The following is a 72,089-nucleotide window of genomic DNA, read 5'->3' as shown; positions in this document are numbered from 1 at the left end:
TTGATTCGGAAGCTATTTCAATCCTCAATACCCCAATTACAGACGACGAAATTGTATGTGTTGTCTTTAAGTCACCAAAGCACAAAAGCCCAGGTCCAGATGGATTTCCAGCTGAATTTTACCAAACTGCTTGGTCTATTATTGGAAATGATGTGATCAAGGCTTGCCAACATTTTTTCTCTTCAGGTCAAATTCTTAGAGAGATGAATTGTACTTTTATTTCTTTAATCCCGAAGAATGCAGGGGCAGATTCACTAGAGAACTATCGACCCATATCATTATGCAACTTTATTTACAAGATCATCTCCAAAGTATTGGCAAATAGAATGCAAAAGGTAATACACAAGATCATTAGCCCAAATCAAGCTGCTTTCATCAAAGGGAGAAGTATACATCATAACATTTTGCTTGCTAATGACTTGGTCAAAGATTTGCATTCAAAAGCAAGAGGGACAAAAATATGTTTTAAAGCTGATTTACGGAAAGCCTTTGATTCAGTTAATAGGAAATTTATCTATAAGATGCTCCTCGATATGAACTTCCCACAGCAATGGGTTAATTGGATTCAATCTTGCCTGGAAACTCCAAAGTTTTCGATACTCTTTAATGGCTCACCTATTGGTTTTTTTGGGAGCACGAATGGCATCCGACAAGGTGATCCACTCTCTCCGTATCTCTTTACTATTGCGATGGAAGGACTTAGCTGTATGTTGGAACATGCAGTCTTAAATGGCAGCATTAAGGTACCCAATGCTGGCTCTATTCATATATCACATATAACATTTGCAGATGATTTACTTATCTTCCTCCTAAATGATCCAACTTCAGTAAAGAACCTGGCTACTATTATGAATGACTTTGGTATGGTTTCTGGACTTCAGTTAAATCATGCGAAAAGTAAAGTATATATGAGCCCTTACGTTGAGGATAAGGTCTTTATTGCACAAACTTTGGGGGTTAGTGAAGGAAGCCTGCCAGTTCCTTATTTGGGTCTCCCGCTCATATCCACAGGCATTCACAAAACCCACTATCAGCCTATCATGCAAAAAATAAAGAATAGAATTTCTTCTTGGAAAAATAGGCTTCTATCAAAAGCAGGACGACTCGAACTCATCCGTTCTGTATTGCACTCCTACTCTATATATTGGTGTAATGCATTTCTTTTGCCTGCTGGACTTCTCCAAGATATTGAACGGTTATTAATGAACTTCTTCTGGAATGGCACAAATGATAAGGCAATGCATATGGTAAATTGGGATAGCATTTGCAAACCGAAAGATGAAGGGGGGCTAAACTTGAGAAATACTAGAGATTGGAATCAAGCAAGCCTGGTACAACAATTGTGGGATCTTTTGCAAAACAAATGTTCCTTATGGTCACAATGGGTTTCTGCTAGGTATCTTTCAAAGGAATCAATCTGGGAAATTTCAACAAGAACATACCACTCTGCAGCTTGGAAAGGAATTTTAAAGGCAAGGAATTGGCTAATCAAACACCTTTCGTATGTAATCTCTTCCGGAACTAGTACTAATATGTGGTACGATCCTTGGGTGAATGGGAAGAGTATATTTCAATTATATGGCGACAGAATACGAAAAGATCTTGGGCCTCCCAAAGATTGGAAGGTTTCCGAGTTCATTGCTAACGGTACTTGGTGTCTCCCTAATCCTATTTCTCCCGAAATGTTATCACTTTGGCCGACTATCATAGCTATTCCAATCAGGAACAACTCTTCAGATACACTTATTTGGCCTCATGACAATGGCAAATTTAGTGCCACATCCGCATGGAATCAAATTAGGCAAAGAAATAACAAGTGGGTCCCAAGCAGTTGGACATGGGATCGACCGGGATCACAAAGACACTCCTTATGTACATGGCATGCCCTTCTCAATAAACTACCTACAATAGACAATATGAAAAGAAGAGGTATCTATCATGTTAACCGATGCTCCCTTTGTTTGCAACAAGAAGAAACTGTTGACCACCTCTATTTTGCTTGTGATTATACAAAATGGATATGGAAGGAGATTCTCCAGCGATTTGAACTCAATAGACTGCCGCAACCAAACTTGCACCAAGAACTAGGCGACCTTATGCAATGTTTCTCAAGAAAAGGGCCTCTTACACAACTGGCAAAGGTTACTTTCAGATGCGCTATTTGGTGGATGTGGAAGGAGAGATGTAATAGAATCTTTGAATGTCAACACACAAACAATGCTCAGCTCTTGAAAGAGATTATTAGAGACTCAAGATCCTGTATGGAGCATGATCTCAAAACCGAGCACTTCACCCGAAGAGAAAAAGATATTTTTATCAAATTTAATTTTGCTATTAGCTAAAGATCTTGGGAATGATGCCAAATAATGTACCCACAGGTAGTTATAGTCTACAGCATGTGTAGTCATAACTATCGCATTCGCACTCTATGAGTTACTTGGCTTTGTCTATGACTTATATAGATAAAGCTAGTTGTAGAAACTTTACACATAATCAATTTACTTTTACTTACCAAAAAAAAAAAAGATAATGTATGTGATGCTTGTCAATTAGGTAAACAAATTAAGAGTAGCTTCAAATCTATAAATCAAATAAGCACCTCTAGGCCCTTACAATTGATCCATATGGACTTGTTCGGACCAATCTCCACATCAAGCCTAGGAGGTAGCAAATACGCCTTCGTCATCGTGGATGACTATAGCAGATACACATGGACTTACTTCTTAAAATAGAAAAGTGAGTGCCTTAGATCTTTTACCAAGTTTTGCAAACTTGTTCAAAATGAGAAAGGGTCTATGATTTCATCAATTAGAAGTGATCATGGTGGTGAATTTCAAAACCATGATTTCCAGGAATTTTGTGAACTCAATGGATACAACCATAATTTCTCTACTCCTATAAATCCTCAACAAAATGAAGTTGTAGAAAGAAAAAATCGAAATTTACAAGAAATGGCAAGAACCATGTTGAATGAACACAACCTACCCAAATATTTTTGGGCCGAAGCCGTAAATACTGCATGCTACATTATAAATAGAGTTCTAGTAAGACCTCTACTAACCAAAACTCCCTATGAGTTATGGAACAATAAAAAACCCAATGTTTCATATTTTAAAGTCTTTGGGTGTAAGTGTTTTATCTTAAATGAAAAGGACAATTTAGGAAAATTTGATGCTAAATCCGATGAAGGAATCTTTCTTGGTTATTCTACTATTTCTAAAGCCTTTCGTATCTTCAATAAAAGAACTTTAATTATCGAAGAATCCATTCATGTTGTTTTCAATGAGATTTCCGAAATCACGAAAAATGATCTTGACGAAGATGTTAATTTTGATTCCTTGAATTTAAATGAAACCCCTTCTCCAACTAGCAACTTGGATGCATCCACTCCCGAAATATCCTTACCCAAGGATTGGAAGTATGTAGATGCTCATCCCAAGGAGCTAATCTTAGGAGACACGTCAAAGGGGGTTCAAACACGATCTTCTCTTAAAACATTTTGTGCAAACGCCGCCTTTCTCTCCCAAATTGAACCCAAATGCGTTGACGAAGCCATGAAAGATGATTCATGGATTATCGCAATGCAAGATGAATTGAATCCATTTGAGAGAAATGAGGTGTCGAAGCTTGTTCCTAGGCCAAATAACCATTTAGTTATTGGTACTAAATGGGTTTTCAGAAACAAGCAAGATGAAAATGGTATCGTGGTTAGAAACAAGGCTAGATTAGTGGCCAAAGGTTTCAACCAAGAAGAAGGTATCGATTACGAAGAAACCTTCGCACCTGTGGCTCGATTGGAAGCCATAAGGATGCTCCTTGCCTATGCTAGTAGTAATAATTTTATGTTATTTCAAATGGATATTAAAAGCGCTTTTCTAAATGGCTTTATTTCCGAAGAAGTTTATGTTTAACAACCTCCTGGATTTGAAAATAATAGCCTCCCTAATCATGTGTTTAGATTAACTAAAGCTCTCTATGGTTTAAAACAAGCCCCAAGGGCTTGGTATGAGAGACTTAGTTCTTTTCTTATCAAAAATAACTTTACAAAAGGCAATGTTGATACTACATTATTTATCAAGAATTTTGAAAATAATTTTCTCATTGTTCAGATTTATGTTGATGATATCATCTTTGGCTCTACAAATGAATCTCTTTGTGAATCTTTTGCTAAAACTATGAGTCTTGAATTCGAAATGAGCTTAATGGGAGAATTAACATTCTTCTTAGGTTTACAAATCAAACAACTAAGCAATGGCATCTTTATTAGTCAAACTAAATATGCCATAAATTTATTAAAAAGGTTTAATATTAACAACTCAAAGGCTAGTAACACTCCTATGAGCACCTCCACTAAGTTAGAAATTGATGAAAGTGGAGAAAGCTTTGATCAAAAAACTTATAGGGGTAAGATAGGAAGTTTACTTTACCTCACTGCCACCAGACCAGACATCATGTTCAGTGTAGGACTTTGTGCTAGATTTCAATCAAACCCTAAGATATCTCATCTCAAAGCAGTTAAAAGAATACTTAGATATCTTAATGGAACCACAAATCTAGGATTATGGTACCCAAAATCAGAAAATTTTGAGTTAACAGCTTATGCTGATGCGGACTTCGCTGGCTGTAGACTAGATAGAAAAAGCACATCAGGATCATGTCAATTTTTAGGACATGCCCTTGTTTCCTGGTCATCTAAGAAACAAAGCTCGGTTGCTCTATCAACAACCGAAGCTGAATATATTGCAGCAAGTGCATGCCGTGCACAAGTTGTATGGATGAAAAATACTTTAGAAGATTACAAAGTTAATCTTAAAGATATTCCCATTAAATGTGATAACACGAGTGCAATATGCTTAACTAAGAATCCTATACAATACTCAAGAACAAAACATATTGATATTAGACATCACATTATACGAGATCATGTCACTAATCATGACGTAACCATAGAGTTCATTGATACTAACCATCAACTAGCTGACATTTTTACAAAACCTCTAAGTGAAGAACAATTTGATTTCATTCGAAGAGAATTAGGAATGTTGATGTGTTCGAATAGATAAATTTGTTAAAATTATTTTTCGGACTATATTGAATGATCAAATCACTTGATTGCCATGTTTCTATGATTATATGTGAAAATCTGCAACAAAATCTTGTCCAAATGCATCTTATTTATTCGAATGCTATAAAACAGATTTTCTCGTACACTTTCATGAAAAATAAGTTTCTGAAATAGATTTGATGAAGTGATTCATGTGTATGTATTCCATCCTGCAAAATCTTTACATAGACAATGGATTATAACAAAAAGGGGAAGAAGTATTTAAGGCAATCTATGTAAAATTCCTCTATAAGCTTGCTATTATTATTTTCCTGGTATCATAATTATTATGCTTTTTGTTGATGACAAAGGGGGAGATATATGAATTGATAAACACTGCCATGATTAGAAATACTATGAGTGATGCTATAAACACTGCTATGATTATGCCATCCTTGCATCACCAAGAGATATATGAACATGTGCTAAAGTTTGCATTATGCCCTGAGTTGATATCTTATCATGTGAAGAAAATACAAAACTTGCTAGAATATTTCAAATGTGTGCATCATGTAATAGTGCTTCACAGCTTTATATGATAATGTTCAGACTACATGATGAATAGTTACAAACACAATCATACAAACTTGATGATGTATGTCAAGCCTTGACATCATCTTTGAAGAGATACATCATGATGAGTATCATGATGGGAGTATTGATAAGTTTAACTGATCTAACTTATCAATACGTCACTTGAATTCTTAGGTCTTGAATTCAAGGTTGACTTATCTCAACTATGGCATATAGACAGGGGGAGTTAAGGATAACTCCATTATCAATTGATTGTCTGTTGAATCTCGTATTTTGATAATGAAACCACTTGATATGTGTTTATGATTTAAACTGCATTTTGAGCGATGCAGGTCTACTCGATCAAGTTTAGACAGTTGACGCAGGAGGAATTGACGTTGCACCGGAAGAGATCACGTCAAGATATTGGATGGCTGAATGCTTCGAACGTCGGGTATCGGGCCAAGGAGAGCGAAATTGCGCCAAGGATATCTGGGTTACGGAGGTCAACCGCCGATTGGGCAACAAGCCGCAAGAGAGGACGATGCACCGAAGAATCAGACGAAGTGCCAACCAATGACGTGCCGGGCAATAGAATGTCAATTCGCATTGTAATAATTGTCTAGATCGGAGTTGAGTTTTGGTTTGTGTGTGCAGGATTAACTATGATAACGATGAAGACATAAAGCGAAACAAAGTGCTGGAGTCAAGCGCGAAGGATTTGTTGCGAGTTCGAGAGTTCGACGGAAGTCCGAAGGTTCGTCGGGAATGCTATCGGAACTAGCCGAGAATGAGTAGGGAGCTTGCCGAAGGGTTTTTCGAAGCTCGCCGAAAGGTTCGTTGGAAGTTCGCGGAGCTCACCGAGAAAGATCGGAGCTTGCCGAAGAAGCTCGTTGGAACTCGCCAAGATCAAATCGTGAAGTCTAGGAGCTTGCCGGGAGTCCGCAGAATGGTTTTTGAGAGTTTATCGGAAGACCGTCGGAAGTTCGCCAGAAGAAGTCTTGACTTACGGACTTTATAATAGCTTAGAAAATGTCTTTAAATTCGTAGTTAGCACGTTAATTAGGGTTAGGATTAGGTGTTAATCCTATAACCCAAGTAGGGGCCAATTGGGCCCGAGTTCGGACTGGTTTGGGCCAAGTTTGGAGCCCAACCAGTGAGCTGATTTGGCCTAGGCGGTGGCACCGCCTAGCACCCGAGAGCTGGGCGGTGACACCTCTGGGGCTGGGGGATTGCACCGTCCAGCACCCGAGCGCTGGGCGGTGGCACCGCTTGGCTGGGCGGTGGCACCGCCAACATCGGGAACATAAGAGAATTCAAATTTTTGGAGCCCAAATTTGAATCCTCTTGAGGCCTATAAATACCCCTCAAGTCTTAGCTGAGAATACAACTTTTGTGCAGCAAGTGATTGAGAGAAAAGTCTTAGAAGAGTCTTTGCCTTTCTTGTTTTCAATTTGCTAGAGTTCTCCTCATTCTTTCTTGCTGAAAATTTGTAAGAGGTTGAACTGCTTGTAAAAGGTTGTAAGAGGGGTATTTGCCCTTCCATTTCAAGAGATTTGCTAGTGGAAGGTGGGAGCCTCATCGAAGAGGGGCCTCGCAAGTGGATGTAGGTCATTTGACCGAACCACTCTAAAATCGACATAATCTCTGGTTTGCATTTCATTATTGCTATTTTCATTACTGCAAACCTTTTTATATGCTTTAGTTCCTTATTACCTTTGCTGCACAACTTTAAGAATACGCTTTCAAGTTTAGCTTTTCAAGTTCCATTCTTATCGTACGAAAGATTTGTCGAAACCGAAGTTTTAATCCGCTGCACTAATTCACCCCCCCCCCCCCCGTCTTAGTACCGCTCCGATCCTAACAATTGGTATCAGAGCCACATTTTTCTACCTTGGTTTAACACCCAAATAGAAATGGCTCTTTACGGCTTTCAAGAGGGTCACTCTCTCATTTGTCCTCCCTTTTTCAATGGGATAGACTACACTTATTGGAAAACTCGAATGAATAAAAAACTTATTGGAAAACTCGAATGAATTTATGGCACATAGTTGAAAATAGATTTGAAATGTCTTCTCTTCCAATGAACCATTGGAATGATTTGGAGAAGAAGATGTTTTCTTTAAACGCAAAGGCTATGAATGCATTATTTTGTGCTTTGGACAAAAATGAGTTCAATCGGATTTCAACGTGCGAAACGGCTTTTGATATTTGGCGAACACTTGAAATCACGCTCTAGGGAACTAGTAGAGTCAAAGACTCGAAAGTTAACATTTTAATACATGATTTCGAGCTTTTTCGAATGAAGCCGAGCGAAACCATTGTTGACATGTACACCCGTTTTACGGATGTCGTCAATGGTTTACAAGCTCTTGGCAAATGTTTCGCAAATTTTGAACTTGTTAGTAAAGTTTTACGATCACTTTCTAAAGCTTGGGAATCAAAAGTAACGGCAATACAAGAAACAAAAGATTTAAATATTTTTCCACTTGAAGAACTTATCGGCTCATTGATGACATATGAAATTGTGCGCAATGCACATGATGAACACAATGAACACTTGAACCACCTTCCAAAGAATAGGAAGGATTTGGAACTCCGGACAAATGAATACCACTTGAGCGATGACTCAAGTGATGAGGACAATGATGAACATGAACTTCGAACACTAAATATTAATAAGTTTATTAAACAAAAATCTAAAATAAACAATGAACTTGAACGGAGGAAGAGGTCAAAGAAGAGGAAGGCAACCAAGGATGAATAAAAAACTTCCAAAGATGAAACGACGAATTGGGCTTTGACGAGCTTCGACTACAAGGTAAGTAACTCAACTCTCTTGAATTATTTTGAAATTACTTGAAGTCTTTCATGAGTGCTTACTTTAGAATAGGAAATAAAAAAATTATTTTTCAAAAATTATATCATGTTTTTCTTTTTAGCATCTTTGAAAAATTAAAAAATTTGATCATGAAAAGTATATTGCTAAGGTTTCATGCATGTTATGTTTTTGAAATGTTGAATGATGTATGCAACATTATGGATGATAGTTATATGATATGTGTTAATGCTTAGGATTAATCCATGCATGTGTATTTTGATGATTTTATGTCATGCATGAGTTTTTGAAGTAAATGTTGATTTGATACTCTCATTTTGGATTAACATGTTTTTGGTCTAATCATTTTTATGATAAATTAAGATGACATTCTGATGATATATTAAGATGACATAGTGCATGTACATCTATATATGAATTTCTTGATAGTCTTTTGATGATAGATGTGATATTATGATGTGTTCGGTCTTGACGGCTTCATGACGAAACTTTTATTTTGATTTTAAAATGATATATGTTTTCACGAAAGACTTGAATACCCTCACATGAAATCAATTGTATGAAATGAAAATGAATTTTCTATCCTATTGAAATTAATGAATTTATTTTACCAATCTTGTGAATTTCGTGAAAATAAACATGATGAATATTTTAAAAATAAATGAGTGTATCATGTATTTGGTCTTAATGATTTCTCTTAAACATATTTTTTTGAAATCATACTTGATGATGAATATCAAGATATTAAAAGGATGTTATCATGGAATCATACTTGATGATTTGTTTTACGAAATTTACCTTTCCGTCTTAAATGTCGACACTTGTTTTATTAAAGGTAAAGGAATGCTTATAAGAAGCAAATCACATAAATAGAAATTTATAAAAATGAAATACGATCCTCTATCTTATCGACTTTTCAATAAATCTATGCTTGTCATGTATGAATTTATTGAATGTGATTTTGAGGATGATTTCGGATTTCACAAATGCTTGATTCATACTTATGACATGAGACACATTTTAAATATGAATCATGTTCAATGCTTCAATCATATTATATCTCCCTTAATTCATTTTGTTCTCCTAGATTTATTTACCAAAGAGGAGAATCTTCCAAAAATAAAATGATACAAATGAATCACTTATCGATATGTCTTTTTGAAATATCTTTTTAATGTGATGTTGATAATTTGAGATGCCTATTGGAATTCATGACATGAGATAATTGAATCCTTGACTTATTCTAGCTTGAAAATAGATGTTTAAAATCTTGCTTGATTAGTTGTTTTATAAGATTTTGCCTTTATGTCTTGAACTTTCATGCTTATCTTGATTTGGCATATAATGACTAAGGCATGCTTAGATGAAAAAGAATCACTTAAAAAATACTTTTCCCATTGGATTGAGATTAATGATTTCATGATATTTTGTGAATCTCGAAATTGATTTTGATGACTTGATTATGAGTTTCAAGTTACCGATATGATTTGAATAAGTTTTATTTAAATCATAATCTTGATCTTGTAAAATTGGAATCATAAATAATATTTTTTGGTATTTATGAATTGATACTCACAATATGAAAGTATTGGTATTCATGACTTGAATTTGATTGAAACATTGCATGCTTAAATTAATCATTCTCCTATGTTTCAAAAATTCTTTAAAAACCTTATGAGATGATTGAAAATTAATTTGATTTATGATGAATCACGAATCATGAGTTGATCTATGATATTGATATATTTTAATCATAATCCTTAGTTATATAATTCTTTTACTCTATTAAAAGGATTTATTGAATGAATCATGTCCTTCTTGAATTTTCTTCATATCATGACATGATTTTGTAAGTTGGCTTGTATAATGATTAAAATCTTTTGGCTATCGATTTCTCCCTTCTTTTCGGTAATGACAAAGGGGGAGAAATATATGAATTGATACAATGAGTGCCATATTTGAATGATAAATATATGAATTAATAAGTGCCATATTTAAATTTGAATTATGTTCAGATATCAAAAGAAGCTTGCATCGAAATATATGGTAAATTGATAATCGAAATGCTATGATTGACATATGCCATGTTTGCATCATATTAAGACATCAAGAACTAGCATTGTAATTTTACTTGCTGATATCTTGTCATATGATGAAATGCTATGAATTGTTGCTAAAATGATGCATGCAACACTTATGCTTTTTAGGTGATGTATTGCATATGATGTGTATCATGAATGCTTTAAATGATGAATGTTTGGTATCATGATCAACATGTTGATAAATGCTTGAAAATTTTAATGTTTGAGTATCATGTATGATATGCTTATTAATGATGATTGATTTATTTTTTGGTATCGTGCATGAAAAATAAGGTTGTTGAAATTGTGTATGTTTTAATTTGAATATATAATGATGCACAAATAAGAATGATACTTACCTTTGTCATAATATGAAAATTGATATAAGGGTCTTCCCTTCTTTTTGACAATGACAAAGGGGAGCAAGAATTTCTAGCGCGAACATCATGAAAAGAGGCAAACTAACTAGCTTGCACAATTCAAGATTAAAGCAAAAATTACACTTCCCAAAAGAGAAGATGCAAATGTAACATTTGCCAAATTGTTTGCTTGCCTCATGTAAAACATTATCTCTTGCTAGTTTGACATTTTTGCTAGCTTGTATGTTGCAAAACTTGATCACTTTTTCAAACATTTTGCTAGCTTGCATGATGTAGAACTTGCTATCTTGAACATTACCAAAAGTGCTATCTTACTTTTACTTACCAAAAAAAAAGGTGCTATCTTGTATGCTATAAAACTTGCATATCTAAAACTTGATAGCTTGAATGTCCTAAGCATGATGCAATACTTGCTAAATTTTCTAGCTTCAAAACTGCATGATGATAAAACTTGATATTATGTTTTTCATACAATGAGTTGAACTTATATTAAAAACACAAAGAATAGTTGTACTTCTCCTATTTGTTGATGACAAAGGGGGAGAAGTATGTTGATGACATGATATGCATAAGTTTATGCATATGTTCATGATGATGTGTTGCAAGTATTCATGATGAAAGGTGAAAGAATAGTTCGCTTTGTGCCCACCACGCATCTATTCATATATCACATATAACATTTGCAGATGATTTACTTATCTTCCTCCTAAATGATCGAACTTCAGTAAAGAACCTGGCTACTATTATGAATGACTTTGGTATGGTTTCTGGACTTCAGTTAAATCATGCGAAAAGTAAAGTATATATGAGCCCTTACGTTGAGGATAAGGTCTTTATTGCACAAACTTTGGGGGTTAGTGAAGGAAGCCTGCCAGTTCCTTATTTGGGTCTCCCGCTCATATCCACAGGCATTCACAAAACCCACTGTCAGCCTATCATGCAAAAAATAAAGAATAGAATTTCTTCTTGGAAAAATAGGCTTCTATCAAAAGCAGGACGACTCGAACTCATCCGTTCTGTATTGCACTCCTACTCTATATATTGGTGTAATGCATTTCTTTTGCCTGCTGGACTTCTCCAAGATATTGAACGGTTATTAATGAACTTCTTCTGGAATGGCACAAATGATAAGGCAATGCATATGGTAAATTGGGATAGCATTTGCAAACCGAAAGATGAAGGGGGGCTAAACTTGAGAAATACTAGAGATTGGAATCAAGCAAGCCTGGTACAACAATTGTGGGATCTTTTGCAAAACAAATGTTCCTTATGGTCACAATGGGTTTCTGCTAGGTATCTTTCAAAGGAATCAATCTGGGAAATTTCAACAAGAACATACCACTCTGCAGCTTGGAAAGGAATTTTAAAGGCAAGGAATTGGCTAATCAAACACATTTCGTATGCAATCTCTTCCGGAACTAGTACTAATATGTGGTACGATCCTTGGGTGAATGGGAAGAGTATATTTCAATTATATGGCGACAGAATACGAAAAGATCTTGGGGCTCCCAAAGATTGGAAGGTTTCGAGTTCATTGCTAACGGTACTTGGTGTCTCCCTAATCCTATTTCTCCCGAAATGTTATCACTTTGGCCGACTATCATAGCTATTCCAATCAGGAACAACTCTTCAGATACACTTATTTGGCCTCATGACAATGGCAAATTTAGTGCCACATCCGCATGGAATCAAATTAGGCAAAGAAATAACAAGTGGGTCCCAAGCAGTTGGACATGGGATCGACCGGGATCACAAAGACACTCCTTATGTACATGGCAGGCCCTTCTCAATAAACTACCTACAATAGACAATATGAAAAGAAGAGGTATCTATCATGTTAACCGATGCTCCCTTTGTTTGCAACAAGAAGAAACTGTTGACCACCTCTATTTTGCTTGTGATTATACAAAATGGATATGGAAGGAGATTCTCCAGCGATTTGAACTCAATAGACTGCCGCAACCAAACTTGCACCAAGAACTAGGCGACCTTATGCAATGTTCCTCAAGAAAATGGCCTCTTACACAACTGGCAAAGGTTACTTTCAGATGCGCTATTTGGTGGATGTGGAAGGAGAGATGTAATAGAATCTTTGAATGTCAACACACAAACAATGCTCAGCTCTTGAAAGAGATTATTAGAGACTCAAGATCCTGTATGGAGCATGATCTCAAAACCGAGCACTTCACCCGAAGAGAAAAAGATATTTTTATCAAATTTAATTTTGCTATTAGCTAAAGATCTTGGGAATGATGCCAAATAATGTACCCACAGGTAGTTATAGTCTACAGCATGTGTAGTCATAACTATCGCATTCGCACTCTATGAGTTACTTGGCTTTGTCTATGACTTATATAGATAAAGCTAGTTGTAGAAACTTTACACATAATCAATTTACTTTTACTTACCAAAAAAAAAAAAAAGTATTCATGATGAATATTGCAATGACTTGAATTCAGTTTGAATTCAAGGTTCTATCAATATGGCATATTGATAGGGGGAGTTTGTTTAAACTCCCGGAGTTAAGGTTAACTCCATCATCAAGTGGTTGTCATCATCAAAAAGGGGGAGATTGTTGAATCTCGTATTTTGATGATGAAACCACTTGATATGTGTTTATGATTTAAACTACATTTCGAGCGATGCAGGTCTACTCGATCAGGTTTAGACAGTTGACGCAGGAGGAATTGACGTTGCACCGGAAGAGATCACGTCAGGATATTGGATGGCTGAATGCTTCGAACGTCGGGCATCGGGCCAAGGAAAGCGAAATTGCGCCAAGGATATCGGGGTTGCGGAGGTCAACCGCCGATTGGGCAACAAACCGCAAGAGAGGACAATGCACCGAAGAATCGGACGAAGTGCCAACCAATGACGTGCCGGGCAACAGAATATCAATTCGCATTGTAATAATTGTCTAGATAGGAGTTGAGTTTTGGTTTGTGTGTACAAGATTAACTACGATAACGATGAAGACATAAAGCGAATCAAAGTGCTGGAGTCAAGCGCGAAGGATTTGTTGCAAGTTCGAGAGTTCGACGGAAGTCCGAAGGTTCGTCGGGAATGCTGTCGGAACTAGCCGAGAATGAGTAGGGAGCTTGCCGAAGGGTTTTTCGGAAGCTCGCCGGAAGGTTCGTTGGAAGTTCGCAGAGCTCACCGAGAAAGATCAGAGCTTGCCGAAGAAGCTCGTTGGAACTCGCCAAGATCAAATCGTGAAGTCTAGGAGCTTGCCGGGAGTCCGCAGAATGGTTTTCGAGATTTTATCGGAAGACTGTCGAAGTTCGCCGGAAGCTCGCCGGAAGAAGTCTTGACTTACGGACTTTGTAATAGCTTAGAAAATATCTTTAAATTCGTAGTTAGCATGTTAATTAGGATTAGGATTAGGTGTTAATCCTATAAACCAAGTAGGGGCCAATTGGGCCCGAGTTCGGACTGGTTTGGGCCAAGTTTGGAGCCCAACCAGTGAGCTGATTTGGCCTAGGCGGTGGCACCGTCCAGCACCCGAGAGCTGGGCGGTGACATCTCCTGGGCTGGGCGGTTGCACCGTCCAGCACCCGAGCGCTGGGCGGTGGCACCGCCAGCATCGGGAACATAAGAGAATTCAAATTTTTTGAGCCCAAATTTGAATCCTCTTTGCCTTTCTTGTTTTCAATTTGCTAGAGTTCTCCTCATTCTTTCTTGCTGAAAATTTGTAAGAGGTTGAACTGCTTGTAAAAGGTTGTAAGAGGGGTATTTGCCCTTCCATTTCAAGAGATTTGCTAGTGGAAGGTGGGAGCCTCATCGAAGAGGGGCCTCGTAAGTGGATGTAGGTCATTTGACCGAACCGCTCTAAAATCGACGTAATCTCTGGTTTGCATTTCATTATTGCTATTTACATTATTGCAAACCTTTTTTTTTGGTAAGTAAAAGTAAATTGATTATGTGTAAAGTTTCTACAAATAGCTTTATCTATACAAGTCATAGACAAAGCCAAGTAACTCATAGAGTGCAAATGCGATAGTTATGACTACACATGCTGTAGACTATAACTACTTGTGGGTACATTATTTGGCGTCATTCCCAAGATCTTTAGCTAAGAGCAAAATTAAATTTGATAAAAATATCTTTTTCTCTTCGGGTGAAGTGCTCCGTTTTGAGATCATGCTCCATACAGGATCTTTTTGGTAAGTAAAAGTAAATTGATTATATGTAAAGTTTCTACAAATAGCTTTATCTATACAAGTCATAGACAAAGCCAAGTAACTCATAGAGTGCGAATGCGATAGTTATGACTACACATGCTGTAGACTATAACTACCTGTGGGTACATTATTTGGCATCATTCCCAAGATCTTTAGCTAATAGCAAAATTAAATTTGATAAAAATATCTTTTTCTCTTCGGGTGAAGTGCTCGGTTTTGAGATCATGCTCCATACAGGATCTTGAGTCTCTAATAATCTCTTTCAAGAGCTGAGCATTGTTTGTGTGTTGACATTCAAAGATTCTATTACATCTCTCCTTCCACATCCACCAAATAGCGCATCTGAAAGTAACCTTTGCTAGTTGTGTAAGAGGCCCTTTTCTTGAGAAACATTGCATAAGGTCGCCTAGTTCTTGGTGCAAGTTTGGTTGCGGCAGTCTATTGAGTTCAAATCGCTAGAGAATCTCCTTCCATATCCATTTTGTATAATCACAAGCAAAATAGAGGTGGTCAACAGTTTCTTCTTTTTGCAAACAAAGGGAGCATCGGTTAACATGATAGATACCTCTTCTTTTCATATTGTCTATTGTAGGTAGTTTATTAAAAAGGGCCTGCCATGTACATAAGGAGTGTCTTTGTTGTTGAATCTCGTATTTTGATGATGAAACCAATTGATAATTATGTTTATATTTAACTGTATTTTGAGTGATGCAGGTCTACTCGATCAGGATTAGACAATCAAGGCAGGAGGAATTGACGTTGTGCCGGAGGAGATCACGTTCGGATATTGGATGGCAGAAGGCTTCGGACGTCGGGCATCGGGCCAAGAGCGGAATTGCGCCAAGAATATCGATGTTGCGGAGGTCAACCGCTGATTGGGTAACAATCCGTAAGAGAGGACGATGCGCCGAAGAATCGGACGAAGCGCCAACCAATGACGTGCCGGGCAACAGAATGTCAATTCGCTTTATAATAATTGTCTAGATCGGAGTAGAGTTTTTTCTTGTGTGTGCAGGATTAACTACGATAACGACGAAGACATAAAGCAAAACAAAGTGTCGGAGTCAAGCACGAAGGATTCATTGCAAGTTCAAGAGTTCGACGTAAGTCCGAAGGTTCGTTGGGAATGCTGCCGGAACTAGCCGAGAATGAGTAGGGAGCTTGCCGAAGGGTTTTTCGGAAGCTCGCCGGAAGGTTCGTTGGAAGTTCGCGGAGCTCGCCGAGAAAGATCGGAGCTTGCCGAAGAAGCTCGTTGGAACTCGTCAAGATCAAATCGTGAAGTCTAGGAGCTTGCCGGGTGTCCGCAGAATGGTTTTCGAGAGTTTATCGGAAGACCGTCGGAAGTTCGCCGGAAGCTCGCAGGAAGAAGTCTTGACTTACGGACTTTGTAATAGCTTAGAAAATGTCTTTAAATTTATAATTAGCACATTAATTAGGGTTAGGATTAGGTGTTAATCCTATAACCCAAGTAGGGGCCAATTGGGCCCGAGTTCGGACTGGTTTAGGCCAAATTTGGAGCCCAACCAGTGAGCTGATTTGGCCTAGGCGGTGGCACCGCCTAGGCTAGGCGGTGGCACCGCCCAGCACCCGAGAGCTAGGCGGTGACACCTCCTTGGCTGGGCGGTTGCACCGTCCAACACCCGAGCGCTGGGCGGTGGCACCGCTTTGCTGGGCGGTGGCACCTCCAGCATTCGGGAACCCAAAGAGAATTCAAATTTTTGGAGCCCAAAATTTGAATCCTCTTGAGGCTTATAAATACCCCTCAAGTCTCAGCTGAGAATACAACTTTTGTGCAGCAAGTGATTGAGAGAAAAGTCTTAGAAGAGTCTTTGCCTTTCTTGTTTTCAATTTGCTAGAGTTCTCCTCATTCCTTCTTGCTGAAAATTTGTAAGAGGTTGAACTACTTGTAAAAGGTTGCAAGAGGGGTATTTGCCCTTCCATTTCAAGAGATTTGCTAGTGGAAGGTGAGAGCCTCATCGAAGAGGGGCCTCGCAAGTGGATGTAGGTCATTTGACCGAACCACTCTAAAATCGACCTAATCTCTGGTTTGCATTTCATTATTGCTATTTACATTACTGCAAACCTTCTTACATGCTTTAGTTCCTTATTACCTTTGCTGCACAACTTTAAGAATACGCTTTCAAGTTTAGCTTTTCAAGCTTCATTCTTATAGTACGAAAGATTTGTCGAAACCGAAGTTTTAATCCGCTGCACTAATTCACCCCCCCCCTCTTAGTGCCGCTTCGATCCTAACAATTGGTATCATAGCCACGTTTTTCTACCTTTTTTTTTTTTGGTAAGTAAAAGTAAATTGATTATGTGTAAAGTTTCTATAACTAGCTTTATCTATACAAGTCATAGACAAAGCCAAGTAACTCATAGAGTGCGAATGCGATAGTTATGACTACACATGCTGTAGACTATAACTACCTGTGGGTACATTATTTGGCATCATTCCCAAGATCTTTAGCTAATAGCAAAATTAAATTTGATAAAAATATCTTTTTCTCTTCGGGTGAAGTGCTCGGTTTTGAGATCATGCTCCATACAGGATCTTGAGTCTCTAATAATCTCTTTCAAGAGCTGAGCATTGTTTAACACCCAAATAGAAATGGCTCTTTACGGCTTTCAAGAGGGTCACTCTCTCATTTGTCCTCCCTTTTTCAATGGGACGGACTACACTTATTGGAAAACTCGAATGAGAGTTTTCTTACTTTCTTTGGATTTGAATTTATGGCACATAGTCGAAAATGGATTTGAAATTTCTTCTCTTCCAATGATGTCACGCCCCTCAAAATATCCATGATTTTTAAAATTTTCGTCACAGACCAATCCAGGATCCAAACTAACGTTTGAGGATACTGAAAACATTCTATTCATATTCACATCCATAAAACCTGTGCAGTTTATAATCATATATCACATCACTCGATAATTCACATTTATGGCAACCCAAGCCAACTTGACAAACATGAACAACATTTATAAATCCACAAGCTAAATAAATTATACAATCAGAACTCCAACTATTCACCACAAGTTCATATCGTCATAAATTAGACTTAACATTCTGAAATTCCAAATAAGAGAGATCTTCTAACACTTTTACACAGTATATCCATTTCGATCATCAGAACAATTCATTACATACAAAATATGCTTATACAACAATAGCATAACAACCAACAGGACTTGCCCATAATTCTGAATAGCTATCCACTGCCTCAGCCCAAATCAAACATCTCGAAGAGTGACAAGCTGACCTGAAAGGTTTATATAACAACGGAGTGAGCCAAAAACGGCTCAGCAAGTGACAAAGCATATTCAGAACAAAAGGAACGGTTTGAAACGAGTAAGGTATCATAATGCAAGGCAGAATACCAGAATTCTCAAGGATACCATCTCAATAGATACCAAATCATACGTATCATGTCATTCATAACATATTTGATCCATAACGAATGGAGCATAGAGTAATTGGAACATATCAATGGCAGATAGGACATTTCAGAACAAATCAGCTCATAGCAAATGGAGCACAGAGTAATTTGGAGCATATCAATGGTAGATAGGACATTTCAGAACATATCAGTTCATAGCAAATGGAGCACAGAGTAATTGGAGCATATCAATGGCAAATAGGACATATAAGAACATATCAGTTCATAGCAAATGGAGCACAGCATAATTGGAGCATATCAGAAGCAAAGGAAACATATCAAGCTTATCAATGACATATAAAATGTTCCGAAGCATATCAACGACATATGGAACATTTCGAAACAAAATCATCAGGGAATGAAGCCTTTCAGAGCATATCGGTACACATATCGTACAAGAGCTCAAACGTCGTCCTTGACGTTGCAATCATATCAATCTTATCCAGAGTATGAACAGAAACAAACTCACCAAAACTCTGGATGTCATATCAAACACATAGAGGGTGTAGTGGGATCTCAGTCAGAATGTGATTCATCCATTTTTGAATGACCACCTGACAAAAGTCTCCCACGTCTGGGAGCTCCATCCACCCACGTCTAGGAGAAGTCAAAGGGGGCCGGCAGAGCATCGCAGGCTCTAATCACATACCCACGTAGCGGGCAACAAGCGCAAACAGAATATCCCTCATAGCGGGACCCCACATAGCGGGCAAATAGCGCATACCCTTTACCATTTCTGGCAAAGGTCCAGACAATCCCACACACCAGAGTACAAAAGGGCAGTTTCAACAACAAGTAGCATATGTCGGAAGCACACGCGGAACAACGAAACGTACATGTGCCTTTACGAGTCAATCCGAAGTAAGCAATAATATTTCACAAGCATATTCAGATTTGAAAGGAATTGAAAGCAAGGGCACATATGGAATCCAAGCAATCACATATAACTCAATTCAATAAGAAGATTTGATGAATTCAATGTCCAAAGGAATGAAACTGGAATAGGCACATATCGAAAGCAAATGCGGAACAATAGGATATACATGTGCCTATATGAGTCAATACGATATAGCATAAACGTTACACAACAGTTTTCAAGAATGCAATAACTTTAAGGACAAGAACATACAAGAATTCAAAGCAGTAATATAAAGCTCAATTGAATAAGAAAGCTAAAGGATATCAATTTCCAAAGGAATGAAACCAGAATATGAGAAATCGACCAAAGCTCGATTTCTGACAGAATACAGAAGGCACATTGAACAAATGATTTAAACTATCAAACGTGCTCCAATTTACTCAGAAATAATCATTGGATAATACTTTCAGATAAGACATGTTTCATATGAATTGAACTGTCCAACAGAGAGAGTTACAAATAATTTGGTAAGCAAGTGTCGTAGAACAAAATCTCTGTTGGCAGAATTCCTAATGTCAGATTCAACAGATAGCTGGACAGGTGTTTGGATTCCAAATCTTTCAATCCATATATCAAAGAAAGGTCTACGAGTCTAGTTTCCAATGAAATCAATTTTGAACAAATCAGAGTTTCCAATAAAGATTCGAATATCAGAATAGGCAGCTCGGTATCAAAAGGTCAGAATATCAGAAGTTGCACAGATTCGAATCGTTACGTCTAAACAGGAGATATATCAAATGCAAGGCTAGAACAATTCAGAGTTCCTCATATTCAAAGCAAATGTAGAGATAAAATGGCAGTGAGGAACGATCAAGATACTTGCAATAGGAAAGATTAGAGCAATTATAGGAGAAACGATCAGGGAACTTGCAATAAGACATATCAGAGCAATTATAGGAGAAACGATCAGGGAACTTGCCTTTCAAATATTTTGATCTGAATATCCAAGGAAGGTGCCAGTCCAATCTTTCTACTTTTCCTCCGTGTCCTCTCTCTGTTTCGTTTTATGCTCCCGTTTTCTTCCTTTCTTCGTAACTACATCACGTGTAGAACATCGAGGCACGACTACCTGCTCTCTCTTACTCTCATTCCTTCTTTTTCTTTCCCAAACGCAGCTGCCACAGCTGCCGCCGCTGCCGCTGCCACAATCGCAACTGCGGTCACAACCGCAGCCCCCATCCACTGCACTATTTCCTTCTTCCCTTCTCTCGTTCCTACTCTTTCTCTTTCCCAAAAGCAGCTACTGCAGCTACTGCAGCCACCACCGCTGCCGCAGCTACCGCAGCCAACGTCGCAGCCGCAGCCGGAGTCGCAGCCACGGCCGCAGCCACCACACTCGCAGCCTCTTCTTCCTCCCCTGCTCTATTTCCTCCTCCTCTTCCAGCTGCAGCTGCCAATGCCGCAGCTGCCACCCCTTCTCCTCTTCCTCTCTTCTTCCTCTCCTTCCCTTTCTCTTCTTCTTCCTTTCCTTCTCTTCTTTCCCAGCCACAGCTGCAGCTGCCATCGCCGCAGCCGCAGCCCCTTCTCCTCTTCCTCTCTTCTTCCTCTCCTTCCCTTTCTCTTCTTCTTCCTTTCCTTTTTCTCTTCCTCTTTCCCTGCCACAGCTGCAGCTGCCACAACCGCAGCCGCAGCTATTTCTTTTCCTTCTCCTCTTCCTTCTCCTTCCTTCTTCTTCTCTCCCCGCTGCAACTGCTGCAGTCGCGGCCGCAGCCACGGCCGCAACCTCTCCCTCCTCCCCTGCTCATCTTCCTCTTCTTCTTCTCTTCCAGCTGCAGCTGCCATCGCCGCAGCTGCAGCCCCCTTCTTCTCCCCGACGAACAGCACCTCCTTTCCTCTATTTCCTCCTGCAGGAAACAGAGGTGCCGCCTCTTCACCCGCTTCTACTTCTTCTCTTCTTCCTCACCATCTCTTCCTCTCCTTCTCTTCCAGCTGAAGTTGCCACCGCCGCAGCCGCAGCTCCTCCTTTCCCTTCTCTTCTTCCTCTCCTTCCTTTCTTCTTCTTCTCTTCTTCTCCTTCCTCCCCTTCTTCTCCCCGACGTCACACACACCCTCTCCTCTGTTTCCTCTGCAGGAAACAGAGGTATCACAACCTCTTCTCCTGCTTCCTCTTCCTCTTCTCTTCCTTCTTCTTCTTCTTCTCCTCTTCGAACGCCCCACCTCTCCTCTGTTTCCACCTGCAGGAAACAGAGGTGCTGCAGCCCTAGCTGCTGCCACCTCTCGCTCCTCTCCCTCTTCCCTCTCTTTTCCCTCTTCTTCTCCTTCTTTTCTTCTCCTCTTCCCCTTTCCTCCCCAACCCCACACACCTCCTCGCTGCAGCCTTGCCGCAGCTATCATCCTCTCTTCTTCTTCTTCTTCTTCTTCTTCTGCTTCTTCTTCTTCTTCTTCTCTTCTCCCTCTTCTTCCTCTCTTCTTCTCCCCACGCCCCACAGCTTCTCGCTGCAGCCCTCGCTGCAGCCACCTCCTCCTCTTCTTCTTCTTCATCTTCTTCTCTTCTCCCTCTTCTTCCTCTCTTCTTCCTCTCTTCTTCTTTTCCCTCTTCTTCTTCTTTTCTTCAACCACTCTCCTTCTTCTCCTCACGCCCCACCGCTCTCTCTGTTTCTGGAAAGAAACAGAGTGCGTGGGAGGCGGTGGGATAATACCGAATTTTTGGTTTTTCCTTTTCTTTTTTTTTTTCTTTTTGCAACTTAGCAGTTTAGTCCTTGTAATTTCTATATTTACATATAGGTCCCCCAATTTATATATAAATCCTTATTAATACATTTTTAAAAGTGGGGGATATTACAAATGAACCATTGGAATGATTTGGAGAAGAAGATGTTTTCTCTAAATGCAAAGGCTATGAATGCCTTATATTGTGCACTTGACAAAAATGAATTTAATCGCATTTCGATGTGTGACTCGGCTTTTGATATTTGGAGAACTCTAGAGGTCACTCATGAAGGCACTAACCGAGTGAAAGAGTCCAAAATCAATATTCTTATGCATTCTTACGAACTTTTCCGGATGAAACCAAGTGAGTCCATCGGAGATATGTACACCCATTTCTTGGATGTCATCAATGGACTCAAAGCTCTTGGTAAAAGTTTTTCTAATTTTGAACTAGTCACTAAAATCTTAAGATCCCTTCCAAAAAGTTGGGATCCAAAAGTTACGGCCATTCAAGAGGCCAAGGACCTTAAAACATTCCCGCTCGAAGAACTTATTGGGTCTTTAATGACCTACGAAATGAACAATGTGACAAAAAGGAAACTCGAGAATAACATTCCAAAGGATAGGAAGGATTTCGGACATAGAACACATGAAGACCACTTGAGCATAAGCTCAAGTGATGATGAACTTAAACTACAAATGAAACAAAAATTAAAAAGAAAAAAGAATGGAACTACTTGCTTTGAACGCAAGAAGAATAAAAATTGGGGGGTACAGCCCATCCAAAGCGGCCAGATCTAGGGCGACCACTGTAGCGGCGACAACACTGTAGCGGCAGCCAGATCTCCCTAGGGCGATCTGACTCCTGCAGCATCGGCTTTCTCCCACAGGCGACGGGCGACGACACTGTAGCGGAGATCTGATTTCCTGCAGCGTCGGCTGTTTCCCAAGGGCGACGGTACTGTAGCGGCGGCGACGACACTGTAGCAGCGACGGTACTGTAGCGACGACGACACTGTAGCGGCGACGAGATCTCCCTAGGGCGATCTGACTCCTGCAGCGTTTGCTTTCTCCCACGGGCGACTATCCTATAGCAACGATTCCCTTACTGTAGTGGTGATCGGATCTCCTGCAGCGTCGGCTTCTAGTGGCGACCAGATCTCTCTAGGGCGACAGTACTGTATTGGCGATCTGATATACTGCGACGGTGGCTTTTCCCTATGGAGACGATTCTATAGCCGCGACCAGAAGAGGGATCAAACATGGCAGCGACGGCCCCTAGGGCTGGCAACGGTGGCGGGAGGGTTGATACGATGGTAAGACTCCCTACCGTTACCCCTCAATTGGCTCCTCCTCCATATCCTCTCCAGAGAGAAACTCCTTCGACGAAACAGCATCGAAGTAGGTCGCGCTCTAGATCGCGGCAGCCTGCCCTCATTTCTAATGACCCTAGGCCTTGGACTAGCCTCTTCAAGGCTCCGGTTGGAAGTCCGGATCTAAGCTTGGAATTCTTTACTCCAGAAGTTCAGGCTGATAAGAAGATTGCTGTATACGAGACTGCTGATTCAGCAGAGCTTATTGAGACATGGTCTATGGCGATTGTTGGCTATGTGGTAGGTCTCAAAACATCTTATTTCCCACTATCATCATTTATCAAAATTCGATGGGGAATATCGTCATTTGATCTTCATATGCTGGAGAACGGATTCTTTGTTTGCAAGCTATACTCTGAAGAAGATTTACAACGGGTCCTCGAAGGATTCTGGACTATTCGCGGCCATCCAATGATTCTACGACGCTGGTCTCCTGATGTCCGTTTGGAGTTAGATAGCCTACAGTCTATTCCATTATGGGTATCCTTTCAAGGTCTTCCTCTACATCTTTGGAGTCGACGTTTTATTGCAAAGTTATGCAGCACTCTGGGACAGCCACTCTACATCGACAAAGCAACAGCTGCTCAGACGAGATTAGCATTTGCACGAGCATGTGTACTGGTTTCTTCCGACGAAGATCTTCGAAATGAGGTTTTCTATCGTGATCTTGACGGGAACACTCGGAAGGTACATGTCTCATATTCTTGGAAGCCACAACGATGTCAGCATTGCTTATCTTTTGGTCATGCAAATGGAGCTTGTCAGCAAACTCCAAAACAAATCACAAAAGTCTATCGACCACGTCAAGCACCTCAGCAACAAAGCGAGTCTTCTCTAATGGCAGTAGCACCGATGGTGGCGAAGACTATTGAGCATTCCGACTCGCAAGGACAGCACCGCGGACAGAAAGACAAATCCAAAACTATATCTCTTCCTATAATGTCGGAGCCTTCCACAACAGAGGTTTCCGTTGGTACTACTGGACAGGAGAAACATAAGTCAGGAACTTCATCTCTTCCAATATCATTGGATCCGTCCACAATAACTCAACAAACTCAGGCCCAAACAAATCTTGCCAGCAAGGATATTCTTCCTCAACAAACTCAGGCCACAACAAACATCGTCAACAAGGATATTCTATCTCAACAAACTCATGCCCCAACAAACCTCTCTAGCCAGGCTACTCCAACAAGTACTATCCAGGATATTGTGCTGCAACAATCTTATCGTGCATCAACAAACCCTGCCAATCAAGACCACATGATTCAAGGTATTTTAAAGTTTAAAAATCTGCAAGCTGTAGATGAAGTGGATAAATATAGGAATAAAGCCATAAAAGGTAAGGATATTGTGCGGGAGGAAAATACAAAACCGAAGGATAAGAAAAAGGATGGTACAGCCCATCCAAAGTCGTAAGATGAATACCTTACCACCTTTTCATTTCTTTATTACTGATGAAGATAACATGTTGGAATGTTCGCGGACTTAATAAGCCGGAGAAATGTCGGGAGCTCAACAGAATAATCAAGTCTGCCGCATGTGATATTGTTATTCTAGTAGAAACGAAAATTAAACAATCGCGCATTCAAGCTCAAAAGAATTTAATATGGCCGGACGCAGAACTGTTTACCAATGACTCAAATGAAACTTTTGGTAGAATATGGGTCTTATGGCATCCTAACTCTATTAATGCTTGGTTTATTTCTGCTACTGATCAATTCATTCATCTTAAGGTAGAGGACAAAAAGAATGGCTGTCAATTCAATTTCACTGGTACATATGCTTCAAATAGTATGCAAGAAAGAAATACTCTTTGGTTTGACCTGACTAATATTGCAAATGGCTGTCTCAATGTACCTTGGATTGTTCTTGGAGACTTTAATACTGTTCGGTACACAAATGAAAAAGAGGGGGGTAGACAACTTTCAGAAAGCCAGCTTCAAAGTTTTAATGATTACATTGACACTGCAGCTTTGTTTGATATGAAATCTGTGGGTAATTGGCTCTCCTGGAGTAATCAAGGTGCAGCTAACAGAAAAATAATGGCTCGACTTGATAGGTGTTTGATTAATCATGAATGGTTAACAGTTTACCCAGATTCACTTCTTGAGTATGGTACTCCTTTGTTTTCTGACCATTCTTTAATGTATATACACGCAGACAAAGCGACACCAAGAGGCAAGAAACCGTTTAGATTCTTTAACATGTGGAGTACTCATCCTCAATTTCTTGATGTTATCAGATCTGCTTGGAATGTTAACGTGCATGGATCCCCCCCTTACATCTTATGTCAAAAGCTCAAAGCCTGTAAAGCATCACTAAAGGAGTGGAATAAAAATACCTTTGGCAATATTACCACCACAGTTCAATTTTGCAGGAAGGAACTAATGTCATTGCAACATGAGCTGCAACTTCAGCCAAATGATGAGAATATTATCTACAAAGAGATAGAAGCTAGAAATAACTTCATGCAAGCCTTAAAACAGGAGGAAAGCTTTGCAAAGCAGAAGTCTCGACAGCATTGGCTTACACTAGGAGATTCCAATACTAAATTTTTCTATGCTTCAATTGCTACTCGAAGGGCTGTTAACCGTATCAGCAAATGCAGAGACAAAGATGATAATCTTATTGAGAATTTAGATGAGGTTAAAGCACACACAGAGCAATTTTTTTATTCCTTACTCAATCAAGCTGGGAAAACTAATAACATTCATGTGGAGCCGACTAGAAAACTTGATTCGGAAGCTATTTCAATCCTCAATGCCCCAATTACAGACGACGAAATTGTATGTGTTGTCTTTAAGTCACCAAAGCACAAAAGCCCAGGTCCAGATGGATTTCCAGCTGAATTTTACCAAACTGCTTGGTCTATTATTGGAAATGATGTGATCAAGGCTTGCCAACATTTTTTCTCTTCAGGTCAAATTCTTAGAGAGATGAATTGTACTTTTATTTCTTTAATCCCGAAGAATGCAGGGGCAGATTCACTAGAGAACTATCGACCCATATCATTATGCAACTTTATTTACAATATCATCTCCAAAGTATTGGCAAATAGAATGCAAAAGGTAATACACAAGATCATTAGCCCAAATCAAGCTGCTTTCATCAAAGGGAGAAGTATACATCATAACATTTTGCTTGCTAATGACTTGGTCAAAGATTTGCATTCAAAAGCAAGAGGGACAAAAATATGTTTTAAAGCTGATTTACGGAAAGCCTTTGATTCAGTTAATAGGAAATTTATCTATAAGATGCTCCTCGATATGAACTTCCCACAGCAATGGGTTAATTGGATTCAATCTTGCCTGGAAACTCCAAAGTTTTCGATACTCTTTAATGGCTCACCTATTGGTTTTTTTGGGAGCACGAATGGCATCCGACAAGGTGATCCACTCTCTCCGTATCTCTTTACTATTGCGATGGAAGGACTTAGCTGTATGTTGGAACATGCAGTCTTAAATGGCAGCATTAAGCTACCCAATGCTGGCTCTATTCATATATCACATATAACATTTGCAGATGATTTACTTATCTTCCTCCTAAATGATCCAACTTCAGTAAAGAACCTTGCTACTATTATGAATGACTTTGGTATGGTTTCTGGACTTCAGTTAAATCATGCGAAAAGTAAAATATATATGAGCCCTTACGTTGAGGATAAGGTCTTTATTGCACAAACTTTGGGGGTTAGTGAAGGAAGCCTGCCAGTTCCTTATTTGGGTCTCCCGCTCATATCCACAGGCATTCACAAAACCCACTGTCAGCCTATCATGCAAAAAATAAAGAATAGAATTTCTTCTTGGAAAAATAGGCTTCTATCAAAAGCAGGACGACTCGAACTCATCCGTTCTGTATTGCACTCCTACTCTATATATTGGTGTAATGCATTTCTTTTGCCTGCTGGACTTCTCCAAGATATTGAACGGTTATTAATGAACTTCTTTTGGAATGGCACAAATTATAAGGCAATGCATATGGTAAATTGGGATAGCATTTGCAAACCGAAAGATGAAGGGGGGCTAAACTTGAGAAATACTAGAGATTGGAATCAAGCAAGCCTGGTACAACAATTGTGGGATCTTTTGCAAAACAAATGTTCCTTATGGTCACAATGGGTTTCTGCTAGGTATCTTTCAAAGGAATCAATCTGGAAAATTTCAACAAGAACATACCACTCTGCAGCTTGGAAAGGAATTTTAAAGGCAAGGAATTGGCTAATCAAACACATTTCGTATGCAATCTCTTCTGGAACTAGTACTAATATGTGGTACGATCCTTGGGTGAATGGGAAGAGTATATTTCAATTATATGGCGACAGAATACGAAAAGATCTTGGGGCTCCCAAAGATTGGAAGGTTTTCGAGTTCATTGCTAACGGTACTTGGTGTCTCCCTAATCCTATTTCTCCCGAAATGTTATCACTTTGGCCGACTATCATAGCTATTCCATTCAGGAACAACTCTTCAGATACACTTATTTGGCCTCATGACAATGGCAAATTTAGTGCCACATCCGCATGGAATCAAATTAGGCAAAGAAATAACAAGTGGGTCCCAAGCAGTTGGACATGGGATCGACCGGGATCACAAAGACACTCCTTATGTACATGGCAGGCCCTTCTCAATAAACTACGTACAATAGACAATATGAAAAGAAGAGGTATCTATCATGTTAACCGATGCTCCCTTTGTTTGCAACAAGAAGAAACTGTTGACCACCTCTATTTTGCTTGTGATTATACAAAATGGATATGGAAGGAGATTCTCCAGCGATTTGAACTCAATAGACTGCCGCAACCAAACTTGCACCAAGAACTAGGCGACCTTATGCAATGTTTCTAAAGAAAAGGGCCTCTTACACAACTGGCAAAGGTTACTTTCAGATGCGCTATTTGGTGGATGTGGAAGGAGAGATGTAATAGAATCTTTGAATGTCAACACACAAACAATGCTCAGCTCTTGAAAGAGATTATTAGAGACTCAAGATCCTGTATGGAGCATGATCTCAAAACCGAGCACTTCACCCGAAGAGAAAAAGATATTTTTATCAAATTTAATTTTGCTATTGGCTAAAGATCTTGGGAATGATGCCAAATAATGTACCCACAGGTAGTTATAGTCTACAGCATGTGTAGTCATAACTATCGCATTCGCACTCTATGAGTTACTTGGCTTTGTCTATGACTTGTATAGATAAAGCTAGTTGTAGAAACTTTACACATAATCAATTTACTTTTACTTACCAAAAAAAAAAGAATAAAAATTGGGATGAATTGAGCTCTTCCGAAGACGAGGAGAAAATCAATAAAGGCGAGGTGGCAAACTACGCCTCAACCACTTTCAAAAATGAGGTAATCGAAATCCCCCTAATTTATTTCGAAATTACATAATACTTTCATGAGTTATTTTTAATTTAGTTTAGGATTAATTTTCTTGAAAATTACATGTGTTATGTTAATGCAATAAAATGTTAGATATAAATCTAATGCTTATACACCTAGTAAGATTAATCTTATGTATGTGCTTGAGAAGCAAGAATGTGTCTTTTGACGATTTCTATATTGATTTTCAATGACGATGCATGACTTTTGAAAGGAAGGCTTGATGATTTTTTTTTGAACCTTGTCTTTGGTTTTCAAACATGATGTATGGTTTTGACATATGAACAAAATTTGAGCATGCTAAGATAAAGTTAATCATATAAATTAAAACTAAAGAAGTTTTAGTTATCTATAAGAATCATTCAAAATTATGTTCAATAAAAATGCAAAATGATGGAATGAAAATATTAAATGTTTTAATACCATTTTATGCATGAGATTTTAAAAGTTATACATAATGATCTTGATGGCTGTTATGAAGAAATTTGTTTTTTGATCCTAAATGATTGATGATATATATATATTTTTTTTTGGCACAAAAAGGACAAAGGCATACTTATATGAAACAACTAAATAGATAAAAGTATTTTTCTTGAAAATTCTTGGTTTGATGAATCTATTTTATCATCTTTTTATGAATATCTTGAAAATGATTTTGATTTGATGATTTTAATTTGAATGAGCTTTATCTTGATTTTTCGAGATTTATAACTTGAGATTTACTCTATAAAAATCAAGATCTTGTATCCTCAATGTTCCTTTTTAGCATCTATTATCCAAATGAATTATGATTGGTATCATTGCTATATTTCTTCTTATCGTGCACTAAAGAGAAAATTTTCCTAAATGAATCGTGATATTTCGGAACCACAATTCTTTTTATGATTCATAATGAATTGAGAAATTTTATATACTTGAATTAAGATTGAATGAATTTTATCTATATCATGATCTCCTAAGATTTTTCCTTGATTATTTAAGAGGAGATTTTTCAAAACAAAACGTGTCTTCTATTATTATCTTTTCATGATATGATTTTTATGCAATTCCTTGTACTCATAAAATATTTATCTCATCACCCAATAACTCTTCTTGATATTCCTTATGTGATGAAACGAAGTAATGCATGAAATTCAAATAAGAAGTTAATGATCATGAATGATAGGATGTAATGAATTTTGACATTTAGATACTATCATTTGAATAGCTATGATCATGTTGCCAAAATGATTTATCATGAATGCTTGAATATCATGTATGATATGCCGATATTGATGATTGAGTTATTTGTATCATGCATGAAAAATAAAAGATATAGTTTTGAAATTGTGCATGTTCGAATTTGAAAATATGATGATGCATAATGATGAAATTATGCAATGAAACTTACCAAAAAAAAAAAATTATGCAATGAAAATATTAAACATTTTGAAACCATGTTTTAGTGTCATGCATAATGATCATGCTTAATAAATTTTAAAATTATGCATGATGAATCTTGCGAATTACGGATTATTGATTTTTACTATAATGGAAGTGCCTTATTGATCTTTGTTGTAATAAATCTTACACTTTCGGTTTTAAACATGATATATGTTTTTATTTGGCATAAATGTAATAAAACATATGAATTGAAACAACTAAAAAGAGAAAAATATTTTTTCCTTGAAATTTTATTTTTCTCTATCTTATTGATCTTGATGATTATTATGATAAATCTATGTATATCATTTTGAATCTCTTGAAAGTAATGTTGAGATTTTGATGAATTTGACGATTTGAATTTGAATGAGTTTGTATTTAAATTATGATCTTGATTTCTTGGATTTACTACTTGAGATTCTTTTTTAATCACAATCTCTTCTTTGTACACCTACAATTTTTGTTATTTATAAAAGGAAGAGATTTGATAAAATGAATCATGTCTTTTAGTATTCAAATGGTTTTATCTTTGATGATATGATTTCTTTATATCTATGATATAAATGCCTTGAAATGATTGAAATATTTTACACTTTTATGCTCTTCCCTACTTCTTTCTTGTTTTCAATGATAAAACGGGGAGAAGTTTTGATCATGCATGGTAGGATATAATTTGACAAAATTTATACCATCATGAAACATTTATGATTTGCAATGATGCATGCAATACTTGTGCTTTCTAATTATGATGTGATGTATTGCATATGATGTAAATCATGATTTAAATGCTATGAGTTGTTGCTAAAATGATAAATGTTGATTTAATGTTTTGTATCATGAATGCTCTAAATGATGATTGTTTGGTACCATGATCAAAATATTGATAAATAGTTAAAAATTTTAGTATCATATATGATATCCTCATAATGTCGATCGATTTATTCAATATCGTGCATGAATGAAATATAAGGCTTTTGAAAATATATATATTTTAATTTAAAAATATAATGATGCACAAATAAGATTGACACTTGACTCTTGTCATGATTTGAAGATTATAGTAAAGGGAAATGAATTACACTATTGTATTGTTATTCCCTTCTATTTGATAATGACATAGGGGGAGCAAATTTTGCTAGCTAGCTCGCAAATATCAAGAGAAGCAATGAGTGCTAAGTTACACATTCTGAGAAGAAATTGCTATATTGAAACATTAATGTAATTATGAATGATGATATGATATTATGCATGTAATACTTCAACTTATGATAATGATGCATGCAATGATAAAATATTCATGATGAAAAATTGTCTTGACATTTATAACTTGATTATTCATCCTTTGTCATGATTTTGAAATCGTTGTAAAAGGAAAAAGAACTACAAAACTGTATTCTTCTTTTCTTTTTGACAATGACAAAGGGGGAGAAATATTGCTCGCTCAAGATGCAAAATTTGAAAACTTGCACATTGCAATAGGAAGCAAGAATCATGAGCTTACACAAGAAAGCTATCTTGTATTTGCTTTCGTAATTTTTTTGCTAGCTTGTATGTAGTAAAACTTGCATATCATAAAAATTGCTAGCTTATAGTCTAAAGAGAAGCAATCAATAGCTATCTCAAGAAGACCAAACATGCTAAACTTACACATCTTTAATTGTTAGATTGCATGATGATAAAACTTGATATTATGTTTTTCATGCAATAAGTTGAACCCATATAACAAACACTTGATTGTGGTACTTCTCTTTTTTGTTGATGACAAAGGGGGAGAAGTATGTTGATAACATGACATGTGATGCATAAGTTTTATGCATATGTTCATGATGATGTGTTGCAAGTATTCATGATGAATATTGCAATAACATGAATTCAGTTTGAATTCAAGGTTCTATAGATATGGCATATTGATAGGGGGAGTTTGTTTAAACTCCGGGAGTCAAGTTTAACTCCGTCATCAATTGGTTGTCATCATAAAAAAGGGGGAGATTGTTGAATCTCGTATTTTGATAATGAAACCAATTGATAATTATGTTTATATTTAACTATATTTTGAGTGATGCAGGTCTACTCGATCAGGATTAGACAATTAAGGCAGGAGGAATTGACGTTGCGTCGGAGGAGATCACGTTAGGATATTGGATGGCAGAAGGCTTCGGACGTCGGGCATCGGGCCAAGAGCGAAATTGCGCCAAGAATATCGACGTTGCGGAGGTCAACCGCTGATTGGGCAACAAGCCGCAAGAGAGGACGATGCGCCGAAGAATCGGACGAAGCGCCAACCAATGACGTGCCGGGCAACAGAATGTCAATTCGCTTTATAATAATTATCTAGATCGGAGTAGAGTTTTTGCTTGTGTGTGCAGGATTAACTACGATAACGACGAAGACATAAAGCAAAACAAAGTGTCGGAGTCAAGCACGAAGGATTCATTGCAAGTTCAAGAGTTCGACGGAAGTCCGAAGGTTCGTTGGGAATGCTGCCGGAACTAGCCGAGAATGAGTAGGGAGCTTGCCGAAGGGTTTTTCGGAAGCTCGCCGGAAGGTTCGTTGGAAGTTCGCGGAGCTCGCCGAGAAAGATCGGAGCTTGCCGAAGAAGCTCGTTGGAACTCGTCAAGATCAAATCGTGAAGTCTAGGAGCTTGCCGGGAGTCCGCAGAATGGTTTTCGAGAGTTTATCGGAAGACCGTCGGAAGTTCGCCGGAAGCTCGCAGGAAGAAGTCTTGACTTACGGACTTTGTAATAGCTTAGAAAATGACTTTAAATTCGTAATTAGCACGTTAATTAGGGTTAGGATTAGGTGTTAATCCTATAACCCAAGTAGGGGCCAATTGGGCCCGAGTTCGGACTGGTTTGGGCCAAATTTGGAGCCCAACTAGTGAGCTGATTTGGCCTAGGCGGTGGCAACGCCTAGGCTAGGCGGTGGCACCGCCCAGCACCCGAGAGCTAGGCGGTGACAACTCCTTGGCTGGGCGGTTGCACCGTCCAGCACCCGAGCGCTGGGCGGTGGCACCGCTTGGCTGGGCGGTGGCACCTCTAGCATTCGGGAACCCAAAGAGAATTCAAATTTTGGAGCCCAAAATTTGAATCCTCTTGAGGCTTATAAATACCCCTCAAGTCTCAGCTGAGAATACAACTTTTGTGCAGCAAGTGATTGAGAGAAAAGTCTTAGAAGAGTCTTTGCCTTTCTTGTTTTCAATTTGCTAGAGTTCTCCTCATTCCTTCTTGCTGAAAATTTGTAAGAGGTTGAACTGCTTGTAAAAGGTTGTAAGAGGGGTATTTGCCCTTCCATTTCAAGAGATTTGCTAGTGGAAGGTGGGAGCCTCATCGAAGAGGGGCCTCGTAAGTGGATGTAGGTCATTTGACCGAACCACTCTAAAATCGACGTAATCTCTGGTTTGCATTTCATTATTGCTATTTACATTACTGCAAACCTTCTTACATGCTTTAGTTCCTTATTACCTTTGCTACAAAACTTTAAGAATACGCTTTCAAGTTTAGCTTTTCAAGTTTCATTCTTATCGTACGAAAGATTTGTCGAAACCGAAGTTTTAATCCGCTGCACTAATTCACCCCCCCCCTCTTAGTGTCGCTCCGATCCTAACATTGTCATCATCAAAAAGGGGGAGATTGTTGAATCTCGGATTTTGATGATGAAGTCAATTGTCAGTTGTTGTCTAATCTATGTGTTGAGATAAGTGTGCAGGATTAACTACGATGAAAGTTAGACAAGCAGCAGGAGTTGCGCCGGAGTCAAGTTCATGATCACGTTGGGAGTTCGAGACTTCGACGGAAGTTCAGACGGTCGTCGGAGGTTTTGCGAGAACAGATTCGAGAAGTCCAGAAGCTTGCCAAGCGAAGCTCGTCGGAACTCGCCAAGTGGATCGTCGCAAAGTCTAGGAGTTTGCCGGAAGTCCGCAGGAGCATCACCGAGGGTTCATCGGATGATCGACGGAAGTTCGCCGGAAGAAGCGATTGACGCACCGAAGCAAAGCTGCAGAAATTATCTTAGATCTAATCGTAGTTAGCACATTGATTAAGTTGGAAAATGGGAGGTGATCCCATTAGCTTAATCTTGGGGCAATTGGGCCCCTGAAAGACTGAAATTGGGCCGAATGGAGCTAACCATTCGGACCTTGATTGCACCAGGAGGTGCAACCGCCTAGGCCAGGAGGTGGCACCGCCTGGGCTAAGCCTCCCAGCGACACTAAGCGGTGCAACCGCCACAGCCAGGAGGTGGCACCGCCTGAGCTCAGTCTTCGAGCTAGACTGGGCGGTGCAACCTCCCTGACAGAGAGGTGGCACCGCTTGAGCTCAGTCTTCGAGCTCTAGCAGAGAGGTGCAACCGCCTCAGTCAAGAGGTGGCACCGCCTGGGCTCATTCTCCGAGCCAGACTCAAGCGGTGCAACCGCCCCTGACACAGAGGTGCAACCGCCTGGGCTCAGTCTTCGAGCTCTGCCAGGCAGTGCAACCTCTCTAGTTAGGAGGTGCAACCGCTTGATCCCGGAATTCCGGGATTTGATCGTTTTGAGCTCCAAATTTGAATTGGGTTGGGGCCTATAAATACCCCACCCATTCAGCACTAAATAGATACAGACCTACACCGAATTCTTGATCTTTTCTGTGATTCTAAGAGCTCAGATTTGTGTAAAGTCCTAAAGTTCTCCTCTTTCTGTTCTTCTAGTCTTGAGTTGTAAAGAGAGGAGAGAAAGGTCCTGTAAGGGTTGTCTCCTGAGCCCATCAAAAGGAGTGAATCTGTAAAAGGGCAGTTGGCCTTCGCCTATTGAAGGAAGGCCTCTAGTTGACGTCGGTGACCTCGTCGGTGGAGGAAGCCAAAAGTGGAGTAGGTCAAGACTGACCGAACCACTCTAAATCTCTGGTTTGCGTTTATTTTGAGCACTTTATCATTACTGCAAACCTCCTACATAGCTACTGCTCTCTGCGCCTTTACGAACAAGTTTCTAAGTGCTGATCTTTCCGAATCTGCATTCAGACGTAAATCGGTGTTTTCATACATTACAGTTTACGTTTACGTTTAGATTCTGCAAAACAGTCTTCTGCGCTTTTACGAATGAAGTTTCTAAGTTCAGATCCCTTTAAAACTGCGTTTAGACGTAAAACTGTGTTTTTGACATAAACTGCGCAAACTGAGTTTAGACGTAAAACTGTGTTTTAGACGTAAACTACTTTTAAACGTAAAACTACGTTTAGACATAAAACTACGTTTAGACGCAAACTGCGTTTATACGTAAAACTACGTTTAGACGTAAAACTGTGTTTAGACGTAAAACTGCGTTTAGACGCAAACTGCACTGCGCTTAGACGCAATCTGATCTTAGATGCAAACTGCGCTTAGACGCAAACTGCGCTTAGACGCAATCTGCATTTAGACGCAAACTACATTTAGACACAAACTGCATAAACTGCGCTTAGACGCAAACTGTGTTTAGACATAAACTACACTTAATCATAAGTATTCTTAGAATCGGCTTTTGCATCAAAATAGTTTTTATCAAACGAACGCAGCTTTCATTTTTAATCGCTGAAAGATTTCCGCTGCACTAATTCACCCCCCCCCTCTTAGTGCTCTCGATCCTAACACCCTCCAGGTCTTTGGTGTTCTACTTTGATTTGCTGACATGTCAAACATTTTGAAACATATATTACAATTTCCTTCTTCATGCCTTCCCACCAATAATGACTTTGAAGATCTCTATACATCTTAGTGCTCCCAGGATGTATGGTGTACTTCGAAGTATGACTTTACTTTAGGATTTGATTCTTGATATCCGGTTCATTTGGTACACATACTCTCTCCCCAAATCTCAATAGGCCATCCTTTGAAACTTGAAATTGTGGCTTCAATTCCTTTTCTACTTCATTCCTCAAGTAGATTAAATGTGGATCTCGTAATTGTCCTTCCTTAATTTGTTGAATAAGATCAGATTGCACTTGAATGGAGGCCATCAATATCATCGAGTCTTGCTCTTTCCTCAAAGCTTTCAAATCAAAATTTTCTTCTAATAACTTCCATTGCTTCACGACCAGACTAGCCATAAAACTTGTAGATTTCCTACTAAGTGCATCAGCTACAACATTGGCCTTGCCCGGGTGATAACGGATGGCACAATCATAATCCTTCAGAAGTTCTATCCATCTTCACTGCCTCATGTTTAACTCTTTTTGAGTGAAAATATATTTTAAACTCTTGTGATCAGTAAGGATTTCAAACTGTCGACAATACAAATAATGTCTCCAAATCTTTAGAGCAAAAATAATTGCTGCCAATTCCAAATCATGAGTTGGATAATTCAATTCATAACCTTTAAGTTGCCTATAAGCATACACAATTACTCTCCCTTCCTGCATCAAAACACATTCTAGGCCCTTTCTTGAAGCATCAGTATAAACTACAAACTCATCACTACCACTTGGAATAGTGAGAATAGGGGCACTAGTCAATCTTCTTTTTAACTCTTGAAAACTTTGCTCACAATCATCACCCCACACACATTTCATATTCTTCTTAGTGAGTTTGGTGAGAGGTTGAGCAATTCGAGAAAATCCCTCCACAAATCTCCTGTAATAACCTATCATGCCCAAGAAGCTTCTAACTTCCGTTACATTTGTTAGTGCTTCCCATTCAACTATAGCTTCTATTTTTCTTGGATCAACAGATATACCCTTCCCTGAAATCACATGGCCTAAGAAAGCAACTTCATTCAACCAAAATTCACATTTGCTGAACTTTGTATACAACTTCTTTTCTCTTAGTATGGACAATACATTTCTCAAGTGTTTATCATGCTCTTGATTACTCCTTGAATACACCAATATGTCATCAATAAATATAATTACACAGATATCCAAGAGCGGTTGAAATATCATATTCATTAGTTCCATAAAAGCTGCAGGGGCATTTGTCAAACCAAAAGGCATCACCAAGAATTCATAATGACCATATCGAGTTCTGAAAGCTGTTTTTGAAATATCCTCCTCCTTGATCTTCAATTTATAGTAACCTGACCTCAAGTCAATCTTAGAGAATACTTGTGCACCCTACAGTTGATCAAACAAATCATCAATTCTAGGAATGGGATACTTGTTTTTGATGGTCACCTGATTCAACTGTCTATAATCAATACAAAGCCTCAATGTTCCATCCTTCTTCTTCATTAATAGTACCGGAGCACCCCATGGGGATACACTGGGTCGTATGAAACCCTTATCTAATAATTCTTGTATTTGCTTCTTTAATTCCTCTAGCTCGAGTGGTACCATTCTGTAGGGAGGCTTAGATATTGGGGTTGTACTGGAGACCAGATCAATAGCAAATTCACCCTCTCTATCTAGAGGTAAACCAGGCAAGTCATCTGGGAATACATCAGGGAATTCTTTGACCACTGAAATTTCATCTAGGTGGGTTTCCTGATTTGAATGCTCCGTTACACACCATATAACAAAACAACTTTTCTGCATAAGACGATAAGCTTGAAGTGCTGATATCAAGCAAGGAGGCAAATCATGCTTAATGCCCTCAAAGAAAAATATAGGCTGATTTGATATGCAGAAAGTAATTATTTTTTTGTAACAATCAATACTAGCGTGATGAGAAGATAACCAATCCATGCCAAGTATAATATCAAAACCCTGGATCTCTAGGAGAATCAAATCAGCAAAGAGTTTGTGGTCTCCAATAGAGATCAAACAAGATGGGTAAACCAAGTTTGTTGCCAATGAATCTCCAACAGTAGTTGTTACATATAACATATAATCTAGGGGTTTAGGTAGAATATGCAAGTGACAAGCAAAGTATTGTGAAACAAACGATAAGTTGGAGCCGGGATCAAACAAATCTTTTACATTTCTTTTAGAAACATGAAGAATGCCTTCCACCACTGATTTAGAAGCTTTAGAATCTTGTTCAGTGATAACGTACACTCTAGCATGGGCTGAGGGTCTAGGAGACAGTGGCTCCTTCTTCCTCAAAGGGCAATCTTTTATTTGATGATCCAACTTTCCACAACCAAAACATGCTCCAGTCACCCGAAAACACTGACTTGTTTCATGATTTAATCCACATTTTGCACATGACTGAGTCCTCCGCAATGGTTTCCATTTCTCAAATCCAGATGTCTTAAACCTCTTGTTACTAGCTTCATATTTATTTTCTCTCCTGCTTTTGCTAGTAAATTTGTCCTTTTTGTTCTTGCCAATGATTTCTTTAATTTCCTCCACGTCTCGTTCAATTTTCAAAGCTCTTTCTACCGTATCTGCATAAGTTTGTAGTTTTAAAGCTGACATTCGGCTTTTTATTGCTGGCCGTAATCCCCTTTCAAACCTTCTTGCTTTTCTAGATTCATCATCAGTCATATGTGTGGCAAACCTGGAGAGCTCAGTGAATTTAGATTCATACTTTGTAACCGTCATACTTCCCTGGATAAGATTCAAGAACTCCAATTCTTTTTGCTCTCTCATAAAATCTGGAAAATATTTATCATTAAACTTTTCTTGGAATAACTTCCATGTCATTGGCTCATGTTTGATTTCAGACATCCTCTTAATCATTCTCCACCACTGTTCAGCTTCTCCTTCCAGCATAAAGGTGGCAAGAAAAACCTTTCGATCATCAGGGTAATTTAAGGCATCAAATATTTTCTCTATCTGCATCATCCATCGTTCTGCCACCATTGGATCAGACTCACCACTAAAACTGGGAGGACTAAGCTTCTTAAACTGTTCAATTCCCAACCCCGTCTGGTTTGATGTTCCTGTTCCATCATTTCTTCCTTGTAGGACAGGTTGTTGTTGTTGTTGCATCACTTGTGCCATAGTCTCCAAAGTCCGCATGATACCACTCAATTGATCAGCAGTAGATGCAACTGGAGAACCAGATGATCTCGTCATCCTTGCTTCCTAAAACATCAAAAGAACATTTTCTTTGATCAATCTCTAAATAATAGTCAATAAATCTCAAAAAAATAATATTATTAGTGATTCTCAAATCATGCTCTGATACCACCTTTGTCACGCCCCTCAAAATATCGACAATATTTAAAATTTTCATCACAACTAATCCAGGATCCAAACACACATTTGAGGTCACTAAGAAAACATTCAGATCAAAAATTTCACCTTTATAGTCTACAATTTCATAACCCTATGCAGTTCATAAACATCCCACACATCACTTGATAATTCAAACAAACTGAACTTAACTCATCAAAATAATAACCACAACATAATTTCACAAGTGGGGAAGTCTATGCAGTCACCAAACCAACGATTTACCATAAGTTCGTATCATTACATGAATTTAACTTAGCATTCCAAAATCCTAAACATGAGGGATCCTTTAACTTATACAAAATCCACAGGTTTAGATTCATCATCAACATTTCATTAGATGCAGAGTGGCTTATACAACAAATACATATATGCTAACACAGATCTGCCCAAAATCTTCTAACTTTCCACTACCTCAGCCCAATCTTAACATTTAAGCAAGCGATACGCTATCCTGAAAAATTTATCAACAAACGGGGTGAGCATATAGAGCTCAGCAAGTGACTAACATATCCATATCAAAATAGGACAATTTCCAAAGAGATAAAGTTTCTTAATACGAGGCAGAATATACGAATTCGTAGACATAATATCATTAGGTGCAGAATCACAATTGTCCTTTCAATCATACATATTTGGTTCATAACATACTGGGCATAGAGTAATTGGAGCATATCAGAAACGAATGAAACGTTTTGGAGCAAAACAATAACAAATGAAACATATCGGAGCTTATCAATGGCATATGAAATGTTCCGGAGCATATCAATGGCGTATGGAACATTTCGAAGCATATCAACAATGAATGAAACATTTCGGAGCTTATCAATATCACATACCAAACAGAAGCTCAAACGTCGTATTTGACGTTGCATTCATATCATTCTTATCCAAAGCATGTACAAAAACACATAACCAAAGCTCTGGATATCATATCAAACATACAGAGGGTGTAGTGGGACCTCAAACAGAACGTGATACATCCATTTCTGAATGACCACCAGACAGAAGTCTCCCACGTCTGGGAGCTCCATCCACCCACGTCTAGGTGAAGTCAGAAGGGGCCGGCAAAGCAACGCAGGCTCTAAGCACATACCCTTTACCATTTCTGGCAAAGGTCCAGATAGTCCCACAATCACTAGAGTACAAAAGGACAGTTTAACAATAAGTAGCATATATCGAAAGCACACGCGGAACAACAAAAACATACGTGTGCCTTTTCGAGACAATACGATGCAAGGAACAAAGCTCTCACAAATGTATTCAGATTTGAAATGAAATGAAAGCCAGAGTATATAGGGATTCCCAGCAATCATATTTGTCTCAATTCAAATAAGAAGAATAGATGAATTCAATATCCAAAGGAACGAAACAGAATACGCGAAATCGACCAAAGCTCGATTTCTGACAGAATTCCAATGGCACATAGAACAAATAGGGTTTTTTGGGAGCACGAATGGCATCCGACAAGGTGATCCACTCTCTCTGTATCTCTTTACTATTGCGATGGAAGGACTTAGCTGTATGTTGGAACATGCAGTCTTAAATGGCAGCATTAAGGTACCCAATGCTGGCTCTATTCATATATCACATATAACATTTGCAGATGATTTACTTATCTTTCTCCTAAATGATCCAACTTCAGTAAAGAACCTGGCTACTATTATGAATGACTTTGGTATGGTTTCTGGACTTCAGTTAAATCATGCGAAAAGTAAAGTATATATGAGCCCTTACGTTGAGGATAAGGTCTTTATTGCACAAACTTTGGGGGTTAGTGAGGGAAGCCTGCCAGTTCCTTATTTGGGTCTCCCGCTCATATCCACAGGCATTCACAAAACCCACTGTCAGCCTATCCTGCAAAAAATAAAGAATAGAATTTCTTCTTGGAAAAATAGGCTTCTATCAAAAGCAGGACGACTCGAACTCATCCGTTATGTATTGCACTCCTACTCTATATATTGGTGTAATGCATTTCTTTTGCCTGCTGGACTTCTCCAAGATATTGAACGGTTATTAATGAACTTCTTCTGGAATGGCACAAATGATAAGGCAATGCATATGGTAAATTGGGATAGCATTTGCAAATCGAAAGATGAAGGGGGGCTAAACTTGAGAAATACTAGAGATTGGAATCAAGCATGCCTGGTACAACAATTATGAGATCTTTTGCAAAACAAATGTTCCTTATGGTCACAATGGGTTTCTGCTAGGTATCTTTCGAAAGAATCAATCTGGGAAATTTCAACAAGAACATACCACACTGCAGCTTGGAAAGGAATTTTAAAGGCAAGGAATTGGCTAATCAAACACATTTCGTATGCAATCTCTTCTGGAACTAGTACTAATATGTGGTACGATCCTTGGGTGAATAGGAAGAGTATATTTCAATTATATGGTGATAGAATACGAAAAGATCTTGGGGCTCCCAAAGATTGGAAGGTTTCCGAGTTCATTGCTAACGGTACTTGGTGTCTCCCTAATCCTATTTCTCCCGAAATGTTATCACTTTGGCCGACTATCATAGCTATTCCAATCAGGAACAACTCTTCAGATACACTTATTTGGCCTCATGACAATGGCAAATTTAGTGCCACATCCGCATGGAATCAAATTAGGCAAAGAAATAACAAGTGGGTCCCAAGCAGTTGGACATGGGATCGACCGGGATCACAAAGACACTCCTTATGTACATGACAGGCCCTTCTCAATAAACTACCTACAATAGTCAATATGAAAAGAAGAGGTATCTATCATGTTAACCGATGCTCCCTTTGTTTGCAACAAGAAGAAACTGTTGACCACCTCTATTTTGCTTGTGATTATACAAAATAGATATGGAAGAAGATTCTCCAACGATTTGAACTCAATAATCTGCCGCAACCAAACTTGCACCAAGAACTAGGCGACCTTATGCAATGTTTCTCAAGAAAAGGGACTCTTACACAATTGGCAAAGGTTACTTTCAGATGCGCTATTTGGTGGATGTGGAAGGAGAGATGTAATAGAATCTTTGAATGTCAACACACAAACAATGCTCAGCTCTTGAAAGAGATTATTAGAGACTCAATATCCTGTATGGAGCATGATCTCAAAACCGAGCACTTCACCCGAAGGGAAAAAGATATTTTTATCAAATTTAATTTTGCTATTAGCTAAAGATCTTGGGAATGATGCCAAATAATGTACCCACAGGTAGTTATAGTCTACAGCATGTGTAGTCATAACTATCGCATTCGCACTCTATGAGTTACTTGGCTTTGTCTATGACTTGTATAGATAAAGCTATTTGTAGAAACTTTACACATAATCAATTTACTTTTACTTACAAAAAAAAAAGCACATAGAACAAATATTTCAGAGTATCAATTATGCTCCAATACCCATAAGAAAACTACTATTGAAAGATATATCAATCTGTTTTCTGTCGAAACAAGTTTCGTACGAATCAGGGTTTCCCACAAGGAGTTACCTTTGATTTTTTTTTTGGTAAGTAAAAGTAAATTGATTATGTGTAAAGTTTCTACAACTAGCTTTATCTATACAAGTCATAGACAAAGCCAAGTAACTCATAGAGTGCGAATGCGATAGTTATGACTACACATGCTGTAGACTATAACTACCTGTGGGTACATTATTTGGCATCATTCCCAAGATCTTTAGCTAATAGCAAAATTAAATTTGACAAAAATATCTTTTTCTCTTCGGGTGAAGTGCTCGGTTTTGAGATCATGCTCTATACAAGATCTTGAGTCTCTAATAATCTCTTTCAAAAGCTGAGCATTGTTTGTGTGTTGACATTCAAAGATTCTATTACATCTCTCCTTCCACATCCACCAAATAGCGCATCTGAAAGTAACCTTTGCTAGTTGTGTAAGAGTCCCTTTTCTTGAAAAACATTGCATAAGGTCGCATAGTTCTTGGTGCAAGTTTGGTTGCGGCAGTCTATTGAGTTCAAATCGCTGGAGAATCTCCTTCCATATCCATTTTGTATAATCACAAGCAAAATAGAGGTGGTCAACAGTTTCTTCTTGTTGCAAACAAAGGGAGCATCGGTTAACATGATAGATACCTCTTCTTTTCATATTGTCTATTGTAGGTAGTTTATTGAGAAGGGCCTGCCATGTACATAAGGAGTGTCTTTGTGATCCCGGTCGATCCCATGTCCAACTGCTTGGGACCCACTTGTTATTTCTTTGCCTAATTTGATTCCATGCGGATGTGGCACTAAATTTGCCATTGTCATGAGGCCAAATAAGTGTATCTGAAGAGTTGTTCCTGATTGGAATAGCTATGATAGTCGGCCAAAGTGATAACATTTCGGGAGAAATAGGATTAAGGAGACACCAAGTACCGTTAGCAATGAACTCGGAAACCTTCCAATCTTTGGGAGCCCCAAGATCTTTTCGTATTCTATCGCTATATAATTGAAATATACTCTTCCCATTCACCCAAGGATCGTATCACATATTAGTACTAGTTCCAGAAGAGATTACATACGAAATGTGTTTGATTAGCCAATTCCTTGCCTTTAAAATTCCTTTCCAAGCTGTAGAGTGGTATGTTCTTGTTGAAATTTCCCAGATTGATTCCTTTGAAAGATACCTAGCAGAAACCCATTGTGACCATAAGGAACATTTGTTTTGCAAAAGATCCCACAATTGTTGTACCAGGCTTGCTTGATTCCAATCTCTAGTATTTCTCAAGTTTAGCCCCCCTTCATCTTTCGGTTTGCAAATGCTATCCCAATTTACCATATGCATTGCCTTATCATTTGTGCCATTCCAGAAGAAGTTCATTAATAACCGTTCAATATCTTGGAGAAGTCCAGCAGGCAAAAGAAATGCATTACACCAATATATAGAGTAGGAGTGCAATACAGAACGGATGAGTTCGAGTCGTCCTGCTTTTGATAGAAGCCTATTTTTCCAAGAAGAAATTCTATTCTTTATTTTTTGCAGGATAGGCTGATAGTGGGTTTTGTGAATGCCTGTGGATATGAGCGGGAGACCAAAATAAGGAACTGGCAGGCTTCCTTCACTAACCCCCAAAGTTTGTGCAATAAAGACCTTATCCTCAACGTAAGGGCTCATATATACTTTACTTTTCGCATGATTTAACTGAAGTCCATAAACTATACCAAAGTCATTCATAATAGTAGCCAGGTTCTTTACTGAAGTTGGATCATTTAGGAGGAAGATAAGTAAATCATCTGCAAATGTTATATGTGATATATGAATAGAGCCAGCATTGGGTACTTTAATGCTGCCATTTAAGACTGCATGTTCCAACATACAGCTAAGTCCTTCCATCGCAATAGTAAAGAGATACGGAGAGAGTGGATCACCTTGTCGGATGCCATTCGTGCTCCCAAAAAAACCAATAGGTGAGCCATTAAAGAGTATCGAAAACTTTGGAGTTTCCAGGCAAGATTGAATCCAATTAACCCATTGCTGTGGGAAGTTCATATCGAGGAGCATCTTATAGATAAATTTCCTATTAACTGAATCAAAGGCTTTTCGTAAATCAGCTTTAAAACATATTTTTGTCCCTCTTGCTTTTGAATGCAAATCTTTGACCAAGTCATTAGCAAGCAAAATGTTATGATGTATACTTCTCCCTTTGATGAAAGCAGCTTGATTTGGGCTAATGATCTTGTGTATTACCTTTTGCATTCTATTTGCCAATACTTTGGAGATGATCTTGTAAATAAAGTTGCATAATGATATGGGTCGATAGTTCTCTAGTGAATCTGCCCCTGCATTCTTCGGGATTAAAGAAATAAAAGTACAATTCATCTCTCTAAGAATTTGACCTGAAGAGAAAAAATGTTGGCAAGCCTTGATCACATCATTTCCAATAATAGACCAAGCAGTTTGGTAAAATTCAGCTAGAAATCCATCTGGACCTGGGCTTTTGTGCTTTGGTGACTTAAAGACAACACATACAATTTCGTCGTTTGTAATTGGGGCATTGAGGATTGAAATAGCTTCCGAATCAAGTTTTCTAGTCGGCTCCACATGAATGTTATTAGTTTTCCCAGCTTGATTGAGTAAGGAATAAAAAAATTGCTCTGTGTGTGCTTTAACCTCATCTAAATTCTCAATAAGATTATCATCTTTGTCTCTGCATTTGCTGATACGGTTAACAGCCCTTCGAGTAGCAATTGAAGCATAGAAAAATTTAGTATTGGAATCTCCTAGTGTAAGCCAATGTTGTCGAGACTTCTGCTTTGCAAAGCTTTCCTCCTGTTTTAAGGCTTGCATGAAGTTATTTCTAGCTTCTGTCTCTTTGTAGATAATATTCTAATCATTTGGCTGAAGTTGCAGCTCATGTTGCAATGACATTAGTTCCTTCCTGCAAAATTGAACTGTGGTGGTAATATTGCCAAAGGTATTTTTATTCCACTCCTTTAGTGCTGCCTTACAGGCATTGAGCTTTTGACATAAGATGTAAGGGGGGGATCCATGCACGTTAACATTCCAAGCAGATCTGATAACATCAAGAAATTGAGGATGAGTACTCCACATGTTAAAGAATCTAAATGGTTTCTTGTCTCTTGGTGTCGCTTTGTCTGCGTGTATATACATTAAAGAATGGTCAGAAAACAAAGGAGCACCATACTCAAGAAGTGAATCTAGGTAAACTGTTAACCATTCATGTTTAATCAAACACCTATCAAGTCGAGCCATTATTTTTCTGTTAGCTGCACCTTGATTACTCCATGAGAGCCAATTACCCACAGATTTCATATCAAACAAAGCTGCAGTGTCAATGTAATCATTAAAACTTTGAAGCTGGCTTTCTGAAAGTTGTCTACCCCCCTCTTTTTCATTTGTGTACCGAACAGTATTAAAGTCTCCAAGAACAATCCAAGGTACATTGAGACAGCCATTTGCAATATTAGTCAGGTCAAACCAAAGAGTATTTCTTTCTTGCATACTATTTGAAGCATATATACCAGTGAAATTGAATTGACAGCCATTCTTTTTGTCCTCTACCTTAAGATGAATGAATTGATCAGTAGCAGAAATAAACCAAGCATTAATAGAGTTAGGATGCCATAAGACCCATATTCTACCAAAAGTTTCATTTGAGTCATTGGTAAACTGTTCTGCGTCCGGCCATATTAAATTCTTTTGAGCTTGAATGCGCGATTGTTTAATTTTCGTTTCTACTAGAATAACAATATCACATGCGGCAGACTTGATTATTCTGTTGAGCTCCCGACATTTCTCCGGCTTATTAAGTCCGCGAACATTCTGGAGGCACCATTGTAGCGGTGGCCAGATCTAGGGCTACCACTGTAGCGGCGGCCAGATCTAGGGCGACCACTGTAGCGGCGACGACACTGTAGCGGTGGCCAGATCTAGGGTGACCACTGTAGCGGCGACGACACTGTAGCGGCGGCCAGATCTAGGGCGACCACTGTAGCGGCGACTACACTGTAGCGGCGGCCAGATCTAGGGCGACCACTGTAGCGGCGACAACACTGTAGCGACGGCCAGATCTCCCTAGGGCGATCTGACTCCTGCAGCATCGGCTTTCTCCCATGGGCGACGGGCGACGACACTGTAGCGGAGATCTGATTTCCTGCAGCGTTGGCTGTTTCCCAAGGGCGACGGTACTGTAGCGGCGACGACGACACTGTAGCAGCGACGGTACTGTAGCGACGACGACACTGTAGCGGCGACGAGATCTCCCTAGGGCGATCTGACTCCTGCAGCGTTGGCTTTCTCCCACGGGCGACTATACTATAGCAACGATTTGATCTCCCTTACTGTAGTGGTGATCGGATCTCCTGCAGCGTCGGCTTCTAGTGGCGACCAGATCTCTCTAGGGTGACAGTACTGTATCGGCGATCTGATATACTGCGACGGTGGCTTTTCCCTATGGAGACGATTCTATAGCCGCGACCAGAAGAGGGATCAAACATGGCAGCGACGGCCCCTAGGGCTAGCGACGGTGGCGGGAGGGTTGATACGATGGTAAGACTCCCTACCGTTACCCCTCAATTGGCTCCTCCTCCATATCCTCTCCAGAGAGAAACTCCTTCGACGAAACAGCATCGAAGTAGGTCGCGCTCTAGATCGCGGCAGCCTGCCCTCATTTCCAGTGACCCTAGGCCTTGGACTAGCCTCTTCAAGGCTCCGGTTGGAAGTCCGGATCTAAGCTTGGAATTCTTTACTCCAGAAGTTCAGGCTGATAAGAAGATTGCTGTATACGAGACTGCTGATTCAGCAGAGCTTATTGAGACATGGTCTATGGCGATTGTTGGCTATGTGGTAGGTCTCAAAACATCTTATTTCCCACTATCATCATTTATCAAAACTCGATGGGGAATATCGTCATTTGATCTTCATATGCTGGAGAACGGATTCTTTGTTTGCAAGCTATACTCTGAAGAAGATTTACAACGGGTCCTCGAAGGATTCTGGACTATTCGCGGCCATCCAATGATTCTACGACGCTGGTCTCCTGATGTCCGTTTGGAGTTAGATAGCCTACAGTCTATTCCATTATGGGTATCCTTTCAAGGTCTTCCTCTACATCTTTGGAATCGACGTTTTATTGCAAAGTTATGCAGCACTCTGGGACAGCCACTCTACATCGACAAAGCAACAGCTGCTCAGACGAGATTAGCATTTGCACGAGCATGTGTACTGGTTTCTTCCGACGAAGATCTTCCAAATGAGGTTTTCTATCGTGATCTTAACGGGAACACTCGGAAGGTACATGTCTCATATTCCTGGAAGCCACAACGATGTCAGCATTGCTTATCTTTTGGTCATGCAAATGGAGCTTGTCAGCAAACTCCAAAACAAATCACAAAAGTCTATCGACCACGTCAAGCACCTCAGCAACAAAGCGAGTCTTCTCTAATGGCAGTAGCATCGATGGTGGCGAAGACTATTGAGCATTCCGACTCGCAAGGACAGCACCGCGGACAGAAAGACAAATCCAAAACTATATCTCTTCCTATAATGTCGGAGCCTTCCACAACAGAGGTTTCCGTTGGTACTAGTGGACAGGAGAAACATAAGTCAGGAACTTCATCTCTTCCAATATCATTGGATCCGTCCACAATAACTCAACAAACTCAGGCCCAAACAAATCTTGCCAGCAAGGATATTCTTCCTCAACAAACTCAGGCCACAACAAACATCGTCAACAAGGATATTCTATCTCAACAAACTCATGCCCCAACAAACCTCTCTAGCCAGGCTACTCCAACAAGTACTATCCAGGATATTGTGCTGCAACAATCTTATCGTGCATCAACAAACCCTGCCAATCAAGACAACATGATTCAAGGTATTTTAAAGTTTAAAAATCTGCAAGCTGTAGATGAAGTGGATAAATATAGGAATAAAGCCATAAAAGGTAAGGATATTGTGCGGGAGAAAAATACAAAACCGAAGGATAAGAAAAAAGATGGTACAGCCCATCCAAAGTCGTAAGATGAATACCTTACCACCTTTTCATTTCTTTATTACTGATGAAGAGTTACCTTTGATTTGGTAACACAAGGTCAAGGACACAATCACTATTTTGCAAAATACATAGGGTCGGATTCAACAGATAATAGGGTAGGCATTTGAATTCCAAAATTTTCAAATTATATGTCAAAAGAAAGGTCTGCAAGTCTAGTTTCGGACGAAGTCAGTTTGGTACAAATCAGAATTTTCAACAGAGAGTTATAAGGATTTTAGTATCAAAAGGTCAGAAATCTTGATCCCTGTTTTGCAGCATCTATAGGCTCATTTGAAACAGATGATTGGGTAAGTATTCGGTGTCCAAAAATAGTTCCTGCCTGAATTCACATTTTGTACTAAAAATTATAGTTGAAACAGTGTATAGGGAGGGGTCAGTTTACCGAAAAAATTTCAGAATCCTTGGTTCTATGTCCAAAGAGAGACATATCAGTTTCTAGATAGAAATCCTTCAGTTTATTTTGAAACAACATAAAAACAGAGACTAATTTTCTGTAGGATGGGGTTAGAAACACTTGCCTTTGGGAATTTTGACCCTAAGTGAAAGGATTTGGACAAGAACCCTTAAAGCCCCAATTTTTTTTTTTTCTTCTTCTTCTTCTTCTTCTTTCTTTCTTTCCCTGATCATCCACACAGCTGCCTTCTCTGCTTCCTTAAGAACGAAGGCAGAGAGGCTTAAGCGGTGGAATTTGTCATTTTGTGCGTTTTGCAGTTTAGTCCTTGTTTTTATCATATTCACGATTAGGTCCTTAGGGTTTACATATAGGTCCTCAGATTATTTCTGTTTTTTTTTTAACAGATCTCCCAAATCTTAAAAATAAGTTACCTCTGATTCATACTCTATTTCTTTTGTCAATTTAAAATAGATGCTTACATTATCACCAGGAATTTATACGAAAATTCGGAAATGGGGGATGTTACAGATGGATGGCAGTGGAAGGGCAGCGAGATGCCAAGAACGCTGCTATGATACCAGGTGTTAGAACCCTTGCAGATTCTAAACTTGGGGTTTATCTCTTTAGGGGATCGGCCTCCTTGGAACTCTATAGGGGTTCCTCCCTCCCAGTTGCTACTCAAAGGCTGCAGAAAAGATTCATCTATTGCTTAAGAAAAGAGGAGGAATACATGGCTATTTATAGGGCTTCTAAACCCTAACTCCTAATTGGACTCCTACTTAAAACTCTTACTTCTAACCAACTCCTAATATGACTCATACTCAAGACTCCTATTCCCTTACAACTCCTAATTTTTCTCTAAGAAAAAACCTCTTACATGAATGTCCCTCTCAATTAGGACTCTCCTAGCTAGAGTCCTAACATACCCGCCCTCTTCAAATTAGTTTTTGATCGAATTTAGAATCAAATTTACCTAGGGTATCCTTTTTATTTAAAATGAAGCATTTACAACCAAAAACTTTAAAATAAGAAATATTTGGTTTTTTGTTATTCCATAATTCATAGGGAGTTTTTGATAGAGATTGTCTTATTAGGACCCTATTCATGATGTAACAAGCCGTATTTACGGTTTTGACCCAAAAATATTTGGGTAAACTATGTTCATTTAACATAGTTTTTGTCATTTCTTGTAGGTTTCTATTTTTCCTTTCAACTACTCCATTTTGTTGAGGATTTCTTGGAGTTGAGAAGTTATGATTGTACCCATTAACTTCACAAAAATTTTGAAAGTCACGATTTTGGAATTCACCACCGTGATCACTCCGAATTGATGAAATCATGAAGCCTTTTTCGTTTTGAGTGAGTTTACAAAACTTAGAGAAACACTTGAAGCAATCACTTTTGTGAGCTAAGAAATAGGTCCAAGTGTATCTAGAGTAGTCATCCACAATGACAAAAGCATATTTGTTTCCACCTAGACTTGTTGTATCAATTGGTCCAAATAAGTCCAAATGGATCAATTGTAATGGTCTAGTGGTGCTAATTTGATTTTTTGGTTTGAAGCTTGTTTTTATTTGTTTGCCTAGTTGACATGCATCGCATACCTTATCCTTAATAAACTTCATATTCGGAATCCCTCGTACTAATTCTTGAGATGAGATTTTAGATATTGTTTTCATGCTTGCATGACCTAATCTCCTATGCCAAAGCCAAGCATCATTATTTACGGCGGAGAAACACATTTCATTACCTAGTTCATCAAGATTGATGGTATAGACATTATTTTGTTTTAAAGCAATCATAGTCATGTTATGATTTGGTTTTTCAATAATGCACATATTTGATTCAAATCTAACGATATAACCTTTATCGCATAGTTGACTAATACTTAAGAGATTGTGTTTCAATCCATCAACTAGTAACACATCATCAATGGAAAAACTAAATTTGTTACCAATAGTTCCCTTGCCAATGATTTTGCCTTTGTTGTTGTCTCCGAAGGTGACGTACCCTTCTTCTTTGCTAGTTAGCATAGAGAAATGAGATGGATCTCCAGTCATATGTCTTGAGCATCCACTATCGAGATACCATCTCTTGCTCTAACTTGTGGGTTTGTCTACAAAAGAGGATGATTTTTAGGTACCCATTTGATTTTGGGTGCCTCAAAAATTGACCCACTAATTTTGTTATTTATTATTGAATCCTTTATAGTTCCTTTAGGAACCCATATTAATTTTCGTGAACTAATTTTCCTAAATGGACATTTGTAGGAAATATGTCCGGATTTGAAACAGAAGTTGCATTTCATATAAGAGGAAACATGTAATGTAGGTCCTTTTATGAAACTGGTAGGATTTTGATGTAATCCTTTTACAAATCCAATTCCATTTCTATTTGCGATGTGACCCTTGCAAAGATCATATCTAATCCTTTGCTACCAACCTTAAACTTGTTTAAGGTTTCTTTAAGAAGCAAATTTTAATTTTTTATTGCTTCTAAATGCTCACACTTAGAGCATGGAGAAATTTGAAGATTCTCAAACTTATCTTGTAGCAAAGCATGCTCTTTCTTTAAGATACTTAACTTCTTGCTAACAATTCTACATTCATCAAATAATTCATGAAAAGCGATAGAGAGTTCTTCAAAAGATAAATCTTCATTAAATAAATCACATACCTCTTCTCCTAAAGCCATTAGCGTGTAATGAGCAACTTGCTCGGTGTTGGACTCCTCTTCTTCGAACGCGCTTGAATCATCCCACGTTGCCTTGAGCGCCTTCTTCTTTGATGTTCTCTTTTTGGCTTGAGGACAATTGTTCTTGTAGTGTCCCGGTTTTTTGCATTCATAGCAAATCACTTGGTCCTTCTTTTGTTCAAATTTGTTTTTAAATTTGTTCTTTCTTAAGTATTTCTTAAATTTTTGAGTCAAAAGTGCAATGTCATTGTCACTATCCTCATCACTTGATGTTCCTTTCAAGTGGTCTTCTTGTGATTTGAGTGTCATATCCTTCCTGTTCTTTGGAAGGGGGTTCTCGAGCTCGTCATGAGCTTGACATGTCATTTCGTAGGTCATTAGAGACCCAATGAGTTATTCAAGAGGGAATGCTTTAAGGTCTTTGGCCTCTTGAATGGCTGTAACTTTTGGATCCCAACTTTTAGGGAGAGATCTTAAGATTTTAGTTACTAGTTCAAAGTTAGTAAAATCTTTACCAAGAGCTTTGAGTCCATTGATGACATCCGTAAACCGGGTGTACATGTCTCCGATGGACTCACTTGGTTTCATTCGGAAAAGTTCGTAAGAGTGCACAAGGATGTTGATTTTGGACTCTTTCACTCGGCTAGTGCCTTCATGAGTGACCTCAAGAGTTCTCTAAATATCAAAGGCCGAATCACAAATTGAAACACGATTAAATTCATTTTTGTCTAGTGCACAAAACAAGGCATTCATAGCCTTTGCATTTAAAGCAAAAACCTTCTTCTTCGATTCATTCCATTCACTCATCGGAAGAGAAGATTTTTGAAATCCGTTTTCAACAATAGACCAAAGCTCAAAGTCCATAGAAATGAGGAAGATTCTCATGCGAGTCTTCCAATATGTGTAATCTGACCCATTAAACAAAGGTGGTCGTGCAATAGAGTGGCCCTCTTGCATGCCGGAGTAAGCCATCTCTCTTGGGTATTAAACCAAATATGAGAGATAACCTCGCTCTGATACCACTTGTTAGGATCGGAGCGACACTAAGAGGGGGGGTGAATTAGTGCAGCGGATTAAAACTTCGATTTTAGAAAAATCTTTCGTATGATAAGAACGGAACTTGAAAGACTTAACTTGAAAGCGTATTCTTGAAGTTGCGTAGCAAAGGTAATAAGGAACTAAAGCATCTAAGAAAGTTTTGCAGTAATGTAAACAGCAATAATGAAATACAAACCAGAGATTACGCCGATTTTAGAGTGGTTCGGTCAAATGACCTACATCCACTTGCGAGGCCCCTCTTCGATGAGGCTCCCACCTTCCACTAGCAAATCTCTTGAAATAGAAGGGTAAATACCCCTCTTACAATCTTTTACAAACAGCTCAACCTCTTACAAATTTTCAATAAGAAAGGAGGAGGAGAACTCTCTAGCAAATTGAAAACAAGTCTTGCTAAGACTTTCTAAGACTTTTCAATCAAAATGTTTCTCAAAAGTTGTAACCTCAGCTGAGATTTGAGGGGTATTTATAGGCCTCAAGAGGATTCAAATTTTGGGCTCCAAAATTTGAATTCTCTTTGGGTTCCCGATACTGGCGGTGCCACCGCCCAGCCAAGCGGTGCCACCGCCCAGCGTTCGGGTGCTGGGAGGTGCAACCGCCCAGCCCAGGAGGTGTCACCGCCCAGCTCTCGGGTGCTGGGCGGTGCTACCGCCGAGCCAGGCGGTGCCACCGCCTGGCTCTCCGATTTCACTGGTTTGGTTTAATTTTAGCCCAAACCATATCTGACTTTGGGCCCAGTTGGCCCCTAACCAGGATGTAGGATTATCTCTTAATCCTAATCCTAATTACAAGTGAACTACATAACAAAAACACATCCTAAGCAAGCTTTCAACCGCGAACATCGAGTCTTGTTTCGGCGAGCTTTCCGACGAGCTTCTTCCGACGGACTCCCATCAAGCTCCCGATCTTGTGATGACTTTAACGAGTAGCTGAGCCTTCTCGGTGATCTCCGTGAACCTCCGATGATCTCTTCGGCGAACTTCCGAAAATTCCGATAGGTTCCCGATTTCTTCTCGGTTGGTTCCGGCACCATCTCCGACGATTCTTCGGACTCTTAAACGTCCATCGATCTTGACTCCGGTATTCTTGCTTTGTGTTTTCTGGTTATCATAGTTAATCCTGCACACTTAACTCAATAATATGGATTAGATCAATTAACCCATCAATTGATTTCATTATCAAAATCCGAGATTCAACATTGATGTGTCCGAATACATAAACTAGTTAAAATTATTTTTCAGACTTTATTGAATGATCAAATCACTTGATTCTCATTACATGCCTAAATAACATGTTGGAAATTATGTGTTGAATACAAAAATTTCCATAACAATAAGCATGTTTTGTCTTCATGATTGTATTTGAAAATCTATAGCATAGGCTGCAGAAAAGATTCATCTATTGCTTATGAAAAGAGGTAGAATACATGACTATTTATAGGGCTTCTAAACCCTAACTCCTAATAGGACTCTTACTCAAGACTCCTACTTCTAACCAACTCCTAATAGGACTTCTACTCAAGACTCCTATTCCTTTATAACTCCTAATTCTTCTCAAAGAAACAACCTCCTAACCCTAGCTGGCCTCTTCACCTATTTAATAGGGGCCGGCTTAGGTAGGTTTTACATTAATATCCCTCTCAATTAGGACTCTCCTAGCTAAAGTCCTAACAGACCTGCCATCTTCAAATCAGCCTTGTCCTCGAGGCTGACGATTCATGAATTTTGAGAATTTGATCTTCAAGTCATCATAGTTCTCCTAAGTGGCATCTTTTGTTAGTAGGTTTGCCCACTGTGTTAGCAATTCAGTAGTGGATCTTCGTCGTCGAGTCACGATCCGTCGATCAATAAGCTGTTAGGACTCTAGCTTGGAGAGTCCTAATTGAGAGGGACATCCATGTAAAACTGTTAGGACTCTAGCTAGGAGAGTCCTAATTGAGAGAGGCATTCATTTAGGAGGTGTTTTCTTAGAGAAGAATTAGGAGTTGTAAAGGAATATGAGTCTTGAGTAGGAGTCCTATTAGGAGTTGGTTAGAAGTAAGAGTCTTAAGTAGGAGTCCTATTAGGAGTTAGGGTTTAGAAGCCCTATAAATAGCCATGTATTCCTTCTCTTTTAATAGGCAATAGATGAATCTTTTCTGCAGCCTTTGAGCAGCAACTTGGAGGGAGGAACCCCTATAGAGTTCCAAGGAGTCCGATCCCCTAAAGAGATCAACCCCAAGTTTAGAATCTGCAAGGGTTCTTGTTAGGACTCTAGCTTGGAGAGTCCTAATTGAGAGGGACATTCATGTAAAACTGTTAGGACTCTAGCTAGGAGAGTCCTAATTGAGAGGGGCATTCATGTAGGAGGTGTTTTCTTAGAGAAGAATTAGGAGTTGTAAGGGAATAGGAGTCTTGAGTATGAGTCATTTTAGGAGTTGGTTAGAAGTAAGAGTCTTAAGTAGGAGTCCTATTAGGAGTTAGGGTTTAGAAGCCCTATAAATAGCCATGTATTCCTTATCTTTTCATAAGCAATAGATGAATCTTTTCTGCAGCCTTTGAGCAGCAACTTGGAGGGATGAACCCCTATAGAGTTCCAAGGAGTCCGATCCCCTAAAGAGATCAACCCCAAGTTTAGAATCTGCAAGGGTTCTTGTTAGGACTCTAGCTTGGAGAGTCCTAATTGAGAGGGACATTCATGTAAAACTGTTAGGCTTCTAGCTAGGAGAGTCCTAATTGAGAGGGGCATTCATGTAGGAGGTGTTTTCTTAGAGAAGAATTAGGAGTTGTAAGGGAATAGGAGTCTTGAGTATGAGTCATTTTAGGAGTTGGTTAGAAGTAAGAGTCTTAAGTAGGAGTCCTATTAGGAGTTAGGGTTTAGAAGCCCTATAAATAGCCATGTATTCCTTCTCTTTTCATAAGCAATAGATGAATCTTTTCTGCAGCCTTTGAGCAGCAACTTGGAGGGAGGAACCCCTATAGAGTTCCAAGGAGGCCGATCCCCTAAAGAGATCAACGCCAAGTTTAGAATCTGCAAGGGTTCTAACACCTGGTATCAGAGCAGCATTCTTGGCATCTCGCTGCCCTTCCACAGCCATCAATCAACCCTCCACAACCATCCAAAGCAATTCCCACAATTGCTTAAAAGATCGTCACCGAATTCCGCCATCATCTCCACCAACGCGCATCGTCGAGAAAACACCTCCTACATGAATGCCCCTCTCAATTAGGACTTGTTAGGACTCTAGCTTGGAGAGTCCTAATTGAGAGGGATATTCATGTAAAACTATTAGGACTCTAGCTAGGAGAGTCCTAATTGAGAGGGACATCCATATAAAACTGTTAGGACTCTAGCTAGGAGAGTCCTAATTGAGAGGGACATTCTGTTAGGACTCTAACTAGGAGTGTCCTAATTGAGAGGGGCATTCATTTAGGAGGTATTTTCTTAGAGAAGAATTAGGTGTTGTAAGGGAATAGGAGTCTTGACTAGGAGTCCTATTAGGAGATGGTTAGAAGTAAGAGTCTTAAGTAGGAGTCCTATTAGGAGTTAGGGTTTAGAAGCCCTATAAATAGCCATGTATTCCTTCTCTTTTGATAAGCAATAGATGAATCTTTTCTGCAGCCTTTGAGCAGCAACTTGGAGGGAGGAACCCCTATAGAGTTCCAAGGAGGCCGATCCCCAAAAGAGATCAACCCCAAGTTTAGAATCTGCAAGGGTTCTATCACTTGGTATCAGGGCAGCGTTCTTGGCGTCTCGCTGCCCTTCCACAGCCATCCATCAACCCTCCACAACCATCCAAAGCAATTCCCACAATTGCTTAAAAGATCGTCACCGAATTCCGCCATCATCTCCACCAACGCGGATCATCCTTTGATCTCCCCGTGAATTGCAACAGGTTCTGGTTTCCTACCTTATTGCTGCTGCAATTTAGTTATCCTTATTCGAAAATAAAAAAAAAAAAATCGTTCTTATATTGCTGCATAAACTTTTCGTCACAAAGTTTTCATCTCTACGACGAAAGATACATTGCAGAATTCCAACCGCATAGCACCATCTGTTTGATCTTGCTACTATGCTTTTTATATCCAAATTTCTACGAAATTTTTATGACATCTTTGACACTTCGTAACAGTGGATTTTACTTTGGTTTCATAAAAAAATTCGCAATATAAACTACTGATCATTTATGTCCAATCTGCTGCACTTGAATTGCCGAATTCAAGCCGCATAGCACCATCTATTTGATCTTGCTACTGTGCTTTTTCTATCCAAATTTCTACGAAATTTTTATGACATCTTTGACACTTCCTAACAGTAGATTTCCCTTTCCTTTCATCGAAAAACTCTCAATATAAACTACTGATCTTTTATGTCCAATCTGCTGCACTTGAAAATCTATGCTGCAGAAAATTTCAGCTGCATATCGTTGCCTTAACCCATCTATTTGCAATCTTTTTTGAATGAAATTTCTTATACACTTCATAGATCATCTTGGCTTCCATCTAAGATTGATCTATTAAGAAATTCGTCTCTAAAAACGATTTTATGTTGCTGCAAATTTTCATCGTAACCCGCTGAAATTTTTCGACGATAATTCTGCAATTGCAACTTGCACCAATTTCCTTGCTGTTATACTGCCGAAATTTTCTTGATTAAATTAGATATTCTTGCTGTCATATAAACTGTGATTTTGCTATCAATTTCCTCCTCAATTCTCTCAATTTTTTGGTGGAAATCACGTCGAGAAACCGTTGTTTCTTCGACGACAATTCTACTCTTACAAGACAGCACATACTTGCTGCAACTTCCACGGATTTTTGTCAAACCTTTGCTACCATCTACCACAGATCCAAAACTTTCAACCACAGCCCTAAAACTCTACTAAACCACACCCTCAAGCTGCACCCAAAACTGCCACAAAACAAGCCTAAATCGTAGCCTACATCCACCAATCCACCAACCCTTTTGACCATCACTTCTCTCAACCTATACATGCCTTTAACCTAACAACAAAAGAGAGATCTTAACATCATAGATTTGGAGGCATATATTATGGCATCTAAGGAGGTAATTAATGCTAAATTCGAAGCCTTGGAGGTGCGAATGGAGGATAAGATTCGGATGCTCTTTACCGAACTCAGATTGGGTCGACCACTAAGCCCGAAGAAATCACATCTAGGAGAGAGCTTTGCCCAATCACACTAACCCCAAAGATATGACTTCCAAGAGAGGGGAAGCTTTATGACCAACCCCAACTATCCATGCATGAGAGTGGATTCCCTAGATGGGAAGAAGGAGACCTGATTGGTTGGATCTCGCGCGCGGAGCGATATTTTCGGTTCCACAAAACCGTGGATATATCTATGGTGAAAATTGCAGCTATACATCTTGAAGGGGATGCTATACAGTGGTTTGACTGGTTTGAACATACTTATGGAGTCCTTTCATGGCGACAATTCAAAGAATGACTGCTGATTCGCTTCAGACCAACCGATTACGAGAATATTGACGAACAACTAGCAAAGATCCAACAAACCTCCACCATTCAGGAGTACCAAACTAGGTTTGAAAGGTTATCTAATCAAACTCGTGATTAGTCTCAAAAATAGCTATTGAGGACCTTCATTGAAGGCTTGAAACCGGAGATCCGAGGAGAAGTTAAAGCGCGACAACCGTATACGCTTATGGCAGCCATCTCTTTCGCACGACATCAAGAGGAGCAATTGAACCATGAAGCTCGGAGGACTAGGGTCACTCCTCAACCAGTAATATTGAAGCCCTCAGCCCCCCCTACTGTCGACCAAGTCCCTGCACAAAAGAGGATAACAGGAGAAGAGCTTCGAGAGCGATATGCGAAGGGGTTATGTTGGCATTGTGACGACCCGTGGAGCCGTGAGCATCGCTGTAGTAAAGGAGGACTTCTTATGATTGAATCGATAGAAGAAGAGGTCATTGAACATCCAAAAGAGAGCCTTGAACATGAAGAAGAAGATGTGGAAGAAGAGCCACAACCGATTGACGTTACAGTACACGCACTAGCCAGCTACTCAAACCCACAAACGATGAAAGTTGGAGGCCTTCTCAAACAACAACCGATCACTGTTCTCATCGACACGGGCAGTACTACTAACTTCCTATATAGTTAGCCTGTTGTTCAGATAGCATTACCTATCAAGAATCGCTGCAGGTTTGATGTTAAGGTCATCAACGGACGGATTTTGAATTGTGATCGTAGGCGCCCGCAGGAGAAACTATTTCTGAAGGACCAAGAGATAATTACAGATTTCTTCCTTCTCCCTCTTAACAATCATGAGGCCATGCTCAGAATTAAATTGTTGACGACATTAGGTGATATTTTCTGGAATTTTATGAAACTATTTATGAAATTTTACAGTAAGGAGAAACAGGTGACATTGCACGGGAAAAGTGGGGGCGACATAACAACGATTTCCACACAACAAATGGAGAATGTTTTGCATAAAGCATTCAGTGGCTTTTTGGTACAACTTGAGCAGCAAACTAAGGGAGAGCTAATAGAATTTGAAGATCCAAATCTACTTCCTTTGCTTACTGAATTTTCAAATATATTTGACGAACCGTGCAACCTACCTCTTACCCGTCGGCATGATCATTGTATAACGATTCTTCCAAGCAAATCTTCAGTAAATACTTGGCCATATCAGTATCTACATCTCCAGAAGGATGAAATAGAAAGGATTATAAAAGAGATGCTCGAAACAGGAGTTATTCGGCCGAGTTGCAACCTCTACTCTTCACCGGTGCTACTTGTACACAAGAAGGACGGAACATGGCGAATATGCGTTGATTACCGAGCTCTCAATGGCATAACCATCAAGGATAAATACCCTATTCCAGTACTAAATGAATTGCTATATGAAAGGGAGCACAAATCTAAATAAGGAACTGGCAGGCTTCCTTCACTAACCCCCAAAGTTTGTGCAATAAAGACCTTATCCTCAACGTAAGGGCTCATATATACTTTACTTTTCGCATGATTTAACTGAAGTCTAGAAACCATACCAAAGTCATTCATAATAGTAGCCAGGTTCTTTACTGAAGTTGGATCATTTAGGAGGAAGATAAGTAAATCATCTGCAAATGTTATATGTGATATATGAATAGAGCCAGCATTGGGTACCTTAATGCTGCCATTTAAGACTGCATGTTCCAACATACAGCTAAGTCCTTCCATCGCAATAGTAAAGAGATACGGAGAGAGTGGATCACCTTGTCGGATGCCATTCGTGCTCCCAAAAAAACCAATAGGTGAGCCATTAAAGAGTATCGAAAACTTTGGAGTTTCCAGGCAAGATTGAATCCAATTAACCCATTGCTGTGGGAAGTTCATATCGAGGAGCATCTTATAGATAAATTTCCTATTAACTGAATCAAAGGCTTTCCGTAAATCAGCTTTAAAACATATTTTTGTCCCTCTTGCTTTTGAATGCAAATCTTTGACCAAGTCATTAGCAAGCAAAATGTTATGATGTATACTTCTCCCTTTGATGAAAGCAGCTTGATTTGGGCTAATGATCTTGTGTATTACCTTTTGCATTCTATTTGCCAATACTTTGGAGATGATCTTGTAAATAAAGTTGCATAATGATATGGGTCGATAGTTCTCTAGTGAATCTGCCCCTGCATTCTTCGGGATTAAAGAAATAAAAGTACAATTCATCTCTCTAAGAATTTGACCTGAAGAGAAAAAATGTTGGCAAGCCTTGATCACATCATTTCCAATAATAGACCAAGCAGTTTGGTAAAATTCAGCTGGAAATCCATCTGGACCTGGGCTTTTGTGCTTTGGTGACTTAAAGACAACACATACAATTTCGTCGTCTGTAATTGGGGCATTGAGGATTGAAATAGCTTCCGAATCAAGTTTTCTAGTCGGCTCCACATGAATGTTATTAGTTTTCCCAGCTTGATTGAGTAAGGAATAAAAAAATTGCTCTGTGTGTGCTTTAACCTCATCTAAATTCTCAATAAGATTATCATCTTTGTCTCTGCATTTGCTGATACGGTTAACAGCCCTTCGAGTAGCAATTGAAGCATAGAAAAATTTAGTATTGGAATCTCCTAGTGTAAGCCAATGCTGTCGAGACTTCTGCTTTGCAAAGCTTTCCTCCTGTTTTAAGGCTTGCATGAAGTTATTTCTAGCTTCTGTCTCTTTGTAGATAATATTCTCATCATTTGGCTGAAGTTGCAGCTCATGTTGCAATGACATTAGTTCCTTCCTGCAAAATTGAACTGTGGTGGTAATATTGCCAAAGGTATTTTTATTCCACTCCTTTAGTGCTGCTTTACAGGCTTTGAGCTTTTGACATAAGATGTAAGGGGGGGATCCATGCACGTTAACATTCCAAGCAGATCTGATAACATCAAGAAATTGAGGATGAGTACTCCACATGTTAAAGAATCTAAACGGTTTCTTGCCTCTTGGTGTCGCTTTGTCTGCGTGTATATACATTAAAGAATGGTCAGAAAACAAAGGAGCACCATACTCAAGAAGTGAATCTGGGTAAACTGTTAACCATTCATGATTAATGAAACACCTATCAAGTCGAGCCATTATTTTTCTGTTAGCTGCACCTTGATTACTCCAGGAGAGCCAATTACCCACAGATTTCATATCAAACAAAGCTGCAGTGTCAATGTAATCATTAAAACTTTGAAGCTGGCTTTCTGAAAGTTGTCTACCCCCCTCTTTTTCATTTGTGTACCGAACAATATTAAAGTCTCCAAGAACAATCCAAGGTACATTGAGACAGCCATTTGCAATATTAGTCAGGTCAAACCAAAGAGTATTTCTTTCTTGCATACTATTTGAAGCATATATACCAGTGAAATTGAATTGACAGCCATTTTTTTTGTCCTCTACCTTAAGATGAATGAATTGATCAGTAGCAGAAATAAACCAAGCATTAATAGGAGTTAGGATGCCATAAGACCCATATTCTACCAAAAGTTTCATTTGAGTCATTGGTAAACAGTTCTGCGTCCGGCCATATTAAATTCTTTTGAGCTTGAATGCGCGATTGTTTAATTTTCGTTTCTACTAGAATAACAATATCACATGCGGCAGACTTGATTATTTTGTTGAGCTCCCGACATTTATCCGGCTTATTAAGTCCGCGAACATTCCAACATGTTATCTTCATCAGTAATAAAGAAATGAAAAGGTGGTAAGGTATTCATCTTACGACTTTGGATGGGCTGTACCATCCATTTTCTTATCCTTCGGTTTTGTATTTTCCTCCCGCACAATATCCTTACCTTTTATGGCTTTATTCCTATATTTATCCACTTCATCTACAGCTTGCAGATTTTTAAACTTTAAAATACCTTGAATCATGTGGTCTTGATTGGCAGGGTTTGTTGATGCACGATAAGATTGTTGCAGCACAATATCCTGGATAGTACTTGTTGGAGTAGCCTGGCTAGAGAGGTTTGTTGGGGCATGAGTTTGTTGAGATAGAATATCCTTGTTGAGATAGAAACTTTACACATAATCAATTTACTTTTACTTACCAAAAAAAAGAGATAATTGCAGATTTTTCCTCCTCCCTCTTGATGATCATGAGGCCATACTCAAAATTAATTGGTTGATGACATTAGGTGATATTTCTTGAAATTTTATGCAACTATTTATAAAATTTTACAGTAAGGAGAAACATGTGATACTGCATGGGAAACGTGAGGGCGATGTAACGATGATTTGCACACAACAAATGGAGAAGGTTTTGCATAAAGCATGCAGGGGCTTTTTGGTACAACTTGAACAGCAAATTAAAGGAGAGCCAATAGAATTTGAAGATCCAAACCTATATCCTTTGCTTGCTGAATTTTCAGATATATTTGACGAGCCGCACAACCTACCTCTTACTCTTTTTTTTTTGACACAACCTACCTCTTACTCGTCGGCATAATCATTGTATAATGATTTTTCCAGTCAAGTCTCCAGCAAATACTCAGCCATATCGGTATCCACATCTCCAAAATGATAAAATAGAAAGGATTTTAAAAGAGATGCTTGAAATAAGAGTTATTCGGCCAAGTTGCAACCTCTACTTTTCACCGGTGCTACTTGTACACAAGAAGGACGGAACATAGCGAATATGCGTTGATTACCGAACTCTCAATGGCATAACCATCAAGAATAAATACCTTATTCCAATAGCAGATGAATTGCTAGATGAATGGGAGTACAAATCTTCACAAAGCTGGACATTCGATCCAGGTATTATCAAATACGAGTGTATGCAGAAGTTATACCGAAAACCGCATTTCGAACACACAACGGCCACTATGAATTTTTACATTCTTCAACAAAAGGTGAAATATCTTGGGCATATCATATCAGAGGAAGGTGTGATGGTGGACCGTTTCAAAATTGAAGCAATGCAAAACTGGCCTACCCCGAGGAACATAAAATTGCTACATGGCTTTTTGGGTTTAACAGGCTACTACCGTAAGTTCGTGAAAAACTATGGAAAGATCAGTGCACCACTTACTTCCTTATTGGAAAAATATGTCTTCCAATGGTCGGACAGAGCCTCTGCTGCCTTCGATAAACTTAAGGCAGCCATAACGACGACGCCGGTGCTAGCGCTACCAGATTTCAACCGACCCTTCATCATTAAGGCCGATGCATTTGGAGACAGAATGGGAGATGTTCTCATGCAAGATGGTCGACCACGCACATACATTAGCAAGACATTGTATCCCCCCTATCAAAACATGTTAACATATGATAAGGAGATGCTCGCCATTGTGCACACAGCAATAAGGTGGAGATCGTACTTGATCAGGCGATACTTTCAAATCAAGACCGACCATAAAAGCCTAAAATATCTCTTGGAGCAGAAGATATCTTCCCTCGAGCAACAAAAATGGGTAACAAAACTTTTTGGATTTGATAATGAAATAACTTACAAAAGGTGGAAAGAGAATATTGTGCAGATGCGCTTTCGCAGCTACCAGAGCAAGCTGAATTTTTGATCGTTTTACTTCCAACCAGCGACTTCCTTGAGGATATTAAGATTGAATGGCAGGAAGATTTGGAGACTAGTAAGATAAAAAAAAAATTAAAGGAAGCACCGAGCTCCGTGGCTCATTACAATCGGGACTCAAAAGAATTATGCTATAAGGGACGCATTGTGCTTGTGACAAATTCTACTTGCATCTTCAAGAGCAGATTTTGGACAAAGTTATTCCATATGTAGGGTACTAAATTGAAAAGGAGTACGACATATCACCCACAAACCAACAGCCAGACGGAAGTTTTAAATAGGTGCTTGGAGACAGCCCAAAGACACCCACCAAATATGACTACCCAAAGAGAACTCCAGACCCAGCCAAGTGCCATTATTGATCGACAGATCGTGACTCGACGACGATGACCCACTAATGAAGTACTAATACAGTGGGCGAACCTACCAATAGAAGATGCCACTTGGGAGAACTATGACGACTTGAAGATCAAATTTCTAGAATTCACGAATCATCAGCCTCGAGGACAAGGCTGATTTGAAGAGGACGGGTCAGTTAGGACTCTAGCTTGGAGAGTCCTAATTGAGACGGACATTCATGTAAAACTGTTAGGACTCTAGCTAGGAGAGTCCTAATTGAGAGGGACATTCTGTTAGGACTCTAACTAGGAGAGTCCTAATTGAGAGGGGCATTCATGTAGGAGGTTTTTTCTTAGATAAGAATTAGGAGTTCGAAGAGAATAGGAGTCTTGAGTAGGAGTCCTATTAGGAGTTGGTTAGAAGTAAGAGTCTTAAGTAGGAGTCCTATTAGGAGTTAGGGTTTAGAAGCCCTATAAATAGCCATGTATTCCTTCTCTTTTCTTAAGCAATAGATGAATCTTTTCTGCAGCCTTTGAGCAGCAACTTGGAGGGAGGAACCCCTATAGAGTTCCAAGGAGGCCGATCCCCTAAAGAGATCAACCCCAAGTTTAGAATCTACAAGGGTTCTAACAGTCAGCCTCAATAATGAAGGGTCGGTTGAAATTGGGTAGTTTTAGCACTAGCGTCGTCGTCATGGCTGCCTTATGTTTATCGAAGGAAGCGGAGGCTCTGTCCAACCATTGGAAGACATCTTTTTCCAGTAAGGAAGTAAGTGGTGCACTGATCTTTCCATAGTTTTTCACGAACTTACGGTAATAGCCTATTAAACCTAGAAAGCCATGTAGCAATTTTATGTTTCTCGGGGTTGGCCAGTTTTGCATTACTCCAATTTTGAAGTGGTCCACTGCCACACCTTCCTCTGATATGATATGCCCAAGATATTCCACCTTCTGTTGAAGAAAGTAAAAATTCGTAGTGGTTGTTGTGTGTTCAAAAGGTGGTTTTCGGTATGTCTTCTTCGCACACTCGTATTTGATGATACCCGTATCAATGGTCCAGCTTTGTGAAGATTTATGCTTCCTTTCATCTAGCAATTAATTTACTATTGGATTAAGGTGTTTGTCCTTGATGGTTATACCATTGAGAGCTCGGTAATCAACGCATATTCGCCATGTTTCGTCCTTCTTGCGTACAAGTAGCACCGGTGAAGAGTAGAGGTTGCAACTTGGCCGAATAACTCCTGTTTCGAGCATCTCTTTCATAATCCTTTCTATTTCATCTTTCTGGAGATGTAGGTATTGATATGGCCGAGTATTCGTTGGAGGTTTGCCTGAAAGAATCGTTATATAATGATCATGCCGATGGGTAAGAGGTAGGTTGTGCGGTTCGTCAAATATATCTGAAAATTCAGCAAGCAAAGGAAGTTGGTTTGGATCTTCAAATTCTATTGGCATTCCCTTAGTTTACTGCTCAAGTTGTACCAAAAAGCTGCTACATGCTTTATGCAAAACCTTCTCCATTTGTTGTGTGCAAATCGTCGTTACATCGCCCCCACGTTTCCTGTTCAGTATCATCTGTTTCTCCTTACTGTAAAATTTCATAAATAGTTACATAAAATTCCAAAAAATATCACCTAATGTCGTCATCCATTTAATTATGAGCATGGCCTCATGATCAAGAGGGAGAAGGAAGAAATATGCAATTATCTCTTGGTAAGGCCTCATGATCAGCAACAGTTTCTCTTGCGGGCGCCTACGATCATACTTCAAAATCCATCCGTCTGCGACCTTAACGTCATACCTACTGCATTTCTTGATAGGTAAGGCCATCCGGACAGCAACCTGACTATTTAGGAAGTTATTAGTACTGCCCATGTCGATGAGAATAGTGATCAGTTGTTATTTAAGAAGGCCTCCAACTTTCATCATTTGCGGATTTGAGTAGTCAACTAGTGCATGTACCGTAACTTTGGTCGGTTGTGACTCTTCTTCTGTATCTTCTTCTTCATGTTCAAGGATCTCTTCTAGATGTTCAATGACCTATTCTTCTACTGGTTCAATCATAAGAAGTCTCCCTTTACTACAACGATGCTCATTGCTCCACGGCTCGTCGCAATGCCAATATAACCGCTTTGCAGATTGCTCCCGAAGCTCTTCTTTTGTCAACCTCTTTGGTGTAGGGACTCGATTGACAGTAGGGGGGGCTGAGGGCTTTAGTATTTCTGGTTGAGGAACTCTAGTCCTCCAAGCTTCATGATTCAATCGCTCCTCTTGATGTCGTGCAAAAGAGATGGCTGCTATAAGCGTGTAAGGATGTTGTGCTTTAACTTCTCCCTGGATCTCCGGCTTCAAACCCTCAATGAAGGTCATCAATTACTGTAAAAATAAAGGATTCTGGACTATTCGCGGCCATCCAAAGTTTCTACAAAAGAAAAAGAGGGGGGTAGACAACTTTCAGAAAGCCAACTTCAAAGTTTTAACGATTACATTGACACTGCAGCATTGTTTGATATGAAATCTGTGGGTAATTGACTCTCCTGGAGTAATCAAGGTGCTGCTAACAGAAAAATAATGTGGGCAAAGGTTACTTTCAGATGCGCTATTTGGTGGATGTGGAAGGAGAGATGTAATAGAATCTTTGAATGTCAACACACAAACAATGCTCAGCTCTTGAAAGAGATTATTAGAGACTCAAGATCCTGTATGGAGCATGATCTCAAAACCGAGCACTTCACCCGAAGAGAAAAAGATATTTTTATCAAATTTAATTTTGCTATTAGCTAAAGATCTTGGGAATGATGCCAAATAATGTACCCACAGGTAGTTATAGTCTACAGAATGTGTAGTCATAACTATCGCATTCGCACTCTATGAGTTACTTGGCTTTGTCTATGACTTGTATAGATAAAGCTAGTTGTAGAAACTTTACACATAATCAATTTACTTTTACTTACCAAAAAAAAAAAAAATAATGGCTTGACTTGATAGGTGTTTGATTAATCATGAATGGTTAACAGTTTACCCAGATTCACTTCTTGAGTATGGTGCTCCTTTGTTTTCTGACCATTCTTTAATGTATATACACGTAGACAAAGTGACACCAAGAGGCAAGAAACCGTTTAGATTCTTTAACATGTGGAGTACTCATCCTCAATTTCTTGATGTTATCAGATCTGCTTGGAATGTTAATGTGCATGGATCCCCCTCTTACATCTTATGTCAAAAGCTCAAAGCCTGTAAAGCAGCACTAAAGGAGTGGAATACAAATACCTTTGGCAATATTACCACCAGAGTTCAATTTTGCAGAAAGGAACTAATGTCATTACAACATGAGCTGCAACTTCAGCCAAATGATGAGAATATTATCTACAAAGAGACAGATGACGAAATAGTATGTGTTGTCTTTAAGTCACCAAAGCACAAAAGCCCAGGTCCAGATGGATTTCCAACTGAATTTTACCAAACTACTTGGTCTATTATTGGAAATGATATGATCAAGGCTTGCCAACATTTTTTCTCTTCAGGTCATATTCTTAGAGAAATGAATTGCACTTTTATTTCTTTAATTCCGAATAATGCAGGGGCTGATTCACTAGAGAACTATCGACCCATATCATTATGCAACTTTATTTACAAGATCATCTCCAAAATATTGGCAAATAGAATGCAAAAGGTAATACACAAGATCATTAGCCCAAATCAAGCTGCTTTCATCAAAGGGAGAAGTATACATCATAACATTTTACTTGCTAATGACTTGGTCAAAAATTTACACTAAAAAACAAGAGGGACAAAAATATGTTTTAAAGCTAATTTACGGAAAGCCTTTGATTCAGTTAATAGGAAATTTATCTATAAGCTGCTCCTCGATATGAACTTCCCACAGCAATGGGTTAATTGGATTCAATCTTGCTTGGAAACTTCAAAGTTTTTGATACTCTTTAATGGCTCACCTATTGGTTTTTTTGGGAGCACGAATGGCATTCGACAAGGTGATCCACTCTCTCCGTATCTCTTTACTATTATGATGGAAGGACTTAGCTGTATGTTGGAACACGCAGTCTTAAATGATAGCATTAAGGTACCCATTGCTGGTTCTATTCATATATCACACACAACATTTGTAGATGATTTACTTATCTTTCTCCAAAATGATCCAACTTCAGTAGGGCGACAACACTGTAGCGGCGGCCAGATCTCCCTAGGGCGATCTGACTCCTGCAGCATCGGCTTTCTCCCACGGGAGACGGGCGACGACACTGTAGCGGAGATCTGATTTCCTGCAGCGTCGGCTGTTTCCCAAGGGCGACGGTACTGTAGCGGCGGCGACGACACTGTAGCAGCGACGGTACTGTAGCGACGACGACACTGTAGCGGCGACGAGATCTCCCTAGGGCGATCTGACTCCTGCAGCGTTGGCTTTCTCCCACGGGCGACTATACTATAGCAACGATTTGATCTCCCTTACTATAGTGGTGATCGGATCTCCTGCAGCGTCGGCTTCTAGTGGCGACCAGATCTCTCTAGGGCGACAGTACTGTATCGGCGATCTGATATACTGCGACGGTGGCTTTTCCCTATGGAGACGATTCTATAGCCGCGACCAGAAGAGGGATCAAACATGGCAGCGACGGCCCCTAGGGCTGGCGACGGTGGCGGGAGGGTTGATACGATGGTAAGACTCCCTACCGTTACCCCTCAATTGGCTCCTCCTCCATATCCTCTCCAGAGAGAAACTCCTTCGACGAAACAGCATCGAAGTAGGTCGCGCTCTAGATCGCGGCAGCCTGCCCTCATTTCCAGTGACCCTAGGCCTTGGACTAGCCTCTTCAAGGCTCCGGTTGGAAGTCCGGATCTAAGCTTGGAATTCTTTACTCCAGAAGTTCAGGCTGATAAGAAGATTGCTGTATACGAGACTGCTGATTCAGCAGAGCTTATTGAGACATGGTCTATGGCGATTGTTGGCTATGTGGTAGGTCTCAAAACATCTTATTTCCCACTATCATCATTTATCAAAACTCGATGGGGAATATCGTCATTTGATCTTCATATGCTGGAGAACGGATTCTTTGTTTGCAAGCTATACTCTAAAGAAGATTTACAACGGGTCCTCGAAGGATTCTGGACTATTCGTGGCCATCCAATGATTCTACGACGCTGGTCTCCTGATGTCCGTTTGGAGTTAGATAGCCTACAGTCTATTCCATTATGGGTATCCTTTCAAGGTCTTCCTCTACATCTTTGGAGTCGACGTTTTATTGCAAAGTTATGCAGCACTCTGGGACAGCCACTCTACATCGACAAAGCAACAGCTGCTCAGACGAGATTAGCATTTGCACGAGCATGTGTACTGGTTTCTTCCGACGAAGATCTTCCAAATGAGGTTTTCTATCGTGATCTTGACGGGAACACTCGGAAGGTACATGTCTCATATTCCTGGAAGCCACAACGATGTCAGCATTGCTTATCTTTTGGTCATGCAAATGGAGCTTGTCAGCAAACTCCAAAACAAATCACAAAAGTCTATCGACCACGTCAAGCACCTCAGCAACAAAGCGAGTCTTCTCTAATGGCAGTAGCACCGATGGTGGCGAAGACTATTGAGCATTCCGACTCGCAAGGACAGCACCGCGGACAGAAAGACAAATCCAAAACTATATCTCTTCCTATAATGTCGGAGCCTTCCACAACAGATGTTTCCGTTGGTACTAGTGGACAGGAGAAACATAAGTCAGGAACTTCATCTCTTCCAATATCATTGGATCCGTTCACAATAACTCAACAAACTCAGGCCCAAACAAATCTTGCCAGCAAGGATATTCTTCCTCAACAAACTCAGGCCACAACAAACATCGTCAACAAGGATATTCTATCTCAACAAACTCATGCCCCAACAAACCTCTCTAGCCAGGCTACTCCAACAAGTACTATCCAGGATATTGTGCTGCAACAATCTTATCGTGCATCAACAAACCCTGCCAATCAAGTGTCACGCCCCCCCCTGAATTATCGCATTCAGGAAGTGTGACCCTGTCTAAAAATCAATAAAATTATAATTGATCATCAATTCAATCCAGGATCCAATCTAACAATTTGAGGATACTAAGAATCATTCAAAAATCAATATTCACAATTCATAAACATGTACATTGCATAAATCATAATCCACTTCACTTAGAGATTCACAAAATCCAAAGACAAGTCAACTAAACATCAACCACAACACAAATCCATAGTCATAGAAGTATATACAATCACAAAAAGATAATTATTTACCATGAGTTCTTATCCTTACACCTCTTAAACTTATCATTCCATACACATGAGTGGTCCTTTGACATTTTACAACACATAAGTATCAACAGATCCTTAACATTACATCAGAAGTAAAGTTTACTATACAACAAAAACCATCATCCAACAAAGATTAGCTTAAAAATCTTCTAGCCTTTCACTGCTTTAACCCAATTCTAGCTTTTCAGTGCGTGACAAGCTACCCTGAAAAATTTATATAGCAACGGGGTGAGCATAAAGAGCTCAGCAAGCGTCTAACATATCCATGGCGATAGGAGAAGTTCAAGCAAGCTTAGTATCAAGATACAAAAGTAGAAATACAAGTGTTCATTTGAAGTCATCTCTTTTGATATAAAATCACAAGGGTTTACCTCGTTCAAAAACAGGCATTAGACATAACAATAGGAGAAAGGAAATTAGAGCATTTCATTGGCAAAGGAAGCATTTAGGCATGTATCAAATGGCACATGAAGTATTTAGGTGCATATCCTAAGGTATAAGAGTGTTTGGGGGCATAATAATGACAAACGAAACACTTCAAAGTATAACAAGTGAACCGAATAATAAACACAAGCTTGTATGTCATTCTTGATGTAGCATGCATTCCATTTTTATCCAAAGCATAATATGAACTCATAAACAAAACTTTGGATATCATATCAATGAGCATAGATGGCGCTGTGGGACCACATACATAATGTGATTCATCCATTTCTGGATGACCACCAAGCATAAGTCTCCCACGTCTGGGAGCTCCATCCACCCACGTCTGAGTGAAGTCAATGGGGCCGGCAGAGCAATCGCGGGCTCTAAGCATAACTCCCTTTACCATTTCTGGCAAAGGTTCACAATATCCCACAAGACACCAGAGTACAAAAGGGTAGTATGAACAATAACATTGACACATATCAGAAACACATGCGGAACAACGAAGATATGCATGTGCCTTATCAAACAAGGAAATGCAAACAAAGCATTACATAATAAATTTGAGTTATACAATAATTTCAGGATGAACAATACAAGAACTTCAAAGGACTAATATAAAGCTCAATTGAAGAAGAATTTAGCAGAAATCAATTTTCCAATAGGATGAAAATTGAATAGGCAAATCCCAACAAAGTTTTCAATTATGACAAGATTTGAATGGTATAGTTTCTGAATTGTTTGAGTGACCAAATATGCTCTAAATCACTAAAAATAGGTGTCATTGGAAAGCTGTATCAATCTATTTTCCGATGAACTCAGATTTATAATTTTTTGATTTCTTAACAGGAAGTTACACCAAATAGAGTAAAGGAAGGTCAGAAATGATCATCCCTGTTTTGCAGACTTGATAGAATCGATTTAAACAGAAGTTTCAGAAGGCAAACAAACTTCAAAATTTCCAACTAGGTGTCAAAAGAAAGATACATGAATCTAGTTTCCAAAGAACTAAGTTTTGCTTAGTGCAGAAT

The sequence above is a fragment of the Musa acuminata genome, chromosome BXJ2-11 (genome assembly GCF_036884655.1).
Source record: "Musa acuminata AAA Group cultivar baxijiao chromosome BXJ2-11, Cavendish_Baxijiao_AAA, whole genome shotgun sequence".
NCBI classification, from domain to species: Eukaryota; Viridiplantae; Streptophyta; class Magnoliopsida; order Zingiberales; family Musaceae; genus Musa; species Musa acuminata.
The sequence above is the reverse complement of the archived record's forward strand: the minus strand, read 5'-3'. Positions refer to the sequence as shown.